The 72,089-nt window shown below is 44.1% G+C and overlaps 2 long non-coding RNA genes across 2 annotated transcripts; one reads left to right on the plus strand and one right to left on the minus strand.

Moving 5' to 3' along the window:
- Positions 1–3,596: 3,596 nt before the first annotated feature.
- Positions 3,597–49,578, minus strand: LOC108583020. The gene is made up of 5 exons (XR_002518605.2): positions 48,238–49,578; positions 26,721–26,976; positions 6,063–6,116; positions 3,846–4,039; positions 3,597–3,623 (listed from the first exon to the last, which is right to left on the minus strand). It is a non-coding gene; the product is annotated as an uncharacterized LOC108583020 (long non-coding RNA).
- A 15,986-nt stretch (positions 49,579–65,564) lies between these two features.
- Positions 65,565–70,995, plus strand: LOC110741776. Its single transcript, XR_002518609.2, has 3 exons — positions 65,565–65,959; positions 69,460–69,591; positions 69,778–70,995. It is a non-coding gene; the product is annotated as an uncharacterized LOC110741776 (long non-coding RNA).
- Positions 70,996–72,089: the final 1,094 nt, after the last annotated feature.

Consider the following 72,089-nt stretch of genomic DNA (forward strand, 5'->3'; position numbering starts at 1 on the left):
ACCCAATGCAACTTCTGAGGAAGTTTGATGAGATTTTGCAGAAACAAAATCTCCACACCTGTATATAAGCAGTGAGCTGAAATGCTGCCGCTGTAGTTTCATGGACCTCTCTAGAGGTCTGCTTCTGGGCTGTAGCCCTCAATGATACGTCTGAATAAAACGGACTTTAATTCTTCTTTTTTTTGTTTTTTTTGTTTTGTTTTTTTTGAGATGGAGTCTTGCCCTGTGACCCAGGCTGGAGTGCAATGGCACTGATCTTGGCTCACTGCAACCTCCGCCTCCTGAGTTCAGTCGATTTTCCTGCCTCAGCCTCCTGAGTAGTTGGGCTTACAGACGCCCACCACTACACCCAGCTAATTTTTGTATTTTTAGTAGAGACGGGGTTTCACCATGTTGCGCAGGATGGTCTCGATCTCCTGACCTTGTGGTCCGCCCGCCTTGGCCTCCCAAAGTGCTGGGATTACAGGCGTGAGCCATCGTGCCTGGCCTCTCTATTTTCAACAATATAGGTGGAATTATGTTTTTAGAAATTTGATTTTATGCAATTTAAAGGCCTTCTGGTGATTTCAACATTTGGGGTCTCCTGTAGTTGTTCTGTCTAATCAATTCCTTCTGAAGAAAAAGAATAAAAGATGACATTTCCCCCTCTGCATATTACTTAACCTGGAAAGGTTTCCCTTAGAAGCTAAGAAATGTTCTATTGCTTAATTACTTACCATGACAAACATCCTTTCCTTTAAATGGAAATCTGTTGGACAATAACTGCTTTAAAGGCATCCTAATGGTAGCTAAAAGTGACAAAAATGCTATAGATGAACTTAAATATGAACATAGACTGTGCTTTCCTGACATTCTGGATGCTTAAGTTTTACTCTTAGGTCAGCTGTTTGCACAAAAGAACTGGAGAAAGTGACTGTTCCCCATTGTCCTGAATCTCTAAATCGACCTGTGCTGTTCCACCACCCTGCCACAGAATGACAATAAGGTTAATGAGTGCTTTTGATGGCAAGGATAGATGGCAAAAGTCCTAGCTCTATCTCAGATCTCCTGTGTCACCTTACTTACCCTCTTCGAGTTTATTTACTTGTCTGTAAAGAATCTGACAAAAAAATATGAGGCAACCACATTCCAATCCAAAGAGCTAATGGTAGGAAAAAGAAACCAGCACCAAACAAGATTAAAGACGTTGAATTCACTAGGGGCTGAAAGCATCCAACATCAACAGATGCAGAGGAGCCATCGCAGTGGATTAGCGACTGTGAGGTTTAGGGGGCTACGCACTAATCCGGGATTCTAGAAACTAGGGCTGCAACTAAAAGATAATACATGTTTTGCCCTATGCTAGTTAAAATGCTTTTAAGCAGCACAAATATAGAGGCATCTGCAAAATGAGGGCATCCAACCATCTGTTACCACTCCTGATCACCTGAATACAGCCTTCCTCTCAGCTCCCTCGAACCTAGGCAGTCCTGCAGCCTGCAAAAAGAGGAGAGGCTGGGGGAAAGAAGAGCACAAAGAAGAGATGGTTTCTAGAGTGGTCTGGATACATTTGTGTACATACAATAAATATTTTTGGCAACTTCTATATGAGACAAATTAATACTCTGCTTCATTTTCCTGGAAGAAGAAGGACAAATATGGTATCGGTCTGGATATACTTTATCTACCTTTACCCAAATGTCACTTACTCATTTACTGATCTACTCATCTATCCAGTCAATCAATATTTATTGAACACCTATTATATGCCATGTTCCATTCCAGGTGCTGGCGAGGCAGATAGAGATGTAAAAGATACTCAAATAAAATGCTGTGAAGAAAAAAAAAAACAAGATAAAGGGGGATAGTAAGTGACAGGGGACATATCGCAGCATAAGAAGGTGGTTTTATTTGAAGAAATATGATATAGATAATGACTTGCATAATAGCTGATAGGGAAAGATTTTGTGTTTTTAAATAACACTCAACTTTTTGTGTTTGTATTCCAATAATTGTTCTATAAAAGAACCAGTTTTCCCTATGAAGAAACATAATACATTATTTTCAAGAGTAATGCATTTATGTGTAGAGGTATATAGATAGTATATCAATTACAAATTAAGCAATTAATTTCCAGGATGTCACAGGTTAGGTATTCTAGAAACAGATGCCAGGTTGAAATTTGATGGGCACTGTGTTTGTTAGAGATCAACACTTGTGGAAAGGAGATGAAGGAAGCAGGGTTTCTCTAGGGGAGTGGTTGAACTACAACTCAGATCAGTAATGCTACCCTGTGGAGAGCTCGGGAGTGTCAATGGCTTGCCAGAGCAGGACCATGGTGGGCTGAAATGGCTGGACCTTTACACCCTTCAACAACTGGTCCATGGATATGGGTCACAGGAAGAGCATACTCTTGGGCAAGGCAGCTCTCTGCAACTGAGGCAAGAGACAGCTGGCACCAATCTTCCTTGAAAGGGTTGTAGGCAGTACATCTTCATGTCCCCCACATAAGGATATCTATGTGGCAAACTAAGAGAAATACTTGCAACATAGTAATAGGCAGATATAAGATGCTTAAAAGCCAAATAGACCTTAGGAATCAATGAATGAAAAAAATTAACACTACAATTTAACCATGTATATATATATACACAGCATTTGATCAAGAGATACAGAAAACAGATAATAAATACATGAAAAGTGTTCAACCTCACTGAACTTTAAAACTATATAAATCAGAGTAATAAAATAAGATACCATTTTCCATCAGAAAGAATAAAGAATATCAGAAAGAATAAAGAAAAAAATGTAGCACTTAACAAGAGGAAGGCCTGAGAACATGAGCACTCTTATGTGACTCTTCCTGGGGGTGTAAATTGGCATAACATTTCAGGAAGGCAATTTTGCAATCTACATGAAAAGCCTTAAACTATACATACCTGATAAGCCAGCTGTATTCGTTGTCTATTACTGTGTAACAAATTAACCAAAGCTTAGTTGCTTAAAACAAAAGCATGTATTATTTCACAGATTCTGTGGAATTTGAGAATAGCTTAGCTGGGTTGTCCTAACTGAGGGTTTCTCACGAGGTTGCAGTTGAGCAGTCAGCTGGGGCTGCAGTTATCTGAAGGCTTGACAGGGGCAGGAGATCTACTTCCATGATGGTGCACTCATGGCTGTTAGCAAAGGGCCTCAGTTCCTCAGTTCCTTGATGGCTGTTTGTGGGAGGATGCTGTTTTAGGCCCCTCCATAGGGCCACTTGAGTGTCATTGAGACATGGCAGCTGACTTCCTTTAGACAAGTGTTCAAAGAACAAACCGGAAGTCACAATGTCTTTTATGACCTACCCTCAGAAGTCATGCTCTGTCAGGCTGGGTGTACTGGCTCATATCTGCAATCCCAGGATTTTGGGAGGCTGAGGTGGGAGGATCACTTGAGTCCAGGAGTTCGAGACCATCCTGGTCAACACTGTGAAACCCCTGTTTCTACAGAAAATACAAAAATTGTCTGGATGTGGTGGTGTGTGCCTATAATCCCAGCTACTTGGGAGGCTGAGGTGAGAGGATTGCTTGAGCCCAGGAAGTTGAAGCTGAGTGAGCTGTGATTACACCATGGCACTCCAGTCTAGGCCACAGAGTGAGACCCTGTCTCAAAAAAAAAAAAAAAAAAAAGAAAAGAAAAGAAAAAAGTCATGCTCTGTCATTTATGCCACATTCTATTCATTAGTAATGAGTCACCAGGTGACTCACTCAAGGGGAGGGGAATTAGCTCCACAGAAGGGAGGGGTGTCAAATAATTATTAAAAACCCCTCTGCCCACTGACCCAAAATTATTTATATTCCCCTACACATACAAAATGCATTTACCCTCTGCTAAGACTTCCCAAAGTCTCATTTCTGAACAACATGCAGTCAAAATAGGACATTGATATCTTAATTCATTCCAGGTGCAGATGAGCCTCCTCAGTGATGGTCAAGGAAATACAGCTTCTCCAGCATAGTTGTTCTTGGTCTGAAGATATGTGAGGTTCTGAGCCAAGTTCTATTTCTGGTAATTTATTCTGTCAAAGCATAATTTTCAAAAAGTTAAAAACATGACTCTCATACAAATATACAATTAGAACATGTCAAATATTTGTTCATTAGTGAGAGATTCAGTAAGGTGGTAAAGCTGGTTGAGAAAGCATTTTGAGGAACTGGGCATTCAAAGGAATTTTTTTTTTCTTTTTTTTTTTTAATTGAGACGGGGTTTCACCATGTTGCCCAGGTTGGCCTTGAGCTCCTGAGCTCAAGTGATACACCTGCTTCGGCCTCCCAAAATGCTGGGTTATAGTAACATTTTTAAAAGAACGTTCAAATAGGCCAGGTGTGGTGACTCACGCCTGTAATGCCAGCACTTTGGAAGGCCGAGGTAGGTGGATCACTTGAGCTCAGGAGTTCGAGACTAGCCTGGGCAATATGGCGAGACCCCGTCTCTATTTATAAAATTATTTCTTTAAAGAAATAATTTTTTTTTTTAAAAAAAGGATGTTTAAATAACATTGCTAAGTTACATACATAATTGCATCATATGGTGCAGGACAATGGTACCATAACCTTTGTAATAAGACCTTCTACTGGATGGAAATATATAAGGCCACAGAGAACACCACAGTGTCTGAGTTATATTCATATAGTAAATACTAAAGGCAAACACAAGGACATTCTGTTAGAGAATTAAATAATCTTCAGTGGGCTTTTTAGACAATGCTCCAGCATGTTGTTGAAAGGACATGCACGCTCCCTATTAATATCCTTAGAATAAAACAATTTTAGGGAAATTTTTTTGCTGACACACATTAATTCAGTGTTTAAGGATGTTCATCACAGTTCTCTTTGCAAAGCATAGTTTGGAAACTGGCACCCGGGAAAAGGAGACTTTTTCTAGTGTGCTAGCTTGAGGTCTTGCCATCTTTACTCCCTGGAACCCTTTCATCTAACCATCTAGTCTCACCAAGCTATTTTCTTTATTTTTGCTTCTATCATTTCTACAAAAAGGAAGTGGATATGGGCCGAATGCTGAGCACTTTTGTTCTTTAGATTTTCTTTTGAAGGTCTTCCTTAAATCCTGAAGAAGCATGGATACTTTTGGATATTATCCCATCCATACCTGAGAGGGTTGCTCTCACCATTTTTTTAGAGAAAGAAAGGCTAAGATTTATTTATTCTGTAAATATGTGTTAACTTGACGTTGGTCACCTTATAAGTGTTGGAGATACAAAGATGAATAAGAAGGTCTCAAGTCCAATACCAGGAAGACTAAGTATAGCAACACACACAATAACTCACATTCTTGCCACCAAAGTGTGGTTCCTGGACCAGTAGCACGGATGTCACCTGGGACATGGGAGCTTGCTAGACATGTAGAATTACTGGCCTTGTCCCAAATCTACTGAATCAGAATCTTCATTTTTAACAAGATCCCAAGTGATTTGTACACACATTTGCTATAGGTTGGATCTGTGTCCCACCCACATCTCATGTCAAAATGTAATACTCAATCTTGAAGGTGGGGCCTGGTGGGAGGTGATTGGCTCTTAGGGGTGGATATCTCTGTTTAGTGCTGTTTCTGTTCTCATAATAATGAGTGAGTTCTCATGAGATCTGGTTGTTTAAAAGTGTGTGGCACCTCCCCACTCTCTCTCTTCCTCCTGCTCCAGCCATGTAAGACATGCCTGCTTCCCCTTCGACTTCTGCCATAATTGTAGGTTTCCTGAGGCCTCCCCAGAAGCTGAACAGATGCCGGCAGTGTGCTTCCTGTACAACCTGCAGAACTTTGAGCCGATTAAACCTCTTTTCTTTATAAATTACCCAGTCTCAGGGATGTCATTACAGCAGCATGAGAATGGACTAATACAACACTCAAATTTGAAAAGCCCTGTTAGTCCATTCTGAACCTACTTGTGTTTTCTACTTATCACCTCTTATTTAAAGTGCAGAGATGAATCCACTTGTTTTTCAATAGCTGGTTTGCAGAACCCCCACCACCACTGGTCTACAATTTTAAAGCTTATATTTCGACATGGTAATACTAGAATGTCTTACCAGCATGTGAAAATAAGAACTTCCCCTCTTCTTTCCCAAGTTAGTTTCTTGGACCTGTAGGATACAGAGAGAGACTGGGAAAAGAGCAGTAATCAAAATGTAGTAACAGTTACTCTGTTAAGCTTAATTTCCTACAAAGTCTTTTAATAAAGGGTGGTTAATTTTAAAAAAAATACATTTATTTTTATTAGACTTTATTTTATAGAGAAGTTTTAAGTTCACAGCAAAATTGAGAGGATGGTACAGAGATTTCCCATATACTGCCACCCCACACACCCACAGCCTCCCCCGTTGTCAACATTCCCTACTAGAGTGGTACATTTGCTACAATTGATGAAACTACATTGAGATATCATTATGCAAAGTTGATATTTTACATTACGCTTCATTCTTGGTGTTAAACATTCTATGGATTTGGACAATTGCATAATGACACATATCCACCATTACAGTCTCATAGGGAGTATTTTCACTGTCCTAAACATCCTCTGTGCCCCACCTGTTCATCCTTCCCTCCCTGCTAACCCCTGGCAACCACTGATTCCTTTACTGTCTCCACAGTTTTGCCTTTTCCAGAATATCATATAGTTGGAACCATAGAAGATGTTCAGATTGTCTTCCTTCACATACTAACATGCATTTAAAGTTCCTCCATATCTTTTCATGGCTTGATAGCTCATTTCTTTTTGGTAATGAATAATATCCCATTGTCTAGATGTACCACGGTTTATATTTATCCATTCATCTAAGGACATGTTGTGTGCATCCAGGTTTTGGCAATTATGAGTACAGCTGCTATAAACGTCTGCATGCAGGTTTTTGTGTGGGTATGTTGTCAACTCCTTTGGGTAAATACCAAGGAGTGCAATTGCTGTATTTTATGGTGAGAATATGTTTAAGTTTTGTTTGTTTTTGTTTTTGTTTTTTGTTTTTTTGATATAGAGTCTCACTCTGTTGCCCAGGCGGAGTGCAGTGGCTTGATCTTGTCTCACTACAACCTCCGCCTCCCGGGTTCAAGTGATCCTCCTGCCTCAGCCTCCCAAGTAGTTGGGACTACAGGCATACGCCACATGAAAACGTTGCTTGTAGAACTTTAAAAGCATCTCTGGTATGTCTCTAAAAAACACGAAACTGTTTCAGGATTTTTTCCCCCTAAATAGGGCAAATCTGCAAAGATGGAAAGAAGAGGAAATACTAAAAATAACTTTCCCCAATTAGTGAGAGCCGAACACATATGGTAAGATGGAAATAGTTTTAGATGGCCCAAAGTAACACTGTGATGCAAAATGAACTCCCCAGGCAGAGGGAATAATTAGAAACAGCCACAAAAATTTACTCAAGACGTGATGGGAACAACAGCTGAATATGATATTCAGGGGATGTGGAGACCCTGAAGAGGTGAGTATGGTCTTGCAGCTTTTTGGAACCTGGAGAAATTGAGGAACTGGTTCTGAAAACGTTCCTGCCTATCCTTCCCATGAAGGTTCCTTCTTGGGAAGTCAGACATTCTGGATCTTTTACTAGAAATTCTAAGGGGTATGAGATCAGAGTCGCACATTTCATGAAACCCACAGGCAAGTGGCTGGGCCGCTCCTTCTCTGCTGGCAGGGATTTTGTGTTTCCTCCGGCATGCAGGAAGAGCCACCTGTGGGCTGTGGCCTGATGCGAGGGCACAGGACTGCCGAGATCGGGCTGCGAGCCTCAGCACTCTGGGCTCTGGCCCAGCTGGCCAGCTGGCCACCCTGCCCCGGACACGTGGGCTGCCGCTCAGCCAGCTGGACAGGTGCTCGCTGCCAGGGCCACCTTCCCCGGCAGGGAGGGTCACCGGTGGCGATGACAGGAGCCTGATCTGACCTAAGAGCAGCTTCTCCATGCTGTGCCAAGTTCCCTTTTGTCACTGACTGGCGTGCATGTCCTTTGGTGACCTCGGATATTCATGTTTCTCTCTCCTCTTGCCTATACCCCGTGCAGACATTCAGCCAGTGTGCGCCCCGTGAGAGCAGCGGTGGGTAAGACCCTGGGCTGCTCTGTCCTGGTCAGGAGCTGGTGCCCTGAGCTCCCGAGGGCTCCAAGCTGCTGGGCACCTCTCCAGATGTCTGACAATCTGTCTGACTGGCCTGTGTCCCATGCCCACAGTCATTCTTATTGTGAATTTTTCTGTCTATACCTGTTATTTCTTTCCTTTCCTTCCACCCACCAATCTTTAATTTCCTATCTAATCACCCCAAACTCTGCTTTTGGGCACCCCATTAATCCCACGCTCTCCTCACACAACCTCTGGGCCAGGACTCCTTTTTCTCAGAGTCCTGGGCCTCACTCTTCACTTTTCCCATACAGACATGATGGTCTTGCTTTCCTCTGCATGTCCTAGCAGCGACCTGCGAGTGCTCAGTCCCCTGCTGAGGAACCTCATGCAGGATGGTGACGATGGCTGAAAGTGGAGAACCCGGGACAGCCTGTCACTTACAACATAGCCACACTCCCAAGAGTCAGCAAACCTGGCCTGGTGCAGTGACTCATGCCTGTAATTCCAGCACTTTGGGAGACCAAGGTGGGCAGATCACCTGAGGTCAGAAGTTCGAGACCAGTCTGGCCAGCATGGTGAAACCCTGTCTGTACTTAAAAAAAAAAAATACAAAAATTAGCTGGGCGTGGTCATGGAGGACTGTAATCCCAGCACTTTTACAGTACTGGCCGTGGGTGGGTGACGCTTGTAATCCTCAGCCTCCTAGCACCTGTAATCCTGGGAGACTGAGGCAGGAGAATCACTTGAACCCAGGAGGCAGAGGGTGCAGTAAGCTGAGATCGCGCTACCGCACTCCAGCCTGGGTGACAGAGCGAGGCTATGTCTCAAAAAAAAAAAAAAAAAAAAAAAAAAAAAGAAGAGTCAGCAAACCAGTGACATTGTTTTCCTTGATGCCTCTACTCAGCCTGCTCCAGGATGGAGCTGACGGAACTCTTTGCTCCCTGCCTGCTGATCAGTTTCCTCAAAATATGTGAACCAAGACTCACTGTTCCCAGGTGGTCCTCCCTCCAGTCTGGCTGCAGCTCTCTCTTCCCCTCCGCCTCTCTCAGTGGTCAATCCCATGTCTGCCTTTGTTATATATAGCACCATTAGTTGACCATCCTCCTCCTATGAGAACAGATTTGAATGCAAATAACAATTCCCTGGGCTATTGTCTGACACCAGGGATCCTTAGATATACCTTGGGAGACACCACCTCAGAATGACTGAAATAGAACAACAAATTGAAGCTGCTGCAATTTCACAACCTGGATGAATGAATTGAGTAACCACCTCAAGTGAGAATCTGTGTGTGCACACACAACACAGCAGAGGACGATGTCCCTCCTGGAGTTGGAGTCTCTGGTTTAGAGAAAGAGAAAATAAAATCTGAATGGCATTAGGAGACAGAAATGAAGTGCTTGCAGAGCAGGGAGATGACACTTTGGCTGGGGAAATCAAGAGACGCTGGATGAGAGGAGGGTCATAGGCCTGGGGAAGACACCAATTGGGTTCAAATCCCAGCTTTGCCATGGACCAGCTCCAGGACCTCACTGTGCCTTGGTGCCCTTAACCATACCTACCTCAGAAGATTTCTGTGAGAATTACATGAGAAAACACTCATAAAGCCCCCAGCACACGGCAAGTGTGGATTAAATGGAAGCTGTTGCTTCACAAGTTTCATGGAGACCACATTTGATCTGGATATGGACATGTGCACGGGGAGGGTCCATGGCAGTGTCAGGCACTCCCACAGGAGAGGGCTCTCAAAGGAGTAACAATCCCCTTCTTTTGGGCGGAGAAGCCTTAATGGTACCAATCCTCAGTGATACCAACTTTCAAAAATTTATCTTTAAATGTAATAGGCCTTGGAATCAACTGCTAAAGAAAGCCACTAATTAAAAAAAAAGACAGGGCGCACAGGCGTCCATTGTGGGAAGGACTAAGGACTCTCCAAGTTTCATGGTCTAAAGCTACCCACCTGTAAGTGGGCAAACAATACTCAGGGGAAGTCAGGACGGACTTGCCCAGAGAGGGCATTTCTCCCCGAGGTGGCTAGGTGGCGATAGAAGCACGCTGAAGCAGCGAGGATGTACCGGTCCCCAGACGGCTCTGCAGCTCTCAGGCTCAGGATAGCAGGCATCCCCCACCCCACACACACAGCCCACCAGCACCCCACACATCCCCACCGCCTTCCTCTCCTCTCATCCTGCCTTTCTGTCTTCAAATATTTCCTGAAAGACTAATATGTCTCAGGCAAACACATGCACTACGATGCAGAAATGTATGAAAAATTCTATGGAAATACCAAGTTTTATGTTTAATATGAATCTGTTACGTTGTCACGTTTGAGAAATGCATATCTGTTAAGAAGTCTCATCAAAACCCTAAAAGGTCCCCTCAAAGCTTTTCCCTACCTAAACGCTGTTCAACATTGTTGGGACTACACTTGGTTTAAGAAAACAAAACAAAACAATTTAACAGTAAGTATGGAAAGAGGACGGCTTTACCAAAACATAGTCTTGAGTTCAACTCCTGGCTGCAATACTAACAGCAGTGTGACCTCAGACAAGCAATCTGATCTCTCTGAGCCTCAGATTCTACAACTATAAAAGGTGACAGATCATTGCACGTATACGGATATGACATTTAGTAGGTGCTCAACAGACTGGAGATCCTTGCACTATGCTCTCTAGAGTAGGAAAAGCTCAGCATGTGGCTACCTGCGTAGAGAAAAGAGGGAAGTGTCTGAGCCAATGAGTAGAGATACTCACTCTTCAGGCTCACCTGGGGAGAGACTGAGGGACTGCACACAGCTCTGCACACATCAAACATCGGTTAACTTAAGCACCCCCAGCACTTGAAACTTTGTGGGAGAAAATTAAGGTAGTCTGAGATGTGCTTATTACCAAGCAAGAAGAGTTCACGCCAAGATTTTTCTTGAGTGCTTAATCTGGGTGAGGCCCAAGTCAGGCAAGAGAAGAATTATCACAAACTGAGTGGGAAAGTGTCCAGGTGGCGAAGCTTTGTGAGCAATGGTGTGATGCCTGGGCAAAGACAGAGCGGGGGCAGAGAGACAGGAAATAGAATCGAGTCAGGAGATCTGTTCCCTGGTGTGCATGCCATTATTAGTCAATTTTGTCAGCTGGTTTCTGGGTAATTGATGGCACAGGCTCAGAGTTGACTGACTTGTACCAAGGGTGGACTCCCAGGGGAATCTGGGTCTGGATTGAGCCGCAGTGAATTTGACATGTAGTAAAGTATTAGGAACTGCAGGTGCTCCAGATGACCTCATAAAGGGTTCATTTTGAGATTGTGAAGTTTGCTGTTAGAACAGAGCTGTGATGTGTAAGAAGAAACTTAGACTTGTCTAGAAAGGGCTATTTCTCCCCAAGGTGGGTTCAGGACCTTTGCTTGAGGGAAGGTCCAGTGTCACTATCTGTCCCCCATGGGACTTTAGACAGGTAACTCATGACTTCTAAATCAGGCTAAAGCAGGGCTTGTGGTGGGCAGAGTCCTGGGCCTTCCTCCTGGTATACATGCCCTGAATAACCCCTTGCCCTGAGTGTCATGGGACCTGTGAATATGGTGGGACATCACACCCATGATTATCTTTCATTGTATGGCAAAGGTGAAGGGTTTCTGCCACTAGAGTATCCAATCTGTTGATTCTGAGTTAATGGAGGGGAGGTTATCTTGGGTGAACCTGGCCTAGTTAGGTGAGTCTTTGAAAAGAGGGTCCAGAAGCCAGAGACAAATGGGAGACAGGAATACTCTCCTGATGGCATTTATTTATTTATTTATTTAGAGATGGGGTCTCACTCTGTTGCCCAGGCTGCTCTCAAACTCCTGATCTCAAATGACACTTCTGCCTCAGCCTCCCAAAGTGCTGGGACTGAAGAAGCAAGACGCCTTGCTGTGGAGAAGACCACACAGCAGAGAATGATAGGCAGCCACTAAGAGCTTAGAGCAGCTCCAGCTGACAACCAGCAAGAAAGCAGGAACCTCAGTCCTATACCTATCAGGAACGCTGGCTGCCATTGCAGCGGGGGCAGGCCATCTCTGGAGCCAGCCACTAGTGGGCTTGGATGAAGACTTCAGTGAGATGAGATGAGATGAGATGAGACGAGACGAGACGAGACGAGACGAGACGAGACGAGACGAGACGAGACGAGCCCAGCTGACACCTTGGTGGTGTCTCAGCCTTGAGAGACTCTGAGCAAGGGACCCAGCTGAGCCATGCTGGACTCCTTGACCCATGGAAACCATGAGATAATAAATGGGTCCTATTTTAAGCCACCAGGTTTGTGAGGATTTGTTACATAGCAATAGAAAACTAACACAGGACCTGTACTGCCTACTTTGCAGAGTTCTTTGAAGATTAGGAAAAAAGTATGTAAAGTACCTGGCATGAAGAAGACTACAATAAATGGTAGCTTTAAGTCACGCAGTCCATAATGATCCAGTTCTTTTTTTAGAGGGAATGTAAATTTCTTTCTTTTTTTTCTTTCTCGAAGCAGAGTCCTGCACTGTCGCCCAGGCTGGAGTGCAGCGGCGCGATCATGGCTCACTGCAACCTTTACCTCCCTGGCTCAAGTGATCCTCCCTGGCTCAAGTGATCCTCCCATCTCAGCTTCCCGAGTAGCTGGGACCACAGCATGCACTGCCATGGCTGGCTAATTTACATATTTTCAGTGGAGATGAGGTTTCTCCATGTTGCTCAGGCTGCTCTCGAACTCCCAGGCTCAAGCAATCCTCCCATTTTGGTCTCCCAAAGTGCTGGGATTACAGGTGTGAGCTACTGCACCTGGCCAAATCTTTTCTTTTCAGAATAAATCTTGTGAAATGCTGAAAACTGTTGAGAGGACTGAATGAGATCGTATGTCTAACATGCTCTAGTGCGGAGTCTAGCACACAGTCAACAGTAGGTAATAGCAACGATGCGGATGATGTTTGTAGTGGTTTTTATCCTGGTAAAAATGAGGCATGTATTGTAATAGACATAGATCTTTTTTTTTCCCCCTTAAAACCACTTTTGCCTTGCTTTACAAGTAGCATTTCTTGCAGAAGTTCCAGAGACTGTTACAGAATTATCCACTGTCTGAATAGAAATGAACCTTAGATATAATGTGGCCCCCCACTTCGCTTTTCAAATGAGAAAACAGTGAGTCTGAAGTCAGCTTGTTTGATGCCACAAAACAAATTAGTAGCAGAATCAGGATTAGAATTTAGGTATCTTGATGTCAAGGCCACTTCTGTAGAACCATATATAGTTGTCCCCTACTATCTGTGGGGAATTGGTTCCAGGGACCCTGAGAATAACACAATTCCTGTATAAAATAGCACAGTATTTGCATGTAAGCTATACAATTCTCTAGTATACTTAAATAATCTCTAGACTACTTACAATAAGAAATACAATGTAAATGCTATGTAAATAGTTGTATTGTTTAGGGGAAAACGATAAGGAAAAACGTCTATATATCGCAACCATCTATCTTTTTAGATTTTTTTTTTTTTTTTTTTTTTTTTGAGACAGAGTCTGGCTCTGTCACCCAGGCTGGAGTGCAGTGGCGCGATCTCGGCTCACTGCAAGCTCCGCCTTCCAGGTTCATGTCATTTTCCTGCCTCAGCCTCCTGAGTAGCCGGGACTACAGGCGGCCGCCGCTAAGCCCGGCTAATTTTTTGTATTTTTTAGTGGAGACGGGGTTTCACTGTATTAGCCAGGATGGTCTCGATCTCCTGACCTCATGATCCACCTGCCTCGGCCTCCCAAAGTGCTGGGATTACAGGCGTGAGCCACCGCACCCGGCCTTTTATAGAATATTTGTGGTTGAATCTGCAGATGTGGAATGCAGTTCTGGAAAGCCAATTGTATTTATTTCTCTTCTGAAATGTTTCCTCTATTTAAGACTCAATGCCATCTCAACTCATAAAGTATCAACATTCCCTTGTAAAACTCACCCTGCACACAATTTATCAGTCACGAACATTTTTTTCCAGCTACCTCTCCTGAAGTATTTATCATTGAGAGTGATTCATTCCATTAATGTTGATTGAGAGCCTACTTTGTGCTACATTTGGAATCAAGCTTGTTAAACTGCAGTCCCAAATCACTCCAAAATTAGATACCAAATTTATTGCAAGCCCATGGGCCATAACGACCCTAAAAAGGAGGTCTGCTGTGACTAGTATTTTGACAGATGAGGAAATTGAGACATAAGGAGATTCAGGGGCTTGCCTGGGCAGGTCCAACAACTAAGAAGACATGGAGTTGGGATTTGTACGCAGAGCTGACTAGCTGCCACTTTTAGCTTCTGTCCACTTTTAATTAGACTGCTTCCCAGAAGCTGGTTAGGCTAACATTTTATAATAATAAGTAGGATGGGTCTAGACTCCCCTCCCTTCGGCCCCATCACTAGTAGCTCTACTGGATCTGGGCTCATGTTGCCTCCTTGGTCCTAAGGGTCAACAGCACAAAAGCTCACAGCACTAAAGACGCATGATGAAGGAGCTGAACTTTGCCTTCAAGAAAAGGTCTTTCTTCGGGCCTTTTCCTCTTGTTGGGAGAAGTCTCAGTATCTTCTTCTTCCCCTTCTTGCAGCTTTGTTTTTATTTTTTATTTTTATTTTTAGAGAGAGGATCTTGCTCTGTCACCCTGGCTGAAGTGCAGTGATGTGAGCATAGCTCACTGCAGCCTAGAACTCCTGGGCTGAAGTGATCCTCCCGCCTCAGCCTCCCAAATAGCTGGGACTACAGGCATTTGCCACCACACTTGGCTAAATTTTTTTTTTTTTTTGTAGAGACAGGGTCTTGCTACATTGCCCAGGCTGGTCTTGAACGCCTGGCCTCAAGTGACCCTCCTGCCTTGGCCTCTCAAAGTCTTGGGATTACAGGTGTGAGCCACCACACTGGCCTCCCCTGCAGAATTTAAGAGAGAAATCTGAACTCCCCCTGCTCTTGGTTGCTTTGGTTGAAGCTCCTTGAGATTGTCTGAGATTGTCTCCACAGTGGTCCCAGCTGCCTTCTCGGCCTCTCTCTCAGTTAGATATTGAAATACTTCCCCAGAGTTTTTAGCTCCCTTTTAACCAGAATTCTCCTTTTTCCTTGGCAGGCCTCTCAGACACTCGGTCAGGCAGCAGCTGGAGTGTCTGCGATGGTTTCCCCGCCCCTCAGGAATGACCCTGCCTCTCTGCAGATGGCCTCTCAGACCTGCCTTCACAGAAGGGCGGCCTATGTTAGGTAACCATGCCCTGGCTTCAAGGTGGGGTTAAGCGTGTCTGTAGTGAGAGCAGGTGTTCAGGTGTCTGTAGCGAGAGCAGAAAACAAGTGCCAAGGGAAATGCCACTAAAGAATGGAGAGGAATCTTCCAGCCCCAGGGGCTCATAGACCACTCCTTCCTGCCATAGGCCCCGTCCTCTGAACGCGGCTCCCAGGGGAGGGGCCCTTCCTGTGAGTCCTGTGTTTATGAACCTGGACAAGTAGGAACAGGAGCAGAGCAAGCCTGAGAATGATTGAAATGTTGTCTTTCCGTCCAGCAGAGCAGAAAACCTGTGCTTGGGGAACTGAACTTTGAGAAACGCAAAGCGCCTTGGTGTTCCGGGATGAGCACATTGGAGCTTCGGTCCCTCCATTCCTGGTAGTAGAGAAAGCAGTGGAGGGTTCAGCCTGGAGGCAGAGAAAGAGCCCAACAATTACAGGGAAGCTCAAGCTCAAGGTCAGCACAGGGATAAGGCCAGAATCTAACCACAGATGCATATGATTTCAGCTTTCCGCATGCACTTGTGTTGAAAGTAACTGTTGGAAAATTGTAGTCTGCTCATTCCAATCGTTCTTTTAAAACCATCCACGTGTTGTTCTTAGCAAAGCCTGTGTCTGAAAACCCCTGTGAGGCTCATCACGCTCGAATGCCACCAAGTACATCTGTAGGCTGAATTGTACATAGCGTGTGAGGGCGCTGTTGCCATCTGTAAAACACAGCATTCATTTTAAAATGTCACTTGTCAATCACATCAGTGCACTCCAGCCTGGGCAACAGAGTGAGACTCTGACTCAAAAGAAAAAAATATGTCACTTGACAATAGGATTTTTAAAATGAATGATACAAGCACTGTTAATGAGACCTATGAAGTTTCCTAACGTTACAATGCATCTCATACTTGAAAAGGTGGGGAACCGTTGCCTTAACGATCTAGCTAAGGCCGGGCACAGTGGCTCATGCCTGTAATCCAGCACTTTGGGAAGCAGAGGCAGGCGGATTACTTGAGATCAGGAGTTCAAGACCAGCCTGGCCAACATGGCGAAACCTCGTCTCTACTAACAATACGAAACTTAGCCAGGTGTGGTGGCGGGCACCTGTAATCCCAGCTACTCAGGAGGCTGAGGCAGGAGAATCACTTGAACCCAGGAGGCAGTGGTTGCAGTGAGCTGAGATCACATCATTGCACTACAGTCAGAGTGACAGAATGAGACTCTGTCTCAAAATAAAAACAAAAACAAAAACAAGTCTAGCTGTGGAGGTTTCTGGAACTAGGTAGAACTGCCACTCGTCCACCTTCATCGTTAAGCTACTGTACGGACAAGGGAAGCTACCCCTTAAGTTTGCATCTGCATCTCATGTTCCCTAGTACCTGGTACTGCCCTAGGAGAGGTGTCTCATGTGGCACCTGATATATCTGGTCCCCCTTCCCGGCCTAGGAATTACCAAGGCAAACTATAAAAAAAATTTTTTTTACACTGGATTTATAAGATTTATTATAAAAGCACATAGAAATACATTTATATTTCTATGCCAGTATTAGACTGATTAGTCCTCAATGGTACTTATGAGAAGTGAACGGCCAGTGAACAGCAACAAAAGCCACATTAACAGGGAGCCTAAGTAGCTATTGGAACAAAAATCAATGCTAGCCTGCCTGGGTGCGGTGGCTCAAGCCTGTAATCCCTACCTTTGGAGGCTGAGGCAGGCGGATCATATGAGGCCAGAAGTTTGAGACCACCCTGGCTAACATGGTGAAACCCTGTCTCTATTACAAATACAAAAATTAACCAGATGTGGTGGTGCATGCCTGTAATCCCAGCTACTCGAGAGGCTGAGGCACGAGAATCGCTTGAACCCGGATGGCAGAGGTTGCAGTGAGCCGAATCGCGCCAACTGCACTACAGTCTGGGTGACAGAGTGAGACTCTGTCTCAAAAAAGAAAAACAAAAGCAATGCTAGCCTGCATTGATGGAGGTGTGAGGGGGTTCTGTAAGGCATAAACTGGTCTGGGCAAGAGATAGTTGGGACCACTGATGAATTGTTTGCTTTCTATTACTGCAGACAAGCATGGATGATTAGTTCCTTATGATTTCTGCTCCCAGGCTGTCTCCAAGGCAAGCTGTTTCTCCCGCTCTCTGTACAGTCCATGAGACTAAGCAGGCCCTTGACTTTAAGTGAGGTTCCCTCAGTTCTCTCCTGTTCCTTGAAGTCTGGGTCCATTGGGTAGACTTGGCCTGTTCAAACAAACCATTAATGAGCACATCTCTGGCAGGGCATTTGGAAATAAAGTCAGAAAGCCAGCGAATGGTTTGGCCTTTTCTTCCCATCTTTCCATCCCCTGCTGGGATTCACCTCCTCCTCTTGCCCTGGGGCCTCCTGTGCCCTTTCTTCTTCTCAGCCTGGTCTTACCCTCCTCCAACCGCTGCTGTTGCAAGTAAATGAACTAGGAGTGGAATCTTTGTTTTCTATCTCAAGGGTATTTGCTTTGAAAACCTTTTCTCTTGCTGTGGATCAAAATGTCCTTTGCTCCTTGTTCAAGTAGGTTTAGGCTCAGTGGCTCTGGTAGAAGAGGTTGTTTAAACTCCACAAATCACACAGTCACCAACTTTCTCTTTCTCTGTGTACAGTGGTCCAATGGACAAAACTCAAGTGAGTGACAGTGGTGGTGGTGACTCTGTGGGTGTTCATCGGAATCAAGTGCTGTGTTGAGCACCTTGTTCCATTGTGGCTGTGACCCTGAGGCAGGTATTTGTTTCCTTTTATGGAAAAGGAAAGGAGGCCTAGTGAGGTTAATATCGTGCTCAAGATGACTCCAGAATTGAAAATTCCAATTGTCCCACCCTGAACTTTTAATTCCCTTCAGGTTGTCCTCTTCTTTTCTGAGTAGCATTGATCACATCTCCCTTCTCCTTTAACTTCCTTGTCGATTGGTTTATTGCACACGGTCAGTCTCTCTGCCTCTTCCCTGTGCCCCAGTGAGAATCCACCTGCTCTACAGACGCAGGGATTTTTGTCAGCTCACGGGCATCTCAAAGGCAGAGAACACACACACAGTAGGGACTGAACGAGCATTGTTAAATGAATCAACCAAAGTAGCCAAGGTGAGATTTTACACGTTAGCACCAACTTAGATAAAATAATGAAAAATAGCCTAAAATAATCAAAAGGGTCAGAATCTAGTTTTGAGCACAAAGTTTGAGGACAGCCACTCAGGAAGCACAGATTCCAAAGAATGGGAGTCAGTGTTTCAAAGTACAGAAGTTTGGGATCATTTATATGGTCAAAGTTTAGGGAAGCTTAATAGAATTCCACTATCTTTCTATATAAGGCTGATTGCATAGTTACAATAATCCGATTTGTCAAGGTAATTTTTTTTTTCTTTTTGGGAAAGGTATATTTAACATTCCACACTGCAGATTTAACAGTCAGGGGTCTTTTGCACCGCCTGGTCTAAGTTTGATACAGGATAATAAAGGAGGCAGTTAATCTATAGTGAAGAACAGTGATTAGAAGCAGGGGAGGTCTGGTCTCTGTTCTCTTAGTCATTTACAGAACAAGAACAATGAAGAAGAGAGTTCATCTTACTCTAAGAAACAGAAGTTGCAAGCACCTACTATGTGACTCAGATCACAGTCATAGCTCTCTCAAAACTTAAAGTTTTTTAAAAGCTTTTACATTTTATTTATTTTCAAAGCTATCACCCAAAGCCCTCAGAGTCCTCAAGTTTTCTTTTCTTCTCCTCTCTTCTCTTTTCTTTTTCTTTCTTTCCCTTCCTTCCTTTTCTTTCTTTTCCCTCCCTCCCTCCCTCCCTTCCTTCCTTCCTTTCTCTCTCTCTCTCTCTCCCCTCCCTCCCTCCCTCCCTCCCTTCCTCCCTTCCTTCCTTCCTTCCTTCCTTCCTGAAAGACATGCAATTTATTTCTTCTGTATCCTGTCAGAAAATAGTGTTTGGAGATTCTACGCAGTTGAAGGAACCCATGTGGCCTTCAGCTGAATGAAGTCACCAGCAGCTTTGGATATCCTTCCACCCACCTTACATGGAGGCGTTTTCCATTGCTTATGGCCACAGATAACCATATTCATTATAAGAATTGAGCTTGGCCAGCAAGGTGACTCATACCTGTAATCCCAGGGCTTTGGGAGGCCCAGGCAGGATGATCGCTTGAGCCCAGGAGTTCAATACCATCCTGGGTAACATGGCAAAACCCTGTCTCTAAACAAAACATGGACAAGAAGAGTTGAGCTCTTTGAGCGTCACTGTGGAATGCGCTGGTGCCACCTAGGGACTCACATTGTAATTTTCAAGACTCTCTTATGGGCATTTCTCCTTTTTGGCATTGGATTTTTCCACCCTGCCACTGGCTTATGTATGTTTCTGCTTCCAGTCCCAGTCACGTTTGTAAATAATCTCTCACCTCTTCTCCAGGCCTCCCTGCCAACTGCCTTCCAAAATGAACCTGACTCTGTGGTTTGAACACATTTATCTGTGTGCACGTCCTGTGCTATTTTTCTGTCTGTTCCTTCTATAGGGTTGTTCTAGAATTATTTTTCTCTGTATGTGGGAGTCTGTGTCTGCTTCAATGCTCTCTTACATAATTATTCTCTCTAGTCATAGAGTTCTCTATTCATATCGTTAGCTTCAAAAAAAATTCTGCATACAGTCTCCCATACAACTCTCCCACTGCCCATGGGGCTGGGCAGGTCAGGTACAATTATTGTATTGTTTTACAAATGAGTAGCCTGAGATGAAGGAGGGTTAAATTTATTTTCTAAGGTAATAACGCGAGAAAGAAGCAGAACGAGGGCCAGAACTCAGTTCTGCGGAGGCCGAGCTCCAGGCCCTTCCCACTACACTAGTCCAGCTCCTCATGGCCCCTCGGCCATGCTCCTTGTGCAGTGGTATGCACTGTCAGGTGCTTAGTAAATGCTTTGCAAAGCGGGCGTTTCCTGAAGCTGAAGTAATGGTCCACGTGAACGGTATAAAAATAATCAAGCTAAAGAACAAAAATATGATCTAAGGCAATCAGAGAGGCTTAAGGGCATCATATGAGATGCAAGGAATAAATAGATAGTAGATCAGGTGGAAAGCAGATCATTCTGACGGTGAAAGGCCAGGGATGGGCTGAATGGGGGAAAAAAGACTTACACTGGAATAGTGATTTTTCACTTTCAGGTAAATTATCTCCTTTATTCCTCAGACCAAACTTGTGGGTAGATGTTAGCAGAATCTCCATTTAATTTATAAAGATTTTGCATATCTTTATACATTTTTATAAAGAGTTTAGTACTTTTTTCTCCCTCCAACACCACTCAACTAATTAGAAAGGCCCATATTCAAAGCAGCCCCTCTGACTCTAAAGGCTGAATTCTTTCACTCTAGGGCAGGACGTAGATTGTTTTGTCCCCCAAGAATGCTAAGTAAGCCTGGGTCCTATGTTAGACCTATGTTGTTCTTCTATAGCAAAAATGGCTACCTCTTTGGTTTCCCCTTTTTTTACAGTAGGTTCTAGAGGGGCTGGAGGGACTTAGTAGTACACATTACAGATATGAGTTCAAATCCCTGCTCTGCCACTAACCAGCTGTGGCAGCTGTGTGAATTCAAGCAAGTTATTTCCTTTCTCCGTGCCTCAGTTTTGTCATCTGTAAAATGGGGATAATCATGTGTCCAGCACACAGGATTATTTGTAAACCAAAAGTAAAATTCTAAGTGCCTGCCAACCAACTGAATGGATCCCTCTTCTTGGTGAAAGGCTTTCTAAAGTAAACCTGAAACAGGCCATGATGAGAAAGGGGATCAGACATTCCTCATTGTACCTTCCTCCCTTTGGAATTCAGGCATAGCTGACCAACAATATTAACATTAACTGAGATGTTAAGACTGACAAAACAGACTCTTTGTAGCAATAAGATACCAACATGACAGATAGTAGGCCCTGATACAAATCAAAGTATTTTACCCCAAAATACATTTCTTTGACATATTTTGAAATGGCCTTGCAATACTGCCTCTGGGGAAAATCTACATTCAGTACAGGATCTCTTTCCTTTTCCAAGTCTTTTTCCTGACCCAGGAGAGAATTAACTAAGAGTCTAGCACCTTTTTAAGGCTGATAAGAAATATTTACCACCTATTCCCTCTGAAGCCTGCTACCTGGAGCCTTCATCTACATAACAAGAACCTTGTCTTCCACGATGCTTCTCTTAACCCAGACCCTCCCTTCTATTGATTAAAGGTCTTTAGATAAACTCTTTCAACCCATTGCCAATAATAAGGAATCTACCTAAGACCTGGATGCCCCCCACTTTGAGTTGTCCCACCTTTTTGGGTTGAACCAATGTACATCTTACATGTACTGATTGATATCTTGTATCTCCCTAAAATGTGTAAAACCAAGCAGTGGGCCACACCTGGCCACCTTGGGCACATGTTCTCAGGATCTCCTAAGGATCAAATGAGATGTATATAAAGTGCTCAGCACAGAGTTTAACATCTAGAAAACCATCAATGAATACCACTGTTGTCATTGTGTTGTTTAATAAAGAATGCGTCTAGTTTTTGTTTTAGGTTCCAGGGACATGGCATCTAAATCCTTGGGGTTTCCTGAGTAATAGGAGTATCTGTTATTCATCGTGGGCCCTTGGACCACAGCGGAGTTGATGCTAACAAGGTGACTCAGGATGGGGCCAGTCTTGCGGAAAAGCCAGTTCTGTGATTAGAGGGTTGGGGCTTTGAGTCACTTAATACAGGCCTGACCTCCTGACCCCTGGAGAGGGATGCTAGGGATGGAGTTCTATAACACAGCCAATGATTCAGTCAGTCATGCCTACCAAATGAAACCCGTTCAAAGCTCCAGACACCTGATGACCCCCCTGGGTGTTGGTAAACACATCCATGTGCCAGGAGGGTAATTTTGCTCTGATGCTGTGGGGAGAGGGCACGGCAGCTCTGCATTCAGGACCCTTCAGACCTCATCCTGGGCATCTATTTATATGGCTCATCCTGACTTGTATCCTTCATAATGAAACTGTAATCCTAAGTATAGCACTTTGAGTCTTTCTAGTGAATTATTGAAACTGAAGGAGTCATGCAAACCCTGAATTTGTGGCCAGTTGGTCAGAAGTGCAGGTGGCTTTAGGACCCCCAAACTTGAGACTGGTTCACAGTAAGGGGTAACTTTTTTTTTTTTCCCCAGACAGGATCTCTGCTCTATTGCCCAGGCTGGAGTGCAGTGGCAAGATCATAGTCACTGCAGCTTCCAACTCCTAGGCTCAGGCAATCCCCCTGCTGCAGCCTCCTGGGCTGCTGAGACTACAGGTGTGAGCCACCACACCCAGCTAATTTTTTAATTTTAATTTTTGTAGAGATAGAGTCTCGCTATGTTGCCCAGGCTGGTCTTGGACTCCTATGCTCAAGTGATTGATCCTTTAACCTCAGCTTCCTACGTAGCTGGGACCACAGATATGTGCCACCATGCTTGGGTAATTAAAACCCATATATTTTTTTTTTTTCAGAGACAGGGTCTCACTATGTTGCCCAGGCTGGTCTCAAATGCCTGGGCTCAAGCAATCCACCTGCTCCAGCCTTCCAAAGTACTGGGATTACAGGCGTGAGCCCCTGCACCTGGCCAGTGATGGCTGTCTTGACGGGGACTGTGCCCTTGGCCTGTGGAATCTGTGCTAACACCAGGTGGTTAGTGTGAGACTTGAACGGCAGTAGCACAGGTTTCTATCACTGGATGAGACAGTGCCTGACTGACAAGAGAAACTAGATTGTTACAGAAAAAGAAACACTTCCAGAGGGCCAGGTCCTAGATTGTAGGGGAAGGAAAAACAGGCCATGTTTTAGTCAGAAACTCAAATTCCACAGAATCAAGTCCTCAGTCTTCTTTGGATGTAGAAAGAGGGTCTCTTCTTGGATGTTTCTAGGAGCGGAGATGGGAGGGTGGGACAGAGCAGGGATAAGGAACAATATTAGAACTGTATCCCAATTTAATTTCTCATTTTTATTTAAAAGTAGTGTAATATTCTGAGGACACAGCAATTTTTTCTAGAATTAAAATAACTACGATATTATTATCTTATTTAAAAAATTTTAAAAATTCTTGTGAGTACATAACAGGTGTATATATTTGTGGGAGTCATGAGATGTTTTGATGCAGACATGCAATGTGTAATAATCAGATCATGGAGAATGGGGTGTCCATCACCTCAAGGATTTATCTTTGTGTTACAAACAATCCAATTACACTCTTTTCATTATTTTTAAATGTATAATTAGGTTTTTGACTATAGTCACCCTGTTGTGCAGCCAAATAGTAGCTCTTATTCATTCTTTCTATTTTTTTTGCACCCATTAACCATCCCCACTTCTCATCTACCTCCTACTATCTGTTCCAGCCTCTAGTAACCAACCTTCTACCTCTATGTCCATAAGTTGAACTGTTTGGATTTTTAGATCCCACAAATAAGTGAAAACATGTGATGTTTGTTTTTCTGTGCCTGGCTTGTTTCACTTAACATAATGACCTCCAGTTCCATCCATGTTTTGCAAATGACAGGATCTCTTTTTTATGGCTGAATAGTACTCCATTGTGGATATTATTAATAATTAATAATATTTATATATAACATATATAAATACTATTAATAATTTAAAAATCCCCAAAGTGGCTTATTGAAAATTGAATGTATTTTGAACAATCCGTATTTGCCTGGGCATTGGGCATCCTTTTAGGCTCTCTCATCTCCAAAGCAGGTTCTATTACCAAATGATGGTCCCCACTTCTCGGACCCCTTCCAAATGCTCCCAGTTGTGCTGTATTTTCCAGTCATGCTTCCTTTTAGAGGCCTGCTTATTCCCTGAAGTTGACCTGGCTCTTACTGTGCAGGACGAGGCAGACATTGGGAAGCCTGCTGTTCTCCCAGGGCTTATCCTCTTGCTTTGCTTATTTCTTCTTTTCACAGGGTTTCAGGTCTGCTCTCTGTAGCCTCCTGCCATCCTTGCAAGTTCCTACACGTGGAAAAAGCCTTCTGTGGCTTCTGTGCCAAGTCTCCTGCTTTTCCTCAAGTTCTGCCTTAAGACATGTATCTTTTCTGAAGTCTTTTATGGAGATTTTCTCACCAGAGTCTTCCCATGATTTGTAGCAACTGAGCAGTTGTTTTATCTTTCAGATTCATCTTGGAGGATAAGCAACAGCAAGAGCCCATGGAGGCAGGGAAGAAGCCTCTGTCAAGTGGTGCTGTTTACTTTTGTAGTTCTCTAATAAAAATGAAGTTTTCAATCTCTATCAAAATACCAATGACATTCTTTACAGAAATAGAAAAAACAATTCTAAAATTTATACGGAACCCCGAAAGACCCAGAATAGCTAAAGCTATCCTAAGCAAAAGGAACAAAACTGGAGGAATGACATTAACTGACTTCAAATTATACTACAGAGCTATAGTAACCAAAACAGCATGGTACTGGCATAAAAACAGACACATAGACCAATGGAACAGAATAGAGAACCCAGAAACAAATCCACACATCTACAATAAATTCATTTTCAACAAAGGTGCTAGGAACATACACTAGGGAAAAGACAGTCTTCAATAAATGTGACTGGGAAAACTGAATATCCATATGCAGAAGAATGAAACTAGACTCTTATCTCTCACCATATACAAAAATCAAATAAAAATGGACTAAAGACTTAAATCTAAGACCTCAAACTATGAAACTAATATAAACAAAATTGGAGAAACTCTCCAGGGCATTGTTCTGGGCAAAGATTTCTTGAGTAATATCCCACAAGCACAGGCAACCAAAGCAAAAATGGACAAATGGGACCACATCAATTTAAAAAGCTTCTGCACAGCAAAGTATACAATCAACAAAGTGAAGAGACAACCCACAGAATGGGAGACAATATTTGCAAACTACCCATCTGACAGGGGACTAATAACCAGAATATATAAGGCGTTCAAACAACTCTAGGAAAATGTCTAATAATCCAATCAAAAACGGGCAAAAGATTTGAATAGACATTTTGCAAAAGAAGACACACAAATGACATTTGAAACAGGCATATGAAAAGGTGCTTAACATCAGTGATCATCAGAGAAATGCAAATCCAAACTCCAACGAGATATCTTCTCATCTCAGTTAAAATGGCTTATATCCAAAAGATAGATAACAAATGCTCTTCAGAATGTGGAGAAAAGGGTGGGAATGTAAATTAGTACACCTACTGTGGAGAACAGTTTGGAGGTTCCTCAAAAAACTAAAAATAGAGCTGCTATATGATCCAGCAATCCCACTGCTGGGTGTATTCCTAAAAGAAAGGAAATCAGTGTATCAAAGAGGTATTGGCACTCCTATGTTTGTTACAGTACTGTTTACAATAGCCAAGATTTGGAAGCAACCTAAGTGTCCATCAACAGATGAATGGATAAATAAAATGTGGTACATAAACATAATGGAGTACTATTCAGCCATAAAAAAGAATGAGATCCTGTCATTTGCAATGACGCAGATGGAACTGGAGGTCTTTACGTTAAGTGAAATAAGCCAGGCACAGAAAGACAAACATCACATATTCTCACTTATTTGTGGGGTCTAAAAATCAAAACAATTGAACTCACGGAGATAGAGAGTAGAAGGATGGTTACCAGAGGCTAGGAAGGGTAGGTGGGGGAGGTTGTGGAGGGGAAGTGGGGATGGTTAATGGGTACAAAAAAATAGAAAGAATGAATAAGACCTACTATTTGATAGCAAAAATTGGGTGACTATAGTCAATAATTACTTAATTGTACATTTTAAAATAACTTAAATAGTATAATTGGATTATTTGTAACTCAAAGGATAAATCCTTGAGTGGATGGATACCCAATTCTCCATGATGTGCTTATTTCACCTCGCACGCCTGTACCAAAACATTTCAGGTAACCCGTAAATATATACACCATGTACCCACAAAAATTTCAAAATTAATAAAAAATCACACATACACACACACACACAAATGAGGTTTTCCTTGAAGACAACGATGTTGAGAACTAGCAAAATGCACGTTCTCATTCTAAGGCCAGTCCACATTCCCTGAGCCCCTGACGAGTTGTTCGGCCGTGAGGGGCAGGTGGGAGACACCATGGAGAGAAGGAGGTCAGCTGTGGCCATACCCAGCCTCCAGCCCTGGGGACAGATGCCTCAGTTCAGCCACAGAAAAACATCCTTAATCCTGAGGGGCAGTCACACTCGTTTGCGGCATAACCGGAGCCTCTTCACATTAATTGTGAAACCCATTTGAATCTGTTTGACAACAGTACTTTCGTGGCAAAAATCAGAGCAAGGACCAATTTCCAAGAGACTTTACAGTTGTCTCCTCAGTCAAACACACCCTTGAGAACCCACCTTCATGGAGGAAAGTGTTTTTCTTTTTATCCTGCATCCAGCCTTTCTCCTTTAACCGAGGGAAACCTGCTGAAAACACCTTTGCGTGAGAGAAGCTGCTCTTCCGTGTCCAGCAAGCAATCAGCGTAGCTCTGCTGTTCCAGCTCTGGCTATCTTGACACAGTTTAAAAGCTGTCTCTGTGACCTCATGGGACCTCACTGAGCCTCAGTCCTCTCAGACGGGGGTGACATGACAGTACTTCCGTTAGAGAATTGCCTGAGGATTAAATGAGAGAATCCACGTAAGCACTAAACACAGTGCCTGGCATATGTAAGCATTTTGTAAATGTTAGGGGGAAAAGGAAATAGCCATTAAAAAACAAAATCCACTCGGGAAGCTGGGGTAGGATCTCTTGAGGCCAGGAGTTCAAGACCAGCCTGGGCAACATAGCAAGGCCCCTGTCTCTACAAAAATAAATAAATAAAATCAGCCAAGTGTGGTGGCATGCATCTGTAGTCCCAGCTACTCAGGATGCTGAGGTGGGAGGATTGCTTGAGCCTAGAAGTTCCAGGTTGCCATGAGCTATGACTGTGCCACTGCATGCCAGCCTGGGCCACAGAGTGAGACCTCATCTCTTAAAAACCAAACCAAACCGAAAAAACAACCAGAACTCCCTAAAGTGACTGTTTGGCTTCCGCACCTGTGAGCAGTACACGAGGCTCCGTCATTACCCACGGTGTCTTCAATTCTCCTAATGCCTGTCAGGATATTCAGAGTGGGTGTGATGACTATCACCTGCCAATGAGGAGACCCAAGCGATGAGCACTCATAGATCTTCCCCAGAGGGCACACAGCTAGTTAGTCGCAGGAAACCTCTTACCTAGCGTCACCCACCTGAGACCGTGGAACTCCACGCTCACTGGAGAAGTGAGGAACAGAAACAGACAAGTGTGGACAGGCAGTAGAGTTGACTCTGCAGGCCTGGGTCATTCAAACCCTGCACGTCTAAGAGAAAGGTCTGGCCTTTGCTTGGTTCCTGGGAGATAACCTCCAAGCCCTTGGAATATTCTGCCTGATAGGAGTGTCTTTGCTAATCTCAGACCTTGGGCCACGCTACCTAGTCTGGCCTAACAGTGTTATCTATGGTGGGACCTTGGGCCACACTGTTCCGCCTCTGGAGAGGCTGAAATTCAAATAGCTGAAGTCAGTTAACGAGGCACTCATGCCTGAAAGCCTAAGCCCAGCAAAATCCCTGGACACGGAGGCTTATGGGAGCTTCCCTGCTTGGCGATACTTTGTACATCTTGTCCACAAGGTTCCTGGGGAATTGAGCACCGTCTGCATGACTCCGCAGAGAGGAAGAACAGGAAGCTCACCCCCGCCACTCTCTGGGCTCTGGCCTGTGCATCCTTTTCCTTTGACAAGTCTGTATCCTTTTACTGCAACAAACCATAACCACGAGCACAGTGGCTCTTCTGAGTTCCAGGAGTCCTTCCAGTGGATCACAGAATTTGAGCTTTGTCTTGGGGACACCTGGCTAAGTGGGGAAGCAAGGATTTGCCCCCTCAGGGTGGGGACGAAAGCTCTGGAATCTGGATGCTGCATTTTGGTTTGGGACCATCTGTCTCCTCCTTCAGCAGTGGGCCCCTCCCTTTCTCCCTCCCTTCCCCCTCCCTGTTGTGCCCAGGTTGTTCCAGCCTCAGGCCAGAAGCAGCTCTCTAGGGTGGTTTTCCTAAGAATAATCGTTTTTGAAAAGGGCTAGGGAAGACAGGAAGCCTGCCTTTCTTGCAGCATATTTGGTTTCACTCAGGAAATGGACTAAACTGAATTTAGAGGACATGTATTTGGTTGTTGAGTCAAACTTTGACCCAGGTATTTATTGCAAATGTGGTATTTATTTCCCTGCTCTTTGTTGAGGCGTGCAGAGGGAGAACTGGCTCTGACTGTACAGGCATAGAGAGGATTCAGAGGCTCGTACACCACTGGCATTTTGGCAACCCATACCAAGACGATGTGAGTACTAACCTGCAACCCCAAGCTGTGATATTTATATGGCATGACTGATTTTACTCCTGGGTAACATCTAAAAACAAAAGCTAAGATATCTGTGTGATCTGAACCTCACCCAGCAATTTCCTTGGCTGGAATAAGGAGGGAAATGAGGAATGAGGGGAAGGAAGTTGGTGGGCAGAGGAGAATGAGGATTGGGCAGGGGTTGGAAGGGGATGGCAGAGAAGTAAGAAAGATGAAAGGGCCAGGCATGGTGGGACCTGTAGTCCCAGCTACTTGGGAGGCTGAGGAAGAAGGTTTGCTTGAGCCTAGGAATTCGAGGCCAGCCTGGGCAATGTCGCAAGACCCTTGTCTCAAAAAAAAAAAAAAAAAAAAAAAAAACGAAAGGTGGAAGGGAGGGAAGGGTGAGGAAGGTGTGACACATCAGGTGAGTTTGGAAAGTGGCTTCTCAACCAGTTTATTGATTTCGATTCACTTAGATGCTAAATAAAAGTGTTATGTTTTTGTTTTTGTACAAGTTTATTCTTTGGGGACACATTTTTCCCTTTTAAAATTCCATTTCCTTTTTAAAGCACAAGATTTTTCCAGACAACGTTTCTTTTAATGGGATTCCAGCACTCTGGGGAATCTCTCCCTTTCCTCCATCCAGCTGCCTCCTGATCTCCTTTGGGCCTTGGCTTAGACATCACCTTCTCTTTGGAGACCTGCCCCAACTCCAAGTCCAGGCTAGTTTGCCATCTGTGGTGGCTTTACAACGTGTCAGCGTGGCAAGGCAGAACCGCATTTTCCAGAATTCCCTTCCCTCCACGTTTCCAGTCACGGTCAGCACTGAAGAGAGTTTTGCAAAAGGGAGGCAGCGGAGACAGAGCAGCAGCCATTCCCGGGGCTGCCACAGGCGGTCTCGCCCCCACGGGCTCTCCTCCTGGGCATGAGGCCTGGTCTGGGCCTGCCACTCCACCCTCCCGGGGGCCTCCTTCAGCATCTTCAACTCTGGGGCCAGGTGTGTGCGTTTTGGTCCATGACAAAGAACGCTGGCTCATGCCTGACACCCACATCAAGGACAGGGGCAGTAAGGTGGACGTGGACGTTAGTCCCTCCTTGTAGGTTCCAGTTTGTGCTGTGGGTTCCAGCATGTTCTACATGTCCCCAGTCTGCAGCCATCTTTCCTTCCCCGACTCCCTGCCCCATGGACATTAGACTACAGCCTCAGACGTAAAGATAACAGCCTCACAATGACCGCATAAGGCCAATCCTTGTCACAGTTCTATTGAAACCTCTTTGTCTCTCCCTTTATCCATTCACCCACCCACCCACCTACCCACCTACCCCACCTACCTATCTCCTATCTCCCGCAGGTTCTCTTTCTCTGAGTGAACCATCCTAATTGCCGCCTACGCTCTCCAAACTTTCCTCATTTTAACCTTTAAAACACCAGGCTTTGATTTCCTGTAATTCCAAATGTTCCCCAAGCTCTTCAGCCTTCCCTTAGTGTGACATTCTACGTACTTGACTGAGGACAGCACTTCATGAAGGCAGGAACTATGCTTGGCTTGTTCTCAGCTATAGTCTCTGGGCTAACATAGTCCCAGTCCCTGGCATATAACAGACACAATAAATATTTGATGCATGAAACACTGAATGAGTTTTGTTTCTGTTGAATCTTTTTTCCCCCTGTTCGGTAGGAATTTGTTTTAATAGGATCTGGAAAATAGGTCCATTTCTTGTGCACACACAGGGTAAAAAAGGTCAATGTGCAGCAATGGTGGGGAGAAGTAAGCATTTGGTTCTGGAATCTTCTGGCAAACTAAAACGGGTTAAATCATTGTATTGTACTGGAATCACATGCATAAATGATTCCCATGGTGTTACCTTTGGTTAAGTGCACACGTGCACATACTGTTCTGTCCATTTTGCTCTCTCCATTTTCTTTTTGAGACAGGGTCTTGCTCTGTTGCCCAGGCTTGAGTGCAGCAGTGCAATCACAGCTTACCATACCCTTGAACTCCTGGGCTCAAGCAATCCTGTCACCTCAGCCTCCTGGGTAGCTGGGACTAGAGTTGTGCACCACTATGCCTGGCTATTTTTTTCTTCTTTTTCTTTTCTCTTTTTTTTTTTTGTAGAGATGGGATCTCACTATATTGCCCAGCTGGTCTTCAATTCCTGGGCTCAAACCATCTGCCCACCTCAGCCTCCCAAAGTGTTGAGATTACAGGTGTGAGCCACTGCCCCCGGCCTGCTCACTCCATTTCTTAAGTGTGTTGTAGAGGATGAGTCTAACCCCATTCTGCTCATTCTGTTTCTTAAGTGTATTGTAGAGGATGAGTCTAGGCAGGCAAGTCGAAGTTTAAGTATCATGAGCCATCAAAGCCTGACTTCCCCCCCCCGTGTGGCCTCACTCAGGCTTCGGGAACTCTCACCTTCCACCTCTACAGAATTAGCAGGTAGAACTAGTAGATTTCTAATCTAGCTTAAGACATCCTGGTTCTGCCCTCAGAAAGTTTCTATTTATTTCTTCAGGCTGGCTGCTTCTACCTGCCGGTCTTGCAGAAGAGCATCTCATGACCACCTAGCAGAATAACATCATGTGAGAAAAATACTTTGTGTTCACAAATAGAAGAGGATATTTAAGGGAAAAATCTAAATTTCCGCCCTTGTGAGTTTTCTTTTTTTAATTGCAGTAAAATATACATACCATAAAAATTATCATTTTAATCATTTTAAGTGTACACTTCAATAGCATTAAGTATATTCAGATTGTTATACAACCAACCCTATCATCCGTCTCCAGAAAATTTTCATCATCCCAAACACAAACTCCGCACCTGTTAAACACTAACTCCCCATTCTCCCTTCCCTGATCCTAACACCATCATTCTACTTCCCATTCCTATGAATTCAACACTCTCAGGCTCTCATATAAATGGAATCATACAGTATTTTCCTTTTTATAACTGGCTTATTGCTCTTAGCATAGTATCTTCAAGGTTCAACTATGGTGTAACCTGTGTCTGAATTTCCTTCCTTTTTGAGGGCAAATAATACTCTCTTGTGTGGACACATCGTATTCTGTTTATCCATCCATTCACCCATTGATAAACCCGAGCTGCTTCCGTCTTCTGGCTACTGTGAACAAAGCTGCTATGAACATGGGTGTGCAAATATCTGTTTGAGTTTCTGCTTTCAGTTCTCTTGGGTGTGTACTCAGAAGTTAGATTGCTGGATCATATGGTAATTCTATGTTTAATTTTTTAAGGAATTGCCATACTGTTTCCCACAGCAGCTAGACCAGTTTACATTCCCATCAGTGATATATAAGGGCTCCCATTTCTTAATATTCTCACCAAAACTTGTTATTTTCTGTCTGCTTGATTTTTAGAGACAGCATCTCCCTCTGTCACCCAGGCTGGAGTACAGTGGTGTGATAATAGCTCACCACAGCCTCAAACTCCCGGGCTTAAGTAATCCTCCTACTTCAGCCTCCCAAGTAGGTGGAACTATAGGCACACACCACCATGCTCAGCTAATTTTTAATTTTTTTTTTTTTTTTTTTTTGTAGAGACAGGGCCTTCCTATGTTGCTCAAGCTGGTCTCAAACTCCTGGCCACAAGCCATCCTCCTGCTTATCTTCCCAAAGTGCTGGGATTACAACTGTGAGCCACTGCATCCAGCCTCTGCTTTTTTGATTATGGACATCCCAATGGATATGAAGTGAGTTTTTTCTTTTTAAATTCTGTGGTGTTTCTACATTTCTGAGCAAAGCTGGGAAGTGAGGGTCAGGAAAGCTGTGGCTCTCTGGAGCCCAGCTGCCCATTAGAGAGGCTCTCCTTGCATCCACTTCAGACTTTAGACTGGTTGTAGCTTCCAGTTTTCATCTTTGCTAGAACAACCTTCTTAGTCATTGTGTGAGCCATGGCAGCTGTTCATGCAGTAGATTCCGGATAAAAGATAGATGCTCTATTCTCAGAAAATGAATTTGAAAATCAAATTCATCTATATTTATATTTCAGTAGAACCAATGGTATCAACCCCTCTATTTCAGAAGCTCTTGCTGGCCTTAATCCTCCTGCAAGGGTATATGATTTACACAACCCATTTCTTTCTACATTCATTTCAAATTTAAATGAATATACTAAATGCCTACTTTGAGCCAAGCACTATGCTAGATGCTGCTGTATATATTATCTCAAGGAATTCTCTCATTAAAGGATGATTATTCTCATCTATAAGAGAGGAAAATGAGATTCAAGTCTGTTGTTTCTCAGAATATGAGCGCCTACATCAGAATTCTTTGGGAAGTGTGTATTACGAATCAGGCACCAGGACCATCTCAGATTTTCACAGGTGCCCCAGTAACTCTTGTGCACTTGGAAGTGTGAGACTTATGGCTCAACTGGTAAGTGGGGGCTGGACTGAAGTCCTGGTCCTTTCCAGAGCCTCCTCCCTTGATGTGGGGTGCTGCTAGCAGCGCTTGATGGGGTAAGAGGTTGTTGACAGATGCTGAGAAAAGCAGCTGCTCTGCAAGGGCAGGAGAGGACACTGCTGAGATGCTGCCACAGAGAAAACTGCATGGCGAGGGGGCTGGGATCAGAGCCAGGCAATCTCAGGGTGGTGGGGACGTTGGAACTGCTGTTGCAGCCATGAAGTTTCATGGAAGAGCATTGATGGGTGGAGCTTGGGAGGGTCTCGGGGTGAGAGTTCAAGCAGGCAGTCTTGCTGCACCGTCAGAGGACGGTGGTGTCCCAGCCTGTACATGTCCCTCTGGAGAGAAAGCTTCTCTTCCATAGGTTGTAACTTGCCCTTCCTGGGTGAATATTTGCAGATTTGTTTTCTTTTCTTAATTCAATGCCTCCCTAATACATAACACTCAGGGTACTTGTAGTGTGCACATGCCCTGCTGCTCAGTCAGGTAGATTTTTCTAGGTTTCTGGGAGGGGTTAGACCCAAATAGGCTGGGCAACCCCTGCCTAGCAACCCACACTCATGTGCTAGGTGGAGCCCCTGAGTGCTGCATGCAGTTCCATGATTGCATCTGAAAACAGGCCTGGAATTGCTGATGGTGCCAGAGGGAGCTGGAATATCAATCACGTTCATTAACAGGAAGCTGGGATCCTAATTTTCAAAATATTGTTATTGTGATAAAACATATATCACATAAAATTTACTATTTTGACCATTTTTTTTTTTTTTTTTTTTTTTTTTGAGACGGAGTCTCGCTCTGTCACCCAGGCTGGAGTGCTGTGGCCTGATCTCAGCTCACTGCAAGCTCCGCCTCCCGGGTTTACGCCATTCTCCCGCCTCAGCCTCCCGAGTAGCTGGGACTACAGTCGCCCGGCACCTCGCCTGGTTAATTTTTTGTATTTTTTAGTAGAGACGGGGTTTCACCGTGTTAGCCAGGATGGTCTTGATCTCCTGACCTCGTGATCCGCCCGTCTCGGCCTCCCAAAGTGCTGGGATTACAGGCTTGAGCCACCGCGCCCGGCTATTTTGACCATTTTTAAGTGCACAGTTCAACAGCATTAGGAACATTTACATTGTCACATGACCATCACCACTAGCCATTTCTAGAACTTCATCATCCCAAACCGAAACTTTATACTCATTAGACAATAATTCCTATTCCTTTCTTCCCCTACCCACTGGTAACCAGCATTCTACTGTCTGTCTCTATGTATCTGACTACTCGATGGACCTCTTCTAAGTGAAATCAAATAAGAGTTGTCCTTTGGTGTCTGGCTTAATTCATTTAATATAAAGTCTTCAAAGTTCATCCATGTCATAGCATGTATCACAATTTCATTCCTTCCTGAGGCCAAACAATATTCTGTTGTATGGATAAATCACATTTTGTTTATCCATGTATCCATCAGTGGGCATTTGGGTTGTTCCTACCTTTTGGTTATTGTGAATAATGCTGCTATGAACATTGGTTTGCAAGTATCTGTTTGAGTTTTTGTTCCCTTTCTTTTTTAAAAAATTTCTTATTTATTTATTATTATTTTTGAGACAGGATCTCACTCTGTTGCCCAGGCTGGAGTGTAGTGGTGGGATCATAGCTGACTGTAGCCTTGAACTCCTAGGCTCAAATGACCCTCACGCCTCAGCCTCCCAAGTAGCAGACACCACAGGTGCATGCCACCATGTCAGACTCCTGATTCTTTTTTTTTTTTTTTTGAAACGGAGTCTTACTCTGTCTCCCAGGCTTATCCCAACTCAGGAATCACAGAAGCAGATTTTGAATAATGAGTGGGATGTTGATTTGTGGAGAGTAAGGGAAAAAGGAACTCCACATAGAAGAAATAGCAAAGCAAAGGGAAAGAGTCATAAAAGTGAATAGCATTGCTGGTAACCACAAGTGAGATGGTGTGGCCAGTGTAGGTTTCACTGGTCAACGTCATGAGAAAACCAACAAGGTGGTTTGGGACTATGTCATGGAAAGTTTTGAACCTGAAGCTAAGGAAATCTTAATATTTTAAATTAATAATCTGCACCTTTTATTTCCAAATTATATTGAAAGTTAGGGGATTTACTTATATTTAAATACAATTTAACAATTGTAGAGTGCATTGTCATAAAAGTTTAAACCTGATGCTTTTTACTTGGGTAAAAATGATATTTAAATGACAGTAAGAAATTTTTAAAAACCTTTCTTACATAGTCATCTATCCACAGTGAGTCTCTCTGTGTGTATGTATGTGTGTGGTATGTGTGTGCAGTGTCTGTATGTGTCTATCTGTGGGGGGCATGCAGTGTGCATGTGTCCGGTGTCCATGTCTGCATGTGTGGTGTGGTGTATGTGTGTGTAGTCTGTGTGTGTGTGTATGGTATAATGTAATGTGTGTGTCTGTGTGTGTGTGGTGGGTGGGTGTTCAATGTCTGTGTGTGTGGTGTGTGTGTGGTGTCTGTGTGTGGTATGGTGTGGGGTATGTCTGGTATTTGTGTGTCTGTCTCTGAAGGGTGTGTGTATGTGATGTGTGTGTGCTGTGTGTGGGTTTGGTGTCTGTACATTCCTGTGTGTGGTGTATTGTGTGTGTGAGTGTTTGTGTGTGTGTGTGTGGCAGCTATGGGAAGGTGTCCCTCAGATCTCCAACTGCAGGGAGTGTGACGGAGCAGCCCAGCTAGATCTCCAACTGCAGGGAGTGTGACGGGGCAGCCCAGCTAGATCTCCAACTGCAGGGAGTGTGACGGAGCAGCCCGGCTGCTGTGCTCTGAGATGCATTGCTACATCCACTCCAAGACCCTCCTTCCTGGACGGAGGGCTGCAGGTCACTAAGGCAGCCTTCCCTCGCAGTCTGATGGGCAAGCTTGGCTCAAGGATTGGGCAACAGCCTTGTTGAGCTCCTGAGCACTGCAGAGCAGCCTGGAGCTTCTGTCTAAACTTCCTCCCTCCCTTCTCCTTCGCTCATGGCCCAGGCTTGCCTTGCAGCCTGATGGCTCTTCCTGTCTCCTCAACTCCCTCCTCACTGCCTCTCACAGGCCTTTCCCCTAATGAATTTCTGGCACAATCAATCCTGTCGTGGCATCTGCTTCTGGGAGGACCCAGAATAACACAGTGGGGACAGGAATGGGTTGAGAAAGCAGGCACGGAGCTGGGATGTGGAACTGGCCCACCCACCCTAGCAGGTGGAGAGGTTGCATCCTGGCTGGGAGCTGGGTCATTTCGAGTCCCTGGCCTAAGGCTCCAGATTTGACCAGTAGTGGCCTAGCAAATGTTCTGGGAGGGGACAATGTGGCGCGTGCCATGATGCAGGCATTTTAAGAATACGGGTGGAAAAATGCCTACAAAAAAAGGCAGAGTGGGCTGGATCTCACTAAGCTGTTTTGATGCACACAGAGGAAGGAGAGACAAAGGCCTGTTCATGCAGGGCCCTGTGACAGCTAACAAAGAGGCCTCCATCTCCTGCAGAGGAAGAACAGATGCACAGCTGAGAGGCAGGCTGAGGACCTGATTGTTAGAGTCATGGAGCTCCAGAGAGGTTTAAATGCTCGGCCAAGGCAGGTCTGTTATGCAAAGGTCAGGGCCCTTGTGGGGAAAAGCTAGGATCCTAAATATGGGACAGGGCTATGTAGGTGCTGGCTGCCAGATCGCCCCTGAAGATCTGGACTCCGCACTCTGCTCAACCTCTTGGGCTTGTGGAGGTGGCCCACCCTTCCCTAGGAAGGCCTAGCCTTCCCACTAAGCTGGCAGATGCTGGCAGGTTCCCTGCACCCACCAAGGCAGCAAGTGCCCGCTGAGAAGCCATGCCTGCCCTCCTCCTGACTTCAGGGAAGTGTATTAGCAAAGACATTCAGTGCCAGAAGAGAAGGTGAAGGAATGGAGTCTGACCACTAGACCTGCTCCTGCGTTAGACAATGCTGGGAGCAATCCTTTGCTACCTGCTCCATTAAATTCTTGCTCTTGGAAGATAACACTGTGAAGCAATTAAAGTGGCTTCTTATGAAAACTAACAGCTTGCTCATAAAGGCTCACTTCAACACCCTCATCTCAGCGGGGCACAGTGACTCACACCTGTAGTATCAGCACTTTGGGAGGCCGGGATGGGAGGACTATTTGAGGCCAGGAGTTCAAGACCAGCCTGGGCAACTTAGTGAGAACCCCTCTCTACAAAAATAAAAACTAAAAAATTAGCTGGATGTGGTGCCACGCCCGTAATCCTAGCCACTCAATAGACAGAGGCAGAAAGATAGCATGAGCCCAGAAGTTTGAGTCTGCAGTGGGCTCTGATGGCACCACTGTATTCCAGCCTAAGTGAGAGAGTGAGACTCTGTTTCAAAACAAAACAAAAGACCCTCACCGCCTTGTGTTCACCTCTTCAAGCCTATTATATCTTAATTTTGCCCAATCTCATCTCGTTTCTTGCCTTGCAAGCATGTCTCAAAATCACATAATCTGGGCCGTAACACCCTCCAACACCCTTTCCTAATTTCTCTGTTTTGAGATACTTCTAAAACTGACACTGTAGTATTCTCCCTTACTGCTATAGGTCTCATATACTCAGATTTGCTTGATCAACAGATTTTTCTGGTGGTCACTTTGGAAAAACAATAACGAACACAAAATATACATAGATCATAGTAATATAGAATAAATGTAACATACTAGCCATTCTCACTACAGTGCTGACCTATTCTACCCATGGTGTGTCTGGCCTGAGTCAGTTCTGATCCGCCCACTTTCTCAACAGGGAAAAGGTAACACACATTTCAGAAATGCATATCAGTCTGAGAACGGAATCTAATCCTGAAATATATAAATGAACGCTCTTCACATTTCAGGTTTAAAGAAACAGTATTTGCCTCACCCGAAGCAGGAAATAATGATTTTTTTCCTCCTGTAAGGGTTCTTGGTTAACTCTACCCTGTTTGTTTTACTTAAAATGTTACATACTTTGCATTTATTCAGTTGATTAAGATTTATCTTGCTTAGTTAATGACTAACTTCTGGCTGGCCTTTTTAGGTTGTGAAATAGTTGTCAGGTCTGTGTTTGCATATATTAGAGATAAAAAGAACAGTATCTAGTACACCTAGGCTATTTGAGCACTTAGAGCAAAGATCAGATTTTGACAGGAATGCCCCTGTTAATGGATCCAGAGTTTGGCCCCACTAACAAGAGGCTTCATTGTTCGAATTGGTCATTTGGGAATTATTGTAATTATTCTGACAAATGAAGAAAACAAACCTATCAAAAGACTTTATTTATTTGTTGCTGTTATTTATGATTTTAAAATGTGTTTCTATGGGTTTTAAAATATGTTCATACTATAATAGGTATGAAAACAGACATAATAACTTTTCCCACATACTGCTCCTGTCTCAAATACAAATTCTGCACAAACATATGCAAATTATGTACAAATTCTACTCCCTGCTCTGTAGATACTCCTTGAAAATTGAGTACAGATCCAGGGTTCACAAATCTGGTTTTTGTTCCTCTTAGTTTCCTTTATAATTTCTAGTCTCAGGCCAGGCACGGTGGCTCATGCCTGTAATCCCAGCACTTTGGGAGGCTGAGGCAAGAGGATCACTTTAGGCCAGGAGTTTGAGACCAGCCCGGGCAACATGATGAAACCCCATATCTAGCAAAAATACAAAAATTAGCGAGGTGTGGTGGTGTGCACCTGTAATCCCAGCTACTTGGGTGACTGAGGCATGAGAATTGCTTGAGCCTGGGAGGCAGAGGTTGAAGTGAGCCGAGGTCAAGTCATTGCACTCCAGCTTGGGCGACAGAGTGAGACTCTGTCTCAAAAAAAAGAAAAAAGAGAAACAGTGTCTAGTCTTGTCATCATTTCTAATAAGAAATGTGTCCTGAGCATTTGCCATTCATTATCTGCTGCCTCCATCCCAGACAGTCTGTAATACAGTTCTCTGGTCCTCGTTCTCATTGCACATGAGATGGAAATTGTAGTTCAAAAGAGTAGGTGACTAGTGCCGGCTGAGTAGCCGGTCGATAAGGGTCTTAGTGCTAATTGCTAACCCTTGAGCTTTGAATATTTGTCTCTTTCCTGATGACCCAAGGCTTTCTGCCAAGTAGCTAATCTGTAAACATATGTTTAAATATACTCAAGGCGTTCCTATTATTAAAGCACTATTTTGATTGTACTCTTGATTCCCTGATCAAAACTTTCCATTGACTACTGAGAAAAGTCCAAAGCACTCAAGCTGAAATTTCCAGCTTTCTAAAGTCAGATCTCTATTTACCTTTCCAACCTTATCTTCTGCTATTCTCCTGTGCACTCCAGAAATTTCAATCAAAAAGAGCTACTCAATACTCCCTGCAGTGCTGGCATTGCTCTGCCTAACCCTTGCTTATCTCTTTCAATATTTCAGCGCCATCCTCCCTCCCCTGAGAGGCCCGGTCAGGTGAAATGTTTAGGAAGAACCAGCCTGTGGTAAGGTGAGAACAGGGAAGGGGGGGGATCTGCGCTTCAGTTGTGATGGGATAATTAACATAAAAATGCATCACTCTTGAAGATCTTTCTCTACTTCTCTCATGCTCCTGTTTTCTTACTTTCAGTTAACATCGCTTTTTTTTTTTTTTTTTTTAAATTGAGACAGTCTCACTCTGTCACCCAGGCTGGAGTGCAGTGGCACAATCTCAACTCACTGTAACCTCCACCTCCCAGGTTCAAGCTATCCTAGTGCCTCAGCCTCCTGAGTAGTTGGGATTACAGGCAAGCGCCACCACGCCCGGCTAATTTTTGTATTTTAAGTAGAGATGGGGTTTCGTCATGTTGGCCAGGGTAGTCTTGAACTCCTGGCCTCGACCCATCCATCCACCTTGGCCTCCCAAAGTGCTAGGATTACAGGTGTGAGCCACCATGCCCAGCCTGGTTAACATCTTTTTATCATGATTTTCACAAGGGTTGTGTAAGCATACCTTCAAAACTGATGGGGTGTGCTCAGGGAGAGTGCCTGCTCCTCTCACTGCAGCACCACCTGCTGTGTTCAGCCTGCTTTGTCTCTGCTCATGGATGGCTCACCCTTCTCAGTTCCAGCTCCTGCCCCCACTGGATTCCCATGAACTTCCTTTGTAACCAGTGGTATGATAACGAGGTCCTTCACACATGCAAATATTCTCTAAGTATTTCGGTTCCTCCCTCACCTGTTGTTTGGGAGCTGGGATTCTGCTTTATAATCATCTGTACCTCTTCATCTCCTAGCACAGGGCTTTGCCTGTGGTACATGGCATTGAACCCATCAAATAAAAGCAACCAAAGAGCAAAATATTTTTGCAATCTGAAGAATATATTTACAATGAGAAACATCACTTGTAGCTGCCTGTAGTATATGGCAAACACTGTTGAAACACAGCCACATGTATGGATGGTCGAAATGTTTTCCTGTTTGTTCACCCTGTCTCCATTTTTACCTAAGTATGGAAGAAGGCAGGTGTCCACTTTGGTCCCATTTCATCTGGGCAGTGGTAGAAGTGGCCTGTAATTCATGCAGTAGGTTGCTTTGTCTGTAAAGCGTCAAAGAATTGATATCACTTCTTGTTGTTGTTTTTAATTAATGAGTTGACTTCAGCAAACAGTGGTTTGGGTATCTCAAAACAGCTTGAATCTGACCAAAGAGAAAGACTCACAGAAAAACAAAGAAATTTCATGTAGTGTATGAGGTTTCATCTTTGAGCAGGAAGTTCCCAAGATTTCAAGGCAGAAGCACAGAAGAGTAGGTGTAGAAACGTCAGCAGCACCAAATTCTTATCCTCATTCTGACCCCAAAACTCTTGGGTCTTCATGAGAGGACTCTTTTCTTTCGTTGAGTCTCTTCTTTGCACAGGCAGTTGCTAGGAGGTCACTTTCTTCTGTCTCCTTTGCCCTTGAAAGGATGTTTTAGGAGGCTACGTCATGATAATCTGGTCCTTCTGAAGAACAGGTCAGAACAATATTAAATGGTTTATTTGCTTCCTGAACCTATGTTTGTTGCCTTCCAAGGCACTGGAAAACCAAAGGTTGCCTTTCTGCTGCTGTGAGAAATTATTCTGTTTAGAATATTTGATCACACACCCAAACAGGTGCCAAATGGAAAATATCATGCTAGATGTCAACCCAGGCAGCAGAAAGTTGGCCAGGACACTACATCTCTGAATTTAAATGGTCCAAAACTTCACATTTTTCCTGAATGGTCTTCTTATGCCAACTCTTCAGAGAGCATAGAATCCTAGAGTGCTGAGCAAACAGATATCCTGCAGCTCATTGCATTCATCTTTCAGAAATCCAAACAGGTTAGATGATGTCTCTAGCAATTAATACCCAGTGGCAGATCCAGTTCTAGAAGAAACCAGTAGGAGAATCCAGTGTTTTACCTGCAAACTGTGACCAAACAAGTGATCTCTACTCATATGCTTTGTGTTATTTCAGAGCCTAGGATGGAGACATTTCAGAAGTGATGACCCACTCCTAGCCAATTTCAGCAGATAACATGGAACAAGCTAAATCTGTTGCAGAAAAATAGATAGTATTTGTCAAATACAGAAAGGGGGGTGTTGAATATGCATTAGGTCAGACTCCAAATTTTTCTCCCCAAATGGTTGATTGAGAACAGTCACATGTTTTATAGTCATGTATCCCAGAACTGTCTGTTACAGCAACACCTTCAGATTCCTCACAGGCTGGATGTGGAGGCTCAGGGCTGTAATCCCAGCACTTTGGGAGACTGAGGCAGGAGGATTGCTTGAGCCCAGGAGTTTGAGACCAACCTGGGTAACATAGCAAGACTCCATCTCTACAAAAAAACTGAAAAATTAGCCAAGCACGGTGGTGTTCACCTGTAGTCTCAGCTACTCAGGAGGGTGAGGTGGGACAATCATTTGAGCCTGGAAGGTCGAGGCCGCAGTGAGGAGTGATCACACCGCTGCACTCCAGCCTGGGCAACAGAGCAAGACCCTGTCTCCAAAAAAACAAAAACGAAAACAACAACAAAAAACACTCCTTGCCTATCTTTAAGAGATTAACTACATGAGCAGGCTTTCATGAGCAGCTGAATTTTTACCCTGGATGCATTGTGAGCAAGCTTCTTGGAGTCTGGTGAGCCTTTTGACTGTAAACAAAAAAAAAAAAATTTTTTTTAAATAAATAGCTGAGGCAAGTCTCAATCATTTTTAGAGGTTTATTTTGCCAAAGTTGAAGACATGCCTGAGGGAAAAAAAGGGTAAAAACCACAGGAAACATTTGTGTTCTGTGATTTTTTCCCAAAGAGGGTCTGGGGACTTCAATATTCAAAGAGAAAAAGAGCAGGCAGTAGGGGAAAAAGGAAGGAGGAAAAGAAAGGGAAAGGGTAGATAAAAGAGGCAAACAATTGCATTCCTTTGAGTCTTTTGATCAGTGAAGACACTTTTTTCATGTAAGGAGGGAGGAGAGGAATAGTCAATTATGCGTTTGTCTTGGGCTCAGTGAATCTCCATTTTTACATAAGGTAAAATAAACATAGGAAGTAGAGGAAGCAGTTAGATATGCATTCATCTCAGTTGAGCAGAGAAATGATGACTTTTAGTTCTTGGTTTTCGTTCCCTCTCTGCAGAAGACTAGCTGTTAATTTATTAACACATTGTAGGGTGAAATTCAACAGAACTGTCTTAGGGTAAAAATCTTGGGGCTCACAAGAGATTTCCTTGTGAGGAAATTGTGAGGGAAGAACGTAGCCTTTTATCTTGTAGCTATCTATTTAGGAACAAAGTGGAAGGCAGGTTGGCCTGACCCAGTTCCCAGCTTAATGTTTCCCTTTGGCTTAGCAAGTTTGGGGTCCCGAGATTTTATTTTCCTTTCAGATGCCACAGGAAACGTAACAACTGTAGAAGCGAGATTTCTGAGCTGGGCCTCTCAAGATCCATTTGACTACAAGGTCAGAGAGAGAATGCTGGTCCTCATAGGCCTGTCCTGAGTCTGCTCTGGACACCTGGAGGCCACAGCTGCAAGAGGGAGGGTGAGGTCAGCGACCAGAAGGAAGGTATCACTAGGGAAAGAGCATGGAACCCTCAATTCCAACTGTAACCCTTACCAGCCCTGTTATGAACTGGAAGCTTGTGTCCCCTGGAAATTCATATGTTGAAATTCTAACCCCCAACGTGATGGTCTTAGGAGAGGCATTTGGGGGTAAGTAGGTCATGAAGGTGGAGCCCTCACAAATGAGATTAACACCCTTGTAAGAAGAGATACAAGAGCTTGCTCACTCTTTCAGCTCTTCACCACGTGAAAATGCAATGAGAAGGCATCACCCACAAACCCAAAAGTGGCCTGGAAAGCCCAAGATCAAGAGGTTGGAATATCTGGAATCTGGTGAGGGCTGCTTCCTGGCCATCCCTGGATGTTATTTCCTTAGGCGCCTAGTCTACTAGTGGTACCCTGAGCCCTTCACTCGGGCACCCCAAGTAGCCTTGCCATCACCTGGTCCTCAGTAAAACCCCTATCCCCAAGTTCAGTTAGGTGTTAGAAAAGAAAGATGTCTGATTGAGTGGGTCCACACTCAATAGCTATTAGCTTCGGAGTCCTCTGGGAAATATGCATGTTTTGAAAAAAAGGAGCTCAACAACCAAGATGAATCGCAAATCAGTTGAATTTCAGACAAGATAAAAAGTTCAAAAGGGAGTGTTCTGAGAAGCCATGATGGGCCAGGAGTGATGGTTCATGCTTATAATTCTAGGACTTTGGGAGGTCTACATGGGAGGTCTACTTAAGGCCAGGAGTTCAAGACCAGCCTGGGCAACATAATGAGATCCCCATCTCTATAAAAATTTAAAAATTTGGGCATGATGGCTTGTGCCTGTAATCCTAGCACTTGGAGAGGCTGAGCCAGGCAGATCACGAGGTCAGGAGATTGAGACCATCCTGGTTAATATGGTGAAACCACATCTGCACTAAAAATACAAAAAAATTAGCTGGGTGTGGTGGTGGGCGCCTGTAGTCCCAGCTACTCGGGAGGCTGAGGCAGGAGAATGGCATGAACCCGGGAGGCAGAGCTTGCAGTGAGCCGAGATCGCGCCACTGCACTCCAGGCTGGGCGATAGAGCAAGACTCCATCTCAAAACAAAACAAAACACAAATCTAGAAATTTAAAAACAATTAGTCAGGCATGATGGTGCACATCTGTGATCCTAGCTACCCAGGAGTCTGAGTCAGGAAGATCACTTGAGCCCAAGAGTTCGAGGCTGCAGTGAGCTATGATCATGCCACGGCTGGAGTTATGATCACTCCAGCCTGGGCAACAGAGCCAAACCCTATCTCAAAAAAAACAAAACAAAAACAAAAACAAAAACCAAAAAAAAAAAAAGAAAGAAAGAAAAGAAAAAAACCCACAAAAACAGAGGAACCATCACGACAGTTTCACTTGCGTCCATGTGAAGAGACCGCCAAAGAGGCTTTCTGTGAGCAACAAGACTGTTCATTTCACCTGGGTGCAGACGGGCTGAGTCCGAAAAGAGAGTCAGTGAAGGGAGATGGGTTAGGGCCGTTTTATAGGATTTGGGTAGGTAAAGGAAAATTACAGTCAAGGGGGTTGTTCTCTGGCTGGCAGGGGCAGGGGTCACAAGGTGCTTAGTCGGGGAGCTTTTGAGCCAGGATGAGCCAGGAGAAGGAATTTCACAAGATAATGTCATCAGTTAAGGCAGGGACTGGCCATTTTCACTTTTGTGATTCTTCAGTTACTTCAGGCCATCTGGATGTACACGTGGAGGTCATGGGGGATATGATGGCTTAGCTTGGGCTCAGAGGCCTGACAGACAGCAGATCCAGTCCTGCCTCAGAGCCTAGAATATATCATCAATCAGAATATTCTTGCTTTTCATATAGTCCTCTTCTTCTCATCCTTCTCTGAACACTGCATCACCCACCCCGCTTTGATTGCCAGGGCTCTGGCAGGTATAGTAAGAGGGTGCTTGCTGAGCCCTTTGATGGCAGGGGTCATACGTAATTCCTGGATTTGCATGTCAGGGACTGTCCAGTCTGTTTTCCTCTGGGCAGTCATTCCTCTGGGCAATCATTCTCCATCTTTTAGGAGACAGATATTCCAAGTGATGTAATTGCTTGAGTATGGGTGGTCAAGGTCTCAAACCTCACCTTTTCCATCCTGAGATATGGTGTCTTCTGATTTTGAGGGCAATTAATGTACTTTATATGCATCTATATCCATCACAAGGTCTAGAATTTAGTACGGGCTCAAGTAAGTGAATGAAATACTAAAATCTGATAGATATTACTAGTGCTCCTCTCCATCAGGCACATGAAAGACTACATGTCAAACCTCCCTGCCATTAAATGGGGTCATTTGAGTAGTCCTGGCCAATGGACTGCAAGAAGTGATATGTGGCCCTGTTGGTCTGAACTATAGATGTGAGCTGTCTGTGCAGGCTTTTCTCTTGCCTAGGCCACTGGCCACATTACAGACAACAAAGCCTCATTTAGCCTGGGTTCCTGAGTGGCTATGTGGAGCAGACTACCCCCCCTTACCTGCTCACCTGTGCTGGAGAAATATCATGAACAAAAATTATACCTTTGTTGAAGGATTTCAGGGCCTGTTTGTTCTGCAGCATAACCTAGCCTGTCCTGACTAATACAGCCAATGGCCACTTGAAGGTACAGGCAAAGAGGCTGCATATTTTGTAAAAATCATAAGTGCTCTTGAGGATATTTCGTTGTCTAAACTTTGATTATTGTGAGGCTTCACTCTGTGAGTCACGAAGGATCTAAAGTTTAACAGCCCCTTGAAGAAGTTTACTCAATCTGCGGAGTCTTCCTGGTGTGAGCTGAAAGGCATGCTGCCCTGCAGTGATCGTGAGTCGGTTCCCTGGCTGCACCACTGGCTACAAGAAGGCCAGATATCAAGAGGATATGCAAGACACTCTGACAACCACTTCATGGCATCCTACTCACATCCTTGGAACCACATTCTCGGTGGATCTGTGCATAAATGTTTGAAACGCATTTTATTTCATTTTTTGGTTTTGAAATAAGTTGACATTTGCAGGAATGAGCACCATATGTGCCTTGTCATTTCTTCTCAGCAGGGCAAGGCCGTCCTACTGCATGGTGCCATCTACTTTAGCAATCTCCTGGGAAACCTTGTTTTTCACCCATGGACAGCATTTGGCCAGAGACTGCAAGCAGAAGGGATAGAAATGGGAAGAGTCCATTTTTTGGCAGTGTCTCCAAATTCACCTCACCAAAAATTCCAATTATTTTTGGTTTCTGCGTTGGCAATGAATTTTGCTAGGATGGGTACCATATGTTCTAGTGTTTCTGAAACCATTCCAGTTTCTAATATTTTACTTGTCTCTGTAATACAGCAAAATGCCCCAGAAATTTCAATATTTTAGTATACAAACTACATCTATCCGACAACTTTTCACTCTAGGAAGCAATACAAAAATTCATTTTGAGATCCCGTGCCTCAACGTTTCGTTGAAACTAATGCACTTCACCTTCACATACCACAAACTGTATAATGATATGGTTTATTTCTGCCCCAGCAAATTCTGGTCAAAAGGGCAGTGTATCTTAGTCTGGAATATCCATTTTTGTCATCTCCCTGGGTCACTTAGAGCTGTAATCTGTTCTTTAACAGAAAAGTATCTGCCCAGTTTACCATTAATTAGCATATTTTAAGAGTTTTATGAGATGAACCTTTCGGGCTTGAAATATCGCTTCGTCTTTCAGCAGCTGGGTCGGAAGTGTGTGCCGCCTCTCAGTTTCTGCCCGGTGACTGGGTGTGTTTGGTGTTTTAGGCTGATAGTCCTGTCTGCTCCAACACAACGCTTAGCACCAGAAGAGCAGGCCGTGGGGCTCAGTGCAGGGTCCAAAGTGCATAGTGAAGATGGACTGCTCGTCACCATCCCTAGGGTTCTGTCCCAAGTGTCTGAAGTGCTGTCATTAAAGATTCATCCTCAGGTTGAAAGCTTAAGCCCTGTGAAAAGCCAAGTGCCCCAGGGAGCCCCTCAGGTTAAATCATGGACTGTGAATCCCTTGGCTTCAGGGCACTAACGAGCTCCTTCCCAAAGCACATCCTCTAAGAAGGAGCCCTGGAAGAATGGAGCTGGGCCAAGGCAGGAGGGCTTTCCAGAGAAGAGTGGAGAAGGACAGATGAGCAGGGCGGTGCAGGGGTTGCAGCAGGATAGGACACGGGCTTCCAGGTGGAGAGTTTGTGGTCATGAAATGCAAGAGACTGAGGGAAATAACCTTTGTTGAGCCCTTATTCCATGCCGGCAACTACGCAAAATGTTTTCTATGTATTTTTATCTGCTTTAGTTCCCTCTGTCCCCTGGGAATTAAAGAACATGTTTCCTTTATAGGTGAAGACAGCACCAGTCAAGGTGGTTAAGTGACTTCCTGTATGGCAGATGCAACTGATAGCAGTAACTTAAGCACACCCTGAGAATGACCCTGTGGTCTAAGAAGAATGTGTGTCTGGGAGTGGCCAACCCAGAGACTCACTCCTTATCTATGAGGGACATCCAAACCCCTGGTCCATTCCTTGGAACACAGGCATACAGGGGATTGAAGCCTTTGTTTTCATTTAAACAGAGGTTGATAGATGGAGGGTGCGAAGTGAAAATTGCCACATAAACAGCATGCTTTTTCAAACAATAGCAGTTGTCATGTCTAGCACCCTGTTCCTGGACTGCCCTGTATGTGGGTCCTCACTCAACTCTTTCTCTCGTCTGCTAGCTCTGGGTCTCTTCTTCAGGCTCTCGGACAGGGTGCCATCTTTGTTGGAATCAACAGGGGTCCGGCACAACACTTCCCCAGAATCATACACCTGGGATGTAATGGAGCCATGATCTGAACCCACGTCTACTTCTAAAACACTTACTGTCCCACCAACTAAATTGGCCTGGACCTCTAAGTCAATTCTAATAGAGTTGGGATGAGTTACTTCTCACTAGAACTATTGCTTCTTACTAGACCTTCTGTCCATGAAGGGACAGAAGGGAAGCATTCACCAGGCACTTGGAATTGTGTTGGCCACTATCTCAGTCTGTTCCTGCTGCTATAACAAAATACCTGAGGCTGGGTCATTTGTAAAGAACAGAAACTTACATTTCACAGTTCTGGAGGCTGGAAGTACAAGGTTAAGGCACCAGCTGGTTCAGTATCTGGTGAGGGCCATTGTCTGCTTCAGGTGGCAAACCTACCACCACGTTGGGGATTAGGTTCCCACACCTGCGTTTTGGAGGGAGGGACACAGACATTCACACCATAACACCACCTTCACATATCCCACGTAATCCTCACACCAACCCAGCAGAGCAAGGGCTATTATCCTTATGTTTACTTATTGTATCCATTTTTTATGCTGCATAACAAATTACTGTAAACTCAGTGGCTTAAAACAACACACATTTATTATGTTTCTGTGGGGCGGGTGTCTGGGTCCTCAGCAAAACTGCAATGAGGGTCCTGACCAGGGCTGTGTTCTCATCTCGAGATGCTCATAGGTAAAGGTCTCCTTCCAAACTCACCAAGGTTGTGGAAAGATGTAGACCACATGGTAGCTGGCTTCTTCAAATCTTTCAAGGAGACCAAGCCTTATACAACTACATAATCCTGAGAGTCACACTGCATCACGTTGGTCATATTTTGTTGGTTAGGAGCAAGTCACAGGGGTCGTGGGGCCACCTTGAAGTCTATGCCATACACATACGCACAAGTGCACAAACTTAACCTCAGCTAGATGCTCATTTCTTTCAGCGTAGTTAGATGTCATGACGGGATGGAGATGGCGTGATGCTGAGGAACCTTTGACTGTGGTGTTCCTTATGTGCATGTCCTCTTCCAAGGCCTGGGGAGGGGCCCGTGGGTGGGCCTAAGTTTTGTCCCTGAAGCTTGTGCATATACGCAAAATAACAAACATAAAAATTGCTAGTGCCCCTCCCAGGACTTACAGGTGACAGGCCTTACAGCTTAGGTTTCTTGGTAAGTCTGCCCCCTGGGGACACGTCATCACCATTATTCTAATTTCCTTGGGGTGGTTTACCATTTAGTCTATCACAGGATCTGGAAAATAGCGATCATTCAAAATACTGCACATCCCTAAGTCAGGAGAGGCACTCTCTCCGTGCGACCTCTTCTCCCGCCATTTGCTTCCCCCACCTCCCCCCTCCGCTGCCACACTGGCTCTTGGTGCCACCTGGTTGGAAGTGGTGTCGCAGCCTCTGTTTCTCCCACTCCCTCAGCCCTCACCTTTCTGTTTTCTTCTGAAACCAGCTAGGCGTTCACAGAACCAACTCCCTAGCTCATTTTTTCTTAGTGTTGTACTCATCTGGCAGAAACCCAATCCCAGATGAGACAAGAAGTATCATATATATGCGTGTCTGTGTGTCCACGTGTGGGGGTCTGTGCCTGTGTTTCTGTGTGTATGTGTGTGTTTCTGTGTATGTGTGGGTGTGTGTGCACGTGTCTCTGTGTGTGTCTGTGTCTGTGTGTGTCTGTGTGTCTGGGAGTGTGTCTGTGTCTGTGTGTGTCTGTGTGTGTGTGTGTGTGTCTCTGGGTGTGTGTGTCTGTATCTGTGTGTGTGTGTGTGTGTGTGTGTGCGCGTGCATACTTTCTGCTCCAGGAGAGCCACACCCTAGCAAGCAGGTCCCGCCATGCTCAGGGGTGTGATGCTCGCCCCTCGCTGTGTCTGTGGCCCCCTCGCCCTCTCACTCTGCAGAGCATCCCCCCTCATCGCACCGTCCCTCTCCTGGCTCTCAGCTGCCCGCTCCTGCCCCCTCCTCCTCCTCCCTCTCAGCCACTGACTGAGCATCCCGCTTCACAGAGAAAATAGAAGCTACCAGATGGCTGTGCCTGTCTTTCTCCTACCATGTCTACAAGCCCCCTTTCACCCTCCGCATCCTCGTCTTCCTCTGGGGAGAAGTGGCTAACTCCACACCAGGCTCACTCTCCACCTGCGCTCTGGGCCTCCCTGCCCCCACCCCTGCTGCCTTCTCAGAAGCCTCACTGTATGGAATACCCTTTTGCCCTTCGAATGCTCTGTTTTATCTTTATATCCAACCCCGCCCCCCCGACCCCCGAAGGACTTTCTCATCCGTTTTTAGACATCTGGAAACCAAACCAATCTGAATCAAAGGAGAGGAAGGGAAAATGACTCTGAGTTGTCCCTCCACACCCCTCACCCCTGCAGCTCCGCCCTGTCTCTTTCCACCTCTGCACAGCCAAGTTTCTGGAAACACTTGATGATAGGCGCTGTCTTAGTTTCCTTATTTTATATTCATTCTTCAAGGCTCCACTTCTGTGATGCATGGTTCAGCTTTGTTTAGGTGTCCTGCCATCACTAAATTCCGACGGGTTCATTGTCTCTTTCAACCTCGTCTGACACTGCCAGCCTAACCACTCCCTCTTTGAAACACTGGCCTTCCTTGCCTTCTGAGGAAGATACTGTGGGCTGACTCATTCAGCATTCATTCTATTCCTGCTGTGCATACCTTCTTGACAGTGGGGAGAAAGCTAAAATTGACATTTTCCATATTCCCCCTCCACTCTTTCCAGTTGAGGTTTCAATTCCATCCGTCAGGCGCCCTCTCTGGGACTGTCATTTGAAACTGAGATGCTGGGCAGGCAGGCAGGGCTGGAGGCATCGCTTTTTGCTGGTGTGCATTGCAGCAGGGCAGGAAGGTTCTCTGGCCAAGAGCAGGGACATAGCTTCCAGATCGATGACTGCCCGATGACGGCAGAGGCAGCAGCTCCTCTGACAGTTATTCCTGGAAGCTCAGCCTAGCCTCTGTGTCCTTGCTTTTCCTAACAATTCTATGAATTGCTAATGACTTTAAATACATGTATTTTATTTAAATTAGCTAGAGCGTATTCTGTTGTCTGAGACAGCATTGATCAAAGCAACGGCCGTAACACAGCACTACCTTCCTCTTCTTGAGCCTCATGGCTTCTCCTCCTGTTGGTGGCTTTCCGACTGGCCACGTAATGAAGCATCCTCATGGCCCCGTCCTCACCTCCTTCCTTGTCTTCTTCTTGTCTTTTCTCCTACGCTCAACATTCCTATCCACGTTCATGCTGCAGTCAGCACCTAGATAAAATGATGCAGGGATGCAACGTCCAGCCAAACCACCTTTCTGTAAGCCACTCAATTTGTGGCAATTTGTTAAGGCAGCAATAGAAAATGAATACATTGGTAGAAACTAAGTTTCTAAGAAACCAATGTATTCGTTTTCTATTGCTGACCTAACAAATTGCCACTAATTTAGTAGCTTAAAACGATATCCATTATTATCTCACAGTTTTGTAGGTTCAAAGGGTGTGTCCAGTGGGGCTCAGCTGGGTCCTCTGCCTAGAGTCTCACAAAGCTGAAGTCAAGCTGTCAGCAGGGGAGCATTCCATTCGAGGCTCTGTGGGTGAATCTCTGCCAAGCTCACTCAGGTTGTTGGGAGAATTTGGTTCCTTGTGGCTGAAGGACTGATATCCCTGTTTCTTTGCTGGCTGTCAGCCAGGGCCTTTTACAGCTCCTTATGGCCACCTGCATTCCTTGTTACCTTGCCCTGTCCTTCTTCAAACCACCAACGGTGTATTGAGTCTTTCTCTTGCTGTGAATCCCTCTGGCTTCTCCTTCTGCCTTTTTTTTTTTTTTCCTTTTTCTTTTTTGAGACGGAGTCTCACTCTGTCTCCCAGGCTGGAGTGCAGTGGCACGATCTCGGCTCACAGCAAGCTCTGCCTCCTGGGTTCACACCATTCTCCTGCCTCAGCCTCCCGAGTAGCTGGGACTACAGGCGCCTGCCACCACACCTGGCTAATTTTTTGTATTTTTAATAGAGACAGGGTTTCACTGTGTTAGCCAGGATGGTCTCGATCTCTTGACCTCATGATCTGCCTGCCTCGGCCTCCCAAAGTGCTGGGATTACAGGCGTGAGCCACCGTGCCCGGCTTCCTTCTGCCTTTTTTTCTGACTGCAGTTGGAGAAAGTTCTCTGCTTTTCTGTGTTTTGCTCTCTCTTTTTTTGAGAGAGTATCGCTCTGTCACCCAGGCTGGAGTGCAGTGATGCAATCTTGGCTCATTGCAACCTCTGCCTCCTGGGTTCAAGGGATTCTTGTGCCTTAGCCTCCCGAGTAGCTGGGATTATAGGCGCCCAGTACCACGGTCAGCTAATTTCTGTATTTTTAGTAGAGATGGGGTTTTGTCCATCTTTTTGTTGGCCAGGCGGGTCTCGAGCTCCTGGCTTCAAGTGATCCTCCCGCCTTGGCCTCCCAAAGTGCTGGGATTACAGGTGTGAGTCATCATGCCCCACCTGTTTTTGCTTTCCTAATTCCCTTTTTTTTGGCAGTTTTTTTATTGAGACAAAAATTCACATAACATAAAACGCATCATTTAAAAGTGTACAATCCCATGGTTTTTTAGTATATTCACAATGTTGTGCAACCATCACCATTGTCTAATTGCAAATCATTTCCATCACTGCAAGAAGAAACCATGGAAACCATAAGCAGTCACTTTTCCCCTCTGCCTGTTCCCTGGCAACCACTGATCTATTTTCCATCTCTTTGAATTTGCCTATTTTGGACATTTCACATGAATGGAATAATTTGCTACGTGACCTTTACTGTCGGGCCTCTTTCACTTAGCATAATGTTTTTAAGGTTCATCTCTGTTGCAGCATGAATCAGCACTCCGTTCCTTTTTATAACTGAATAATATTCCATTGTATGGATGTACCACAGTTTATTCATTCATCAGTTGATGGTTATCTGGGTTGTTTATATTTTTGGCTACTGCGAATAATGCGGCTGTGAACATTCATGTGCAGATTTTTGTGTGAACATACATTTTCAATTCTTTTGAGTATATACGTAGGAATTGAATTGCTGGGTGCTATGGTAACTTCATGTTCAACTTTTTGAGGAACTGCCAAACTGTTTTTAACAGTGGTTACCTCATTTTACATTCTTCCCAGCAATGTATGAAATATGTATTCTATTTCTCCACATTCTTGCCAACATTTGTTATTTTCCTTTAAAAAAATTACAGTCATCCTAGTGGCATCTCACCATAGTACTGAAGTGGTATCTCACTGTGGTTTTAATGTGCATTTCTCTAGTGAGTAATAACATAAACATCTTTTCATGTGCTTGCTGACCATTCGTATAGCTTCTTTGGAGAAATGTCTATTCAAGTCTTTCACCCTATTTTTGATTGGGTTTTTGTCTTTTTATTTCTGAGTTGCAAAAGTTCTTCGTATATTCAGGATACATAGTTTCCAGTAAGTGTTGTTCAATAATTCAATAATGAGCTATTATTGCAACCATAATAGGTTTGTTGCCTAATGCACACAGCAAGTCAATATGCCAAGACACCAGTTTGCAGCAGAGGAAGAGGTTTAATTATAGAGCCACCTACTAAGGAGATGGGAAGGAATCTTAAATCCATCTCCATGAAGAGTTTTAGACTAGGATTTTTAAGGGTTTGGAGTGGGCCAAAGTGTGGAGATTGCTGATTGGTTGAAGAGTGCAGGGTGAAGTCATGGGACAGGGAGATGAAGAAGCTGTGTTCTCATGCTGATCCCATTCCTCCATGGGGTCTTCAAACTGGTTGGCGTCAGTTGTTTCACTGGAATTTGGGGTCTGAGAAACATCTTAAGCAATCCTTAAACAAAGACTTTATGATTCTGATGTCAGCGATCCTATGTCTAGGAGCAATAGGGACGCAAATCAATTCTTAGGCAGTCTTAGGACCTTAATGTCAGCAATCCTGTCTGTGAGAGCAATGGGGATGCCAGTGGTCAGTATCTAGTGCTGAGTGACTTTCAGCAGCAAGGAAGTGGACCAGAGTGCAGCCTGATTAATGCTTCATTACAACTATATTTCTGTCTAAAACCCAGAGTGCAATTCTTGTGAACCTGTGGGGACAGTGTCATTATGTTGCAGTTGTTGCTAGTGTCTGGATAGAGACAAAACTCCTTAAGGGTGCCTATGAGACCCTGTGTGGCTTGGTCCCTTCCTCTCCCTCAGACTTCACCTGTCATTGTCCCCCATGCTCTGTGTGCCCCATCTGGGCTCACCTTCATCCACACCCTCGTACACCCCATGACCTCGGCCTGGATTTTCCTTCTCTTTCCTCTTCTTCACCTGGTAAACTCTTGAGACTCTTCAAATCTCAGTGTAAGTACCACTTCCTCGGGGAAATCTTCCCTGGACTCCCTGACTAGGCCAACTGCTTTAGGCACTCATGCACAGTGTATGGCGCCTCATCACAGCTGCAGTTTTACATTCATTTGTGTAATTATTTAATGTACCAGTGTCTCCCTCACTAGGCTGGAAACTCACCAAATACCTCTAGCCTCTAGCACACTGACTGGCATTTAACTAGATTCACAGTAAATACTTGTTGACCAAATGTAAATTCCTGTAGAATCCAAAAGCATTAGGACACTAGATCAATCATTTAGTTTACCCTGTCTCATGTGGAAATGAATGAAGACCACCCAAATGAGAATGAGCAAAGGCTGTTTAGTCAAAACTTGTAAGGGAGTCGGTCACCATCACTTGCATTTTGGCAGAGATACAAAGGCAGGCAGAGAAGTGGAAAAGCTTTCTAGTAGAAAAAGGAAGGCTTGGCCAGGCACAGTGGCACCTGCCTATAATTCCAACACTTTGGGAGGCTGATACAGGTGGATCACTTGAGGCCAGAAGTTCCAGACCAGCCTGGCCAACATGGCAAAACCCTGCCTCTACTAAAAGTACAAAAATTAGCTAAGCGTGCTGGCTTGTGCCTGTAATCCCAGCTACTTGAGAGGCTGAGACACAAGAATTGCTTGAACCTGGGAGGCAGAGGTAGCAGTGAGCCGAGACTGCACAATTGCACTCCAGCCTGGGCGACATGAAAAAGGACAGCTTCAGATTGGAAGCTGTCACCACGGGGAAGGTATGAGTGGCTAAGTAGGAGTAGGTCATCCCATGCGATTGGTTAGGGGTGTGTATTTTATTTTCTCTGATTGGTCCTAATTTGGGAGCAGGGACAAAAAGTAGGGAAGCTGCCAGTTAATTATTAAGTCTTGAACATTTGGGGCCAATTGTTACAGGGGGTGATTGTCCAGTTTGGATTGTTTGCTGGAGAGAGTGATCTGACTTTCTCTAAGGGTGACTCGTAAATAGTAGGTTGGCTTCCTGGGCTGGTCACTGCAGATTGCGGGTCAGAGTTCTATGTTTATATGTGGTCTGGCTGTTGTCCATGTTTCTATTCAGTCTCTCACTCACATATACAGGAAACAGGATACAGCAAGGATGTTAACAGACTTGTCCAAGTTCACACAGCTTGCTAAGAATGAGTCTGGGACCTGTGTCTAGTAATGTACACCTTATCCTGCCACCTTTTCCCATTCACCCAAAGGCAATCTGTGCCTAGGATGTAAATGACCAAGTTGTGTCCTGTAACCTCTGAACCAAGGACCGAGAGTCTTTTATGGTGCCCTTAAAATTGGCCGGGCACAGTGGTTCACGCCTATAATTAACTTTGAGAGGCCGAGGTGGGTGGATCAGTTGAGGTCATAAGTTCAAGACCAGACTGACCAACATGGTGAAACCCCGTCTCTACTAAAAATACAAAAATTAGCTGGGCGTGATGGTGGGTGCCTGTAATCCCAGCTACTTGGGAGGCTGAGAAAGGAGAATCCCTTGAACCTGGGAGGCGGAGGTTGCAGTGAGCTGAGTTTGTGCCATTGTACTCCAGCCTGGGTAACAAGAGTGAAACTCCATCTCAAAAAAAAAAAAAAAAAATTGTGGATAAACTATAAAATAAGAACCTTCAAGGTTGATAATATGGTCCTAGTGTTACGAAAAGCTCCACATGTTCCCTTGACAAGTGAGTTAGCTTCCGCTTTCCCTGGTTTGGTGAGAGGGTGTGGACCACTCATTTCAGTGCACTGCTTCCCTTTCTTTAAGCGTGTGAGACTCAAGCTAGCTGACGCTCAGGGCCTGTTGGGCACATATGCCCTTTGGAAGGTAATTGTGCCAGACATGGGAATAGAAAACTATAATTTTTAGACCTGGGAAAGATCATTTTTAGCTTCAGGGAATTTCTCAAGGAAGCTCTTGTCTGGAATGTAGGCTGACCGAAAGACGAGTGTATTGGAAATCTGAGTCCCTGTGATTATCATCAGAGTACGAGTGTCTCCTCGGTAGCCCCTGTGGCATAGGCTCTCCCTGTGTGAACCACATCAGTGGCCCATCCTCGGACTGTGTTATGGAGCTCAGTGGGGGGCAGTGAAGGCATCGAGGGAAGAGGCCCTGCAGGACCCTCAACGGTGTGCCCAGGACACAGCCAGGCCTCTGCTGGCAACGTGGCAACATCAACCTTGTCTGGCTGGCACTAAGGCCCAATGGAGACAAAACATTTCCAGAACTATTAATATTCTCATTTTAAAATAAATATTCTTTTAAATTATAATTTAATTTATTATATATAAATATAAACACATAATATACAAATATAAAATTTTAAAATAAATATTTTAAATAAAAACACTATCAGCTCATCTAAATATATTTAAATGAATTATGCTATCAAAAGGAAGCTTTCCAGCGGAAGGAAAGAAGTTAGCAATATGGCAGGAGTGTTGATGTGTAGTTTTAGTCGGAGTAACAAAGAGAACAAAAGATAAAAGAAGCCAAATGCTGCTTTGCATGAGAATGGGCCAGACGTTTAGACTCCTGGGGGAGACGCTGTTTTTCTTAAACCATCTATTATGCAAAATTTTCAAAAGTGCACATTCCTCAGAATATTTTAGAGCGAATCCCATAAGTCATGTCTTTTCACCTGTAAATATTTCACTGCATATCTTTTTAACAGATGAATACTTTTTAAAGTAATAAAAATACCATTGTCACACTAAAAAAAAATCCAACAGTAATTTCTTAATACCATCTAAATCTCAGGCAATGTTTATACTCTACAGATTGTCTCAAAACTGTTTTATCAGGGTTAGTTTGTTTGAATTATGCACCAAACAAGATCCGTGTATTACATTTCGCTACTGTGTCAGTAGGCCCTTTTGAGTCAAGGGAAACGTTTTCTTACATTAGGTTGACACCGAGGATGAAACTCAAATACCTCTGAGAGTCAGGCAGTAACTGTAAATGAGTGAAGTTAGTTTTTAAAAAATAGTCTTTAATTACATGCATGCTTTGCATATTAAACACCTAGGAATACACTTTGCTTCCAAAGAAATCTGAGAAAAACATTTTCTTATATTAGGTTGATACCAAGGATGAAACTCAAATACCTCTGAGAGTCAGACAGTAACTGTAAATGAGTGAAGTGAGTTATAAAAAAAGTCTAATTACAGGCATGCTTTGCATATTAAACATCTAGGAATACACTTCACTTCCAAACTCCCCATCTCATGTCTTGGTCTATTCTTTTTTTTTTTTTGAGACAGAGTCTTGCTCTGTCACCTAGGCTGGAGTGCAGTGTCGCAATCTCGGCTCACTGCAACCTACCTGCCACCCCCCTCCCCTGGGTTCAAGAGATTCTCCTGCCTCAGTCTCCCGAGTAGCTGGGACCACAGGTGCATGCCACCATGCCAGGCTAATTTTTGAATTTTTAGTAGAGATGGGATTTCACCATGTTGGCCAGGCTGGTCTCGAGCTCCGGACCTCAGGTGATCTGCCCGCCTCAACCTCCCAAAGTGTTGGGATTACAGGCGTGAGCCACCGTACCTGGCTTATTTTTGGTTTTGATTAAGATGTGGATGCAAGAATTTCCTGATATTGCTGCTGATAGTTAAGAAGCACATTCTTGCACTGCTATAAGGAAATACTTGAGACTGGGTAGTTTATAAATTATAAGAGGTTCAATGGCTCACAGTTCTGCAGGCTGCTTAGGAAGTATAGCAGCTTCTGCTTCTGGGGAGGCCTCAGGATGCTAACAATCCTGGCGGAAGGCCAAGAGGAAGCAGGTGTCTTACATGGTCAGAACAGGACGAAGAGAGACTGAGGAGATGACACACACTTTTAAACAACCAGATCTCACGATAACTCACTCATGAGAATAGCACCAAGGGGATGGTGCTAACCCATTCCTGAGAACTCCAACCCCAGGATCCAATCACCTCCCACCAGGTCCCACGTCTAACCATGGGGATTATAATTCGATATGAGATTTGGTGGCACACAGATCTAAACTGTATCACCCTCTGAAGGTTCACTGAAAAATCAACTGACAGAAGGCAGATTTAGTCTTACAAAGATCTCAAAGCAATGGCCAAATGGTTGATGCTTTCACACCATTGGTGACCTAAATGGAAGAAGCTCAGGTAAAATGAATATAAGTAGAGAGTTTATTGGGGCCAGGTTTGAGGATTCCAACCTGGAAGCATAGATTCAAGTTGACCTGAATAGAATCTCTGAAGTGCAGCAGTTACAAGTGGATTTTTATTTTATTTTATTTTATTTATTTATTTTTGAGACAGAGTCTCACTCTGTTGCCCAGGCTGGAGTGCAGTGGTGCGATCTCAGCTCACTGCAACCTCCATCTCCCAGGTTCCAGTGATTCTCCTGCCTCGGTCTCCTGAACAGTTGGGATTATAGGCATGCACTACCACTCCCGGTTTAATTTTTGTATTTTTTAGTAGAAATGAGGTTTTACTATGTTGGCCAGGCTGGTCTGGAACTCCTGACCTCAAGTGATCTGCCTGCCTTGGCTTCCCAAAGTGCTGGGATTACAGGCGTGAGCCACCGCGCCCGACCACAAGTGGATTTTTATAGGCCAAAAAAAGGGGATCTGGCAGTGGGCAAATGCCAAGTTGTTGTCAGGAATTCTCATTGTTTTATAGAAGTAACATTGATTAGTGATGGGCTATAATGGTTAAGCTATAGGGTGTGAGTTTTAGTGTCTGGTGCGATGTTATTAGGTTAATTTATAGCTACTTGTGGCAGTAGCAAGCAGTTTCAAGAGATGATTACATAGCTCAGGCAGGGAGTAGGGTGTGATTGAGGTCTCATTTTAATGTCTCTCCAGGTGTGATAATTAAAAGGACTTGCATTCCTCAGATAAGTTCTTTTCTTTTCCTACCATCTTGAGGTTACAGAAAGAACAGAGGCTTGGATCATGGCAAAACAGGTTATGGTGGTAAAACAAGTTTATGGGAGGGAGAGAAAAGGAGGCCTGGCTAGTAAAGGGGGTCTTGTTTTGTAGATGAAACCTCACAGGTCGCAGACCCCAGAAAGGATAGATGGTAAATGTTTCTCTCAGGTTTTCAAAGGTGTCAGACTCTCAGTTAATCTTTCCTGGATCTGGACAAGGCAGAAAAAGAGAAAGGCTGGCTGCATAAAAGCAGATTTTCTCTACAGATGCAAACCTCACCCACGAAAAACAGCTTTTCAGCTATTCTTGCATTTCTAGCTCTTCTGAAGAGTCATATTGAAATATGTCAAGGAAATATATTTTGGGGTGACATAGTTTGGTTTCCTTCACTAGGTGATTGTCCCAAAGCCACACCCTGTCTCCACGTCCCCATGCTCCCAGGCTGTGCCTGTGTTTCGGGAAGTCAGGGACTCTGAATGGAGGGACTGGCGGAAGCCGTGGCAGAAGAACATAAATTGTGAAGATTTCATGGACATTTATTAGTTCCCCCAAAATAATACTTTTATAATTTCTTATGCCTGTCTTTACTGAAATCTCTGAACATAAATTGTGACGATTTCATGAACACTTATCACTTCCCCAATCAAAAGACAGGTACAGATGATTTCCTGCACCTGTCTTTACTTTAATCTCTTAATCCTGTCATCTTCTTTGTAAACTGAGGAGGATATATGTTGCCCCAGGACCCTGTGATGATTGCGCTAACTGCACAAATTGTTTGTAGAGCATGTGTGTTTGAACAATATGAAATCTGGGCATCTTGAAAAAAGAACAGGATAACAGCAATGTTCAGGGAACAAGAGAGATAAGACTTCTGGCCACCAGTGAGCCAGATGGAACAGAGCCGTATTTCTCTTCTTTCAAAGGCAAATAGGAGAAATATTGCCGAATTCTTTTTCTCAGCAAGGAACATCCCTGAGAGAGAGAATGCACCCCGAGGGTAGGTCTATACATGGCTCCCTTAGGGCGACCGCCTTTTACAATCGAAGAAGGGATGAAATAAGCCCCGGTCTCCTGTAGCGCTCCCAGGCTTATTAGGACGAGGAAATTCCCACCTAATAAATTTTGGTCAGACAGGTTGTCTGCTCTCAAACCCTGTTTCCTGATAAGATGTTATCAATGACAATACGTGCCTGAAACTTCATTAGCAATTTTAATTTCGCCCCATCTGGTGGTCCTGTAATCTCGCCCTGCCTCCATTTGCTTTGTGATATTTTATTACCTTGTGAAGCATGTGATCTCTGTGACCCACACCCTATTCGTGTACTCCCTCCCCTTTCGAAAATCACTAATAAAAACTTGCTGGTGTTACGGCCGGGGGAACCTCACGGAAACTGCTGACATGTGATGTCTCCCCTGGACACCCAGCTTTAAATTTCTCTCTCTTGTACTCTTTCCCTTTATTTCTCAAACCAGCCTAGACACCTAGGAAATAGAAAAGAACCCACATTAACCATCGGGGGTGGGTTCCCCCGATACGCCTGCAGACCTCACCTCTCTCCAGGAGAACACTTCATCCTCCTTCCCCTGTCTTACTCTCTGAAGTCCTTGCCCTTTGTGAAATGAAATAATTCAAACTTAGAGCTGTTGGAACTTTAGATTCTTCTGAGCCTTGGGAGGAATGTGGCTATGTGGCCCGAGTCACGTGGCATGCAGCTGCAACATCTGCCCTTTTCTTTCCTATAAAAAACAAGAACCCCTTAGATCACTGCCCCTCCTCGTGGAGTAATAAAGTAATCTTCCTTGGAACGTAGTGTAAACTAAAAATAAAATCCTAAGTCCCCGACCAACTGAACAGACACCCTCTTGACAAAGGGGACCCCAGAAAAACCTTAAAAACGGAATTCCCAGTCACAATGGGAAGGGAGGTTGGACACCTTTTCTTATACCCCCTCCTTCTGGAGTTTAGGCACAGTAACTGATCAGTATTAACGTTAAAATAGAGATTACACAACTGACAGAACAGACTCTTTGTGGCAATAAGATACCAAATCATAAACAAGACTAAGGCCATGCAAGGCAAGGGTTAAGTCATATCTGCAAGCCATGAATCTTGCTACATAGCATTCTCATCATAAAACATTACTTTCTGCTGACTCCAAGTTTTAGACAGAGCCTTTAACCAATTGCAAAATAAAGACTCTCTGAATCTACCTATAACCCGAAGTCCCCACTTCAAGATATCCCACCTTTTCAGGCCAGACCAACGTGTACCTTCCATTCACTGATTTATGTGTTTGCCTGTAATTCCGGCCTCCCTAAAGTGTACAAAACAAAACTGTAGCCCAACTTCCTTGGGTGCACTTTCTCAGGACCTGATGAGACTGTGTTTCCCTAGGCTTCAGTCATTCATATAGGCTCAGAATGGAACTCTTTAAAATAACTTACAGAGTTTGACTTTTCTGTTAATAGTAGCAATCTGTAACCAAATTGCTGTAACATTGATATAGGAGTTAAGAGGAAATTATCTAGGCAGATAGTGACATTACTGGAGTCCTCAGTAAGGTTTTTTTTTTTTAATGAAAAGCAGCCCCCAAATCCTTTTCTAACAAAGAGCAGCCTGTAAAATTGAGCTGCAGACATAGATAACCAAGCTGGAAGCTTGCACGGGTGAACGCTGGCAGAGAAAGCTACTTGGGATTAGGCATGTTCAAAATGGTGGCTCCATCTTTCCTTCTCCCTTTACCAGCCACTTGTACAGTAAGGAGCAGGCAAGATGGTGCTGGTCAACTAGAAAGCCCATTTGCATAATAAGATTAGGGTGGAGTGGCCAGCCTTCCCCATGCGCTATGTATACATCACACCTGATGGAACCAACCTGTGAGCCCTACATAAATCAGACACTGCCTCCTCAAGCCTGCCTATAAAATCTAACGGACTCCGCCACCAGCCAGTCTTTTTCCTCTGAGGAGCCCCTCTCTCTTACTAGAGAGAACCATTTTCCTTTCTCTTTCTTTCTCTTTCTTTTGCCTATTAAACCTCTGCTCCTAAAATCCTCATCTGTGTTCATGTCCTAAAATTTCCTGGCACGAAATGACGAACCGAGGTATTTACCCCAGACAATGCGGCCACTTCAACATGTGCACTGGTCTCCTATGGAAAATGTTGTAATCCTGCTAAAACTTCTCTGTCTCTGCCTACATAAGTGAAACCTGAACTTCTCCATCTTGGAAACACTAACCCCCGTCATCTGGAGTTGATGTCTCCCAGGTGGCCATCTTCAACTTTTGGGCTTGAATAAACTCCATACTTAGTCACATTTTCTGAACCTTATTATTTAAAATTGACTTAAAGCCTTATCTTTTACCCAACATTCACCCCTCCCATCTTTGCTTTTTTTATTATTTTGTGTATTATTTTTACCTCATCCTGGACTCCCCAAAGGCAACCCCTCCCATCTTTAAAGCCACCTTTGCAAAGGTTATGACTGACAGAAGCCTGGCATAGCTGACTCCATCTCGCTGCTAGCCCCACAGGCTGGCTGTCTTCGCTCATTCCTGGACATAGGCCAAGCTAATCGTGGGAGTAATTTAGTTTATAGTCTAACTTTGAAACAAGGATGATAATAGCTTCTCCCTAAAACTAACTTCCTCCTTGTTCAGGGACTGAAAACACCTTTGTAAAACTAATGAAAGGCCACAGGATTAAGATTATGGGCGGGGCCTGAAATCTGCTAAAATTTAAGCATAATTTCTATAATCCCTTACTGCTCAGCAGTCATGTGGCCAGGGGTCATAAGATTTGTGAGTTCCCCAATTGCTCCTATAGATAACATCACTATTGTAGAACCTAAGAATGGCCTTTTGAGGTGTTTTTCAGATTGACCCCACCTGGACCCAGGTCTCCTGATTCAACCGGTCCTGTGGCCCCCTACCCAGAGGTGGACTCAGCACACAAAGACTGTTTTCCATACTTCTATTATTACTGGTGGAGGGTGTCCAGGTTCTTGGCATCTTGAACAAAGAATTGGACAAAACACACCAACAAAGCAAGGAAAGAATGAAGCAACAAAAGCAGAGATGTATTGAAAATGAAAAATACACTCCACAGGGTGGGAGTGGGCCTGAGCATAGGAGCTCAAGAGCCTGGTTACAGAATTTTCTTGGGTTTAAATACCTTCTAGAGGTTCCTTTTGGTTACTTGGTGTATGCCCTATGTAAACGGAGAGGATATTTCCTGCCATAATGGAAGCGTTTCCATTTGATTTAGTTCTAGGAAGTCAGTGTGAATTGGCCTTATGTTCCCTGCCTCCAGACCCTGTTCTCCTGCCTCCCTATGATTGCATCCCCAACCAATCTGCAGCACCCATTCTCTAGTCCAGTGCCCACCAAACTACCTTTGAAAAACTCTAGCTTCTGAGCCCGTGGAGAGAGTGACTTGAGTTCTCCCATGTGGCTGGCCTCAAGTTAATCTCTTTACTGCAATACCATGGACTCGGTGAACTGGCGTTGTCTGTGCAGTAGCAGGAAGAACCTGTTGGGTGACTACATCTTTTTTGGATGTACTAGTCTTCCACACCAAAGAGAAGTCCCAGTATCCTGGTCTGGTCCGTGTCCTGCAAATTCTGATGCTTTGGGTGTTTTAAGGATTTCAAAGGCTTATTTCTCAGCTCAAGAGACTGGTGAGATCTATAACCACACGTATTTGTAGTGTTTGTGTCTTTGGTTTCCTTACTTTGTAATAAAGGAATTTCTTTTCTCCAACCTTTGCTACTCAAAGTGTGTCCATCAACTGTGGTAGTATTGGCTGGCCTAACCTGGGAGCTTGTTACAAGTATCAAGACTCAAACTTCATCCCAGACTTGAAGATCCCAGGTGATCATATGCACACTGAAGCTTCAGAAAGTCTGTTCTAAACAACCAGATGAGGCCAGGGATGGTGGCTCATGCCTGTAATCAAAGCACTTTGGGAGGCTGATCACCCAAGGTCAGGAGCTTGAGACCACCCTGGCCAACATGGTGAAACCCCATTCCCACAAAAAACCACACAAAAGTTAGCTGGGCATGGCGGCAGGTGCCTGTAATCTCAGCTACTTGGGAGGCTGAGGCAGAAGAATTGCTTTAACTTGGGAGCTGGATGTTGCAGTGAGCCAAGATCATGCCACTGCACTCCAGCCTGGGTGAAAGAATGAGACTCTAAGAAGAAAATAAAAATAATACTCTGATGTTGAAACTTTTCTTTGAGTTAGTCCTTCATCCTCAAATGACTTTAAACTGACCTTCATGGAACAAACATTTAATTCTGACAAGCATCAGTGTTTTGCCCTGATGTAATTCACAGAACACCCTTCTGTATGATTCTGGTTCCATGGGAGCTATTTTACAGTTCTGTAAATCACTGTAAATCACCCGCCCACTCCACAGTGTAGGATGCAAATTATGTCCCGTCTGCTGGAGGTTCAATTAACTTCCCTCCCACTGTGGGAAAACCATTGTGCCTCAATTTGCATATCAATCTTCGTACAACTGATCCATAAATTTGCTCTTTGGAGTTTCTTTTAAACTGGCTATAGTATTTGTCTGCTTCCCTCATGAGTAAAATAGAATCTTCACCATGGGTTCATTTTTAATATCTGTATGAGAGTCATGATCTTGTCTTTTTTGAAAACTACCATTTAACAGTGATGACTACCTTTCTTCTCTTAGGTTATAGAGCAATGCTTCTACCTCAACACCACTGATGTTTTGAGACAGATAATTCTATGTGGTGAGGGCTGTCCTCTGCATTGCAGGATGTTAGCAGTCTCCCTGGCCTCTAGCCACTAGATGCTCCTAGCACTGCCTCCCGCCAAATGTCTTCAGACATTGTAAAATGTCCCCTCAGGGGGAAAATTACTCACCCACTCCCCAGGTTAGAACCACTGGTTTATCGTTAATAAACACGACAACACTATTGAACTAACAGAGAAAATGCAGTTACAGAAATAGCACATTACTTTTTGATAATGAAGGAAATAAAAATATTTTACCCTAAAATACATTTCTTTGACATATTTCGAGATGGCTGCCAGAGAGCCAGCATACAGAAGTAGCCCTGCAAAGCTGTCTTTTGTGGGGAAAATTTGCATCTACAGAGAATCTGCATAGAGGAAGCCAGGCTCTCACTTGTCATAATCCAGGAAAGATGAACTAAGAATCTGTCAATTTTAAAGGTCTGAAAGAAACATTTAGCATCTATTCTTTCTGAGGGCTGCTGCCTGTGGTTTTATTTACATAACAAGACTTTCTTTGCTAGCCAGCTCTCATTCCCCTCCCCTCCCATAACCAGATTCATCACCATAGCCTTGTTTTGACCAGGCTCTGAGCTCACACAGAAGCTTCTGCAACCCATTGGTGGGTTGGGTAATCACTCTGTGATGCTCCCCATATTTTGTATGCTTTTCCTCCAATTCATCTGACTTTTGTAAGTTGATTTTTCAGTAAACCTTCAGAAGAAGTTTTCCTTCTGCCCCTATAATATTTTCCTAAAAATAGAGGAATGAGCAAGCTGCTGGGAATATCATGTTTCACACATTATGAAAGGTCATGAGCAGGAGGAAAAACAAATAATACTGAAATCCAAAACACAAGCCAAGTGATACCACCTTTTGGCAGAAGTCCTTGGCATAAGGGCAATTTGGAGGCTGTAGCACCCTCAGGTCCTGAGGAACTGGCTGGGGGAGGCCACTGGTTACCACATGAAGGTAAGTGTTTGCTTTGGGCTTAGATGGAATGAAAGAGGCTGAATGTCTGAGGTTGGTGCTGTGGGTGATATTCCTGAGCTTCCCTGTCTCCAGCCGTTCCTACCCCAGGAGACCCCCCTGGACAATAGGTTGATTTAACATGCATTCATTCATTCACTCAGTTGCTCACTCATTCATTAGCTGACTCTTGACCAGGGGCCAGGAGCTGTGTGTCTGAGTGAGGGAAAAAGTGAAATCGCCTTTGCAAATGTTATGACAGTGACAGAAATCTAGCAGGGCTGACTCCATCTTGCTGCTAGCCTCACAGTCTATCCTTGCTCATTCCTGGGTGTGGGCCAGCTAACAATGGGAGAAATTTAGTTTATATTTTAACTTTGAAGTGGGGATGATAATAGTCCCTCTCTGAAACTAACTACCTCCTCGTTCAGGGGACTGAAACCATCTTTGTAAAACCAGCGAAGGCCACAAGATTAGGATTATGGAAGGGGCCTGAATCTGCTAAAATGTAGGCATAGTTTCTTCCTTCCTCCCTGCCTTCCTCCCTCCCTCTCTCTCTTTTTCTTTCTTTCCTTTTTTCTTTTTCTTTTTTTTTTTTTTCAGTCTCACTCTATCACCCAGGCTAGAGTGCAGTGGCACTATCTCTGCTCACTGCAACCTTTGCCTCCCAGGTTCAAATGATTCTCAGGCCTCAGCCACTGGAGTAGCTGGGATTACAGGCATGTGCCACCACACCAGGGCCACACTGTGGCCCAGGCTGGAGTGCAGTGGTGTGATCTCAGCTCACTGAAACCTCTGCCTCCCGGGTTCAGGTGATCCTCCCACCTCAGCCTCCAGAGTAGCTGGGACTACACACATGGGCCACTATGCCTGGTTAATTTTTCTATTTTCAGTAGAGATGGGGTTTTGCCATGTTTCCCAGGCTGGTCTGGAATTCCTGGGCTCAATCAATCTGCCCACTTTGGCCTCCCAAAGTGCTTGGGATTACAGGGGTGAGCCACCACACCTGGCTTGTAGGCATAGTTTCTATAATCCGAATCCCTTACTGCTCAAGAGTCATGTGCCAAGGATCACAAGATTTGTGACTTCCCCAATTGCTCCTATAGATAACATCACTATTGTAGAACCTAAGATTGGTTTTTTTGGATGTTTTTCAGAATGACCTCACTGAGACCCATGACTCATGACTCAACTAGTCCTGTGGCCTCATGAAGGAGTGGACTCAGCACATAAGGGCCGTTTCCACACTCTGATGATTACATCCCCAACCAATCAGCAGCACCCATTCCCTAGTCCCCTGCCCACCAACTATATCCTTGAAAAACTCTTCCCTTTGAGCCTTCAGGGAGACTCATTTGAGTGATAACTCCAGTTCTGTCATGTAGCCAGCCTTGCGTTAATTTAACTATTTCTTTACTGCAATACCACAGTCTCAGTGAATTGGTTTTGTCTGTGCAGCAGTCAGGAAGAACCATCGCGCGATTACAAAAGGGGTACAGAGGTAGAGATATGTTCTTTCTAGGGAGGATTCAGTCTACTGCTATAAGAATAGGGATGTGGTCATCATAGCAATGATGATAGCGTTTATTGAGTGCTTTGTGCTCATTGTGTATGGCCCTTTAATAATGCTCAGAGCAATTATAAGAGGTAGGAATGATTGCTCTGCTTTCCATATGAGGAAATTCAGGAAGGCTAAGTAACTTGTCCAAAATCACACAGCTTAGGACAGAGCAGGGACTGGAATGTAAGCTGTGCTTGGTCCACTCTGTTAAATCACTCTCCCTCCCCCACTCCACCCTCTGTAATAGACACACAATCATTCCACCAGAGCACAGAGCACGCAGGCTAAGAGAGGAGAGCTTCTTGAAGGAGATGACATTTGAACTGGGCCTTGAAACATGAGTACTCATTCATCAAACATTTATGGGGCAACTTCATGGCTCAAGGACCCTGCACTGTGAATTTAAAACTAGGCTTTAGGCCAGGTATGGTGGCTCATGCCTACAATCCCAGCACTTTGGGAGGCCAATGCAGGCCGATCACCTGAGTTCAGGAGTTTGAGACTAGTCTGGCCAACATGGTGAAACCCCATTTCTACTAAAAATACAAAAATTAGCTGGGTGTGGTGGCGTGTCTGTAGTCCCAGCTACTCAGGAGGCTGAGGCAGGAGAGTTGCTTGAACCTGGGAGGCGGAGGTTGCAGTGAGCTGAGATGGTGCCACTGTACTCCAGCCTGGGAAACAGAGTTAGACTCTGTCTCAAAAAAGAAAACAAAAAGTAAAAATAATAAATAAATAAAACTAGGCTTTCACTCTTTCAGATTTTTGCCATTTAAGAGTCTATTTCCTATCCTCTTCCATTTTATGTGTAAGTCGTATAACTCAAAATTGGTGGTGGTGGGATGGGGTGCTATTGTGAATAATGCTGCAATAAACATTCATGCACAAGTCTCGGTGTAAATCCTTGCTTTCAGTTCTTTGGGTGTATATCCAAGAGTTGAATTTCTAGGTTATATATTAATTCTATGTTTATCTTTTTTTTAGTAACCACCAAACTGCTTTCCACAGCAGCTGTATTGTTTTGTATTTCCACCAGTAATGCACCTGCATTCTAATTTCTTTACATCCTGTCCAATATTTATTTTCTATTTTCTATTTTTAAAAATAATAGCCAATCTTGTGGGTATGAACTGATATCTCATCGTAGTTTCAATTTGCATTTCCCTAATGACTAGGGATGAATATCTTTTCATCTGCTTATTGATGTCTATTCAAGTCCTTTGCCTATTTTTTAATTGGGTTGCTTATTTTTTGTTGTTGTTGAGTGCTTTATATTTTCTGGATATTAATCCCTTATCAGACAGATGACTTGCAAATATTTTTCCTCATTCTGTGGGGTTTGTTTTTTACTCTTTTGATAGTATCCTTTGATATGCAAAAGTTTTAAATTTTGATGTAGTCCTATTTATTTATTTATTGAGAAGAAGTTTCACTCTTGTTGCCCAGGCTGGAGTGCAGTAGCGTGATCTCGGCTCACTGCAACCTCCGCCTCCCAGTTTCAAGTGATTCTCCTGCCTCAGCCTCCTGAGTAGCTGGGATTACAGATGGCTGCCACCATGCCCACTAATTTTTTTTTTTTTTTGTATTTTTACTAGAGACAGGGTTTCACCATGTTGACCAGGCTGCTCTCAAACTCCTGACCTCAAGTGATCTGCCTACCTCAGCCCCGCAAAATGCTGGGATTACAGGCATGAGCCACTGCACTTGGCCTGTTTATTTTTCATAGACGATGCTTTTGGTGTCATACCCATGAAATCATTGCCAAATCTAATGTCATGAAGGTTTTCTCCAGTGTTTTTTTCTGAGTTTTATAGTTTTAGGTCTTATATTTAGACCTTTAACCCATTTTTAGTTAATTTTTGTTTATGTTGTAAGGTCTAAGTTCATTCTTTTGCATATGGATATTGTAGGTGTGAAAAAAAGTATTTTTCTCTACCCATCTTAGGTTCTCCAGCTGGGGTCCTGCAAATAAGACTGGACAATGGCAGATTAACAGAGGACCAAACAGAAGTTCATTAACGTGTTCGTTGCACAAGCACACATGGAAGCGCCTGGAGATGAATTACTCAAAAAAGAGGTTAGGTCATGGTTTCAAGTATCTTCTTAGGCTAAAACGAAAGGGGCTTTGGGCTTCTGAGTTGGGGAGGCAAGTTATAGAAACAAGACCAGTGAAATTATCATTGTTTAGTAAGGTATGTTATACAGATTTAAGGTGGTGCCATCTCCATTGATTAGAGTAAATGTCCTTTTCTTTCTGGTATAGGAGACTCAGAAGTCATCTCTGCAAGGGGAAATTTCCTTTAAAAAATAAAAGAAAAACTTGCATACTGTTTTTAGAGCTTTTCCTGTGTCTGTGTGTTCTCATTGGCCTTAGCTTGAGACAATCCACATGCCAAAAAGGCATATTTGTGGTGGCATAATGCCACACTAAAATCTAGTGCCCTTTAGTGTCCAGCTTTTCCAGCATCATTTGTTGAAAACACTGCCCTTTGCCCAATTTAATGATCCTGGCACCCTTGTCAAAAATCAATTGACCATATGTGCCTGGTTTATTTCTGGGTTATCTATTCACTTCTGTTAGTCTATGTATCTGTCTTCTTGACAGTACCATATTGTTTTGATTACTGTAGCTTTCTAGTAAGTTTTGAAATTAGGAAGTGTGACTTCTCTAACTTTGTTCTGCTTTTTCAAGATTGTTTTGGCTACTCGGTGTCTCTGAGATTCCATATGAATTTGGGGATGAGTGCCACTACTGGTTTTAATGATGTAATTCCTAGGGTACTTTCTAGTATTCAGAAGTTCAGCTCTCATTTGATGCTTTGAATTCTCTCTACTAAATCATTATCAGGGCTCAGAAAATGCAACCCCAAACTTCTTTGAATTGAAGATGATGGGGTGGATCTCAGAAGCAAGAAGGTTACCCCAGCCTTTCTGTGTGACAGCTGGACATAAAGGAATTCTCTGATCTACCTTCCCTGGAAGGAGATCTTAAGACCCTCATGTGCAGGTGGCTTGCCCTGTACCTGGAGGAAAAGACAGAGAGGCCAAGAAGTACCTGAACAGACAAGCCTTGCTGAGTTCCCTACAGTTTAGTACCATTAGGTCATACCTGCTTTTTGTACAATCACATTTCTATATGACTGTCCATTCTTCATAACATCCAAGCATAAAAATATACTTTTCTCTGGTTCTTTGGGTCTTCCTTTCTGAAGGTTCCCATGTCATGTAAAACTCTGTTAAATAAATTTGTTACCTTTTCTCTTATTAGCCTGTATTTTGCTATAGGGGTGTCATTTTGGTGAACTAAGGTAGCGTGAAGCTTTTTATCATTTGAAGAAATACAGGTAGCAAACAAGGGAGCAATAAGCAGGTTTCTATTCCTATTGTAACTCCTATTATAAGAGTTTTAAATCTTTTTAGCCCTGGGAACCATTTTCTAAACATGGCCCCAGGATCAAATCCATGCCACACTTGCACGGGCACATGTGCCAGTTTTGTCATATCTCTAACTATGTCTTCAACTACTTGCCCTTGATCATCTATGTGTAGACAGCAATTAGTAAGGTTAAATTTTCTACAGACCTCTCCTTCAGCTGTTAGCAAGTAGTTGAGAGCCAATCTATTCTGATAGCATTTCTCATCTGAGCTTCTTGCCAGGCCAGAATAGTCAAGGCTCTGCCAGTCTTATTAGTGATTATTTCTAAGACAGTTTGTAACCGTATGATTTGGTTGAGCGTGTAAATGGGGGTCTGGCATCCCCATGAGCTATCTTGTGCCCAAGTACCAGGCCTGTAATATTGTATTATTCTCTCAGGGGGCCATTCATCATCTTTTTAATTTTTTGTAACTATGCTTCTCTTTTTGCAGGAAGCCCAGACAGGGAAGCCCAGCAGTTCACCTGTTTTTATGGGCAGTAGGAAGAATGATGGTTTAATAGTGCCAATAACACAACTACTTGCCCACTGGTCGGTAATTTGGTGTAAGCTCCATGCCCACATGTCCAGTATAATCCAGTGGGGGCTGTCCAGTCCCAGTGGAACTCCGGGTGGGTTCACACAGTTTGCAACTTCGGGAATTTACTAAATGGATTTTTCTTAGTGTGGTTTGAACTCCATTAGGTGGCTGTTTTTGGAGTATTATTGTACAGTTTTTGCCTAAGGCAGCTGAATCTTCCTACAGGAAGGGTGAAGTCCTTCCTTACTCTTGCTATATACAGTATTGTCTAATGATTGAGGCTTTTAGGACCTAGAAGTTATCAGGTGATTCTTTTGAGCTGGGAATTCATCAGGAACTGAGTCTGTAGGTACAAATTCTCGGGCTTCCCATGGCCATTGATCTCCTATTATAGTTCTTCTACAGACATAAAATGAAGTGACATTGAGAGACTGGGCTACATGCTTAGCTAATTGCAAAAACAAATTTTTTGTTTTTCCTGGAATTTCTGGTACTGGCACATTCAGTTCATCATAGAAGGTTTGACATACTGGCTCAGGAGAGTGTTTATAAACTTCTCCTCAAACCACAATATTTACTCGAGGATCTAGTCCAGCCCTATCAATTCCTAGGGTTACACGC

The sequence above is a fragment of the Papio anubis genome, chromosome 19, assembly GCF_008728515.1.
Source record: "Papio anubis isolate 15944 chromosome 19, Panubis1.0, whole genome shotgun sequence".
Classification (NCBI taxonomy): Eukaryota; Metazoa; Chordata; class Mammalia; order Primates; family Cercopithecidae; genus Papio; species Papio anubis.